The sequence below is a fragment of the Misgurnus anguillicaudatus genome, chromosome 21 (assembly GCF_027580225.2).
Source record: "Misgurnus anguillicaudatus chromosome 21, ASM2758022v2, whole genome shotgun sequence".
Taxonomy (NCBI): Eukaryota; Metazoa; Chordata; class Actinopteri; order Cypriniformes; family Cobitidae; genus Misgurnus; species Misgurnus anguillicaudatus.
This window is the reverse complement of record NC_073357.2, coordinates 60947378-61016430: the sequence shown is the minus strand read 5'-3', so window position 1 is coordinate 61016430 and position 69053 is coordinate 60947378. Positions and strand designations below refer to the sequence as shown.

Genomic DNA, 69053 nt, shown 5'->3' with positions numbered 1-69053 from the left:
TGTATATGTCCTCCTAGCAACACAATAATGTTATACAATGCACAGCTTACTTAAATGTATTACCTTTTATTGTTTAATAATCTTATAGTTGTAGTAATGTAGTAGTACTATGTTCTCCACATACAAAATCTCTTCATTGCTGGCAAACAACACAATGCATTTTGTGATTTGGTTGCTGTAGATTCACTGCTGTTTGTCTCCTCTGTGTTCTTCAGTTTCACGTGGCTTCAGTCGATTTAATGTATGCCGTGAATTGAATCATTCTAACTGTTTCTCGAACAAATTCAGACCATTTTGACAAATAATTTAGCAAATTTGCTGTGTTTACATTCTAGTGATGCTAGATTTCATAACAGTTCAAAATATAAATAAATCTTTATAAATGAAAAATACACAAATGTTTTTTTTACACACAAAACATGAACACATGTTATATTGCGCACCGTAAACACAATCATAGCTTCAAAAACACAGGAAAAACGGGACCTTTATGTGTCCGTGTTTCAAAATTCGGTAACACTTTACAATAAGGGTGCACCAACAATCATGAACTCATGCCCAACCAATGCACAGACAACACTGAACCAATGCACCACCAATGATTACCTAAGCTATTCATTAGCTATTCATTAATGATTGCCTCACCAGCAACCAATGAAGAGTCTGTCCGATCAACACACCAGTTCATATATGAATTGTTAACAATCAAATATGTAATTGTGGATCAATTCCATCATCACTTCCTCCATGAATAGTATCAATTAATTTGTTAATTATCACAATGATCCAAAGCCTTAATACAGGTATACCAACATGCATCAATACACCACCAATCACAGCACTAGTAGTGTGTCAATCAATACATTTACCAAACAACGAGTTAATAATGATGTGCCTCAACAAGCAAAGTCACAACACAATGACACATCCGCAAACCATCAGCCAATGATCAATTAATAACTAATGACCATCACTAGAGTCCATAAAAAACATTGCCAAAAACACACCTCCACAACACACCACATCCAAACACAACATCAAAACACAAAACAACAATATAAAATGAAACAACACAAAAAGAAGACTGATCAAAACTAGACAACACGCTCAGACACCCCACAGACATCCGCGCCAATCCGGCACCCGTGCCAACACACAACACACATGTACATTCCCAAGTCCAACCATTTCAGTCCGCCAGTCGCAAAAATTGGATGGTAACAAACTCTGATAAAGAAAAAAATAACATGCAAAAAACATGCACAGACAAATCCAAACCAAACCCTGCGGCTCGTGACGACACATCGATGCCCCAAGACACCAAACAATCGGCCCGTGTGAAAAACCGAACAGCACCCATATAATTCTTTACCTCTAATACAACACTAACCCCAGAGCAACACGTGCGTTCACATCACCGTTTTGTTTATTTTTCACATCACCGTCTTATTCATCCAATGTTCAATGGCGGGCCGCGAAACAACCCCACACGTGCACACCGCCCCCCACTGCATCGGGTGAACGGCATGAGGGCGCTTATAAACTATACGGGGCTCCCGATACAGTACGGGGCGGCATGCACCCACGAAGCTGCCCCGCAACCCGCCACCAAACACCAGACGAACCAGACGATGAACTGAATGCACGTGTTGCTCTTGATAGTGTAAAAATGGATAGAGGTAAAAAATTATATAAACACTGTTCTGCCCCCCACACAAACCGATCGTTCCGTGTCCCAGGACCTCGATGTGTCGTCCCGAGCCGCAGGGTCCAACCTGGATTTGTCTGTGCATGTTCCTTTTGTCTATCAGAGTTTGTTACCATTCACCTGTACGACTGACAGACCGAAACGGCCGGACCCAAAAATCCACATTTGTGCTATGTATTAGCACGGGTGCCAGACCAACACGGACAACTGCGAGGCATCTGAACGTGTTGTCCAATTTTGATCAGTCTTCTTTTTGTATTATTTCATTTTATATTATTTTTTTGTGTTTTAATGTTGTGTTTGAATGTGGTGTGTTGTGGAAATGTGTTTTTGGCAATGTTTTTGGAAACAGTGTTTAATAAATAGCTTTTATTAATCTAGTGATGGTCATCAATTATTCACAAATCATTAGCCAATGGTTTGCAAATACATCACCATGCCGTGACTTTACTTGTTGAGGCACATCATCATCAACTCATCATTTAGCAATAGCACCAACTACAACACTACCAATGCTGCAACTAACAATGCATCCATGCATATTAGTCCACCTGTATTATCTGGAAGTTGAAATATAAGGCTTTGACTCATTGTGGCAATCAACAAACCAATCAACACTATTAGTTCACAAAAGAAGTGATGATGGAACCAATCCACAACTACACACCTAATCAACAACAATTAATATATGATCCAATATATTAATCAGACAGACTCCTCACCAGTTGCCAATGAGGCAATCATTAATGAATAGCTAATGAACAGCCCAGATAATCATTAGTAATACATTAATTCAGTATTATCTGTGCATCAGCCAAGCATGAACTCATGATTACCAGTGCACCCTTATTGTAAAGTGCCACCCAAAATTCTTTAGAATGACACACTGTAGTATCACATTACTCACAGAAAAAGATACTTCTGATAAGTGTGTAAACACTAAATTAATTAATCGATTTTCTAGATGATGATGTGTAGTCTTTATATATTAGCCACCACAGTAGAATTGAACTGCTGTCTTTTCTTTGCCATAACAAACATGTTTTAAATACACAAAGTTATAGCAGTTAGAAAAAACTAAGAAGCTAAGAGTCCATTCCAACTAAAAGAAACACTGATCACCATAATGATGACTTTAATGGAACGGCAAACATTTAAACCTAAGTTTCATATCTTAGAGAGAATAAGTTACAGACTGCAGTTTTTAATTCTGCTTCAGTGTTACTTTTCAACATTCTGTAAGATTGGGACAATATATACACCCAGCAGTGTTTGTTTAACTCTGAGGATTTTGCTGTCCAGTTATGTGTCTGGAACTGCCGATGAAGAATCTATAGCGAAAAAGTGAAGGTGAGACCAATTTGCATACATTTGCCTTAACAGTATATATTGCTTATATTTTCTAATTTGTGTTAAGCGTGCTCATTTTGTTCAATGTTGGCAACAAGTCCTTTAGTATCAATAGTTGTAGGTGGCCGTGAGGGATCAGAGTTGTTATAGAGTCTGTTGTCAAATGTACACTGTCCAATCACAGGCCTGGGATTTCTCTTACAGAACAGAAACCCGGCAAGACCCACAAGAGCGATGATGACCAACACGATGCCTACAGCGATGCCAGCTGATCCATGAGACGTCTCATCTATCTGATGATCTGCAATATAACATTAAACACATATTACTGATAACACTGGAAAATAAGAATTGATTTACACAAGTAGTCTAGTATTTATCTACAGCTGTGGATATAGAACATTAAAATACAGAAATGAACACTAAAACGCTTTTTAAAGATTATATTTATCATACCTGAGACTGATGGCTTCTCTGTTGGTGGTATAACTGTTAATAAAGACACATGTAGATATTCACATACAGTAAGGTGATGTGATATTAATGCAGATTATTTGTAAGTTTATTTTTCAGACCTTTAGCAGTCTTGCAGATATAAGCTCTGCGATTATTACAGCTGTTGGTGCTCCACATCCCAGTGTTTGACTGAACTTCAACACAATTTTCAACACTATCCCGCATCCGCGGTTTCCAGTTTGTGTAATCCACAACCGTATTATCAATCCACATCCAATCACCTGTCACACACAAACATCACTTCAATATCTCTGTGATTTTAAATGTGTTGTATTGGTTTAGATGAAGGCTCGTTCTGACCCATATGACTGCGGTGAAGTCCAATCCAGACTGACTTGACTTCATCCTGCAGGATCTCCAGGTTTTGTCGGATAAACTGTGATTCTATTGGATCCTCAATACTCAATAGAGATGCACCTGAAATGACCGACAACTGTATCTAGCATTAAATTGAAACTTTGTTTCATTGAAGTGAAGAGTTTCAGGTTTAAACAACATGAGAATGAAATGATATAAAAGATTCAGGAAGTAGACATTGTTATACATAAAGAAAAGATTTTCGACACAAAAAGACATGAGTCATTTAATTCAATTAATGTCAATTAAAAGTAGTGTTCATAAGACGAAACAGCATCTCACCCATTCTTATACATTCTACTGTGGCATGAGCCCAGCTGTCTCTCATGGAAGTCATGAACGTATAGCAGTGTCCTCTAAATGGGATCCAACTTTTACGTTTCTTTGATTCAGGACAGTTACCCGCCAGCTGAGGAGGATCTGTGGGGGCAACAGCTGTGGACCGGTGTAAAGGATTACTAGATGTTTGTCTTTTTATTGGAATGATCAATTAGCAAAAATTTCATGCAGTAAATGGAATTAGCGGTTTTCACAAAAAAAACGCCTCTGGGCGTTACTGTTGAGTTCAGATTTTACTCTTGCTGCAGCTGTTTTCACATCAATAGACAGCAATGTGTGATAGTGACCAAAGTGTGCAAAAAAATGACATGATGCACAACTGCCTGTGATCACGCTTTGATGTGACCCTAGTGGCAGAGATCATGTGCATCGGTGAAACACGACAGGCTATCAAATATCCAGTGTTTGTAAATGTTCATCTGTTAGTAACTTATGAAGTTCACAGTTTTCAATAGCTCATGCTGGACAGATATTGGTGCTGATGTCACTTAAACCCATTATGTATTAAACTTCATACTAAATGGATAGTTCGGCCAAAAATGATATTAAAACCATGATTTACCCACCACCAAGCCATCCGAGATGCATACAGCCATAATTTTTTAGACGAACACATTTTTAGTTATTTTAGAAAATGTCCTAGATCATTCAGTTGTTAAAATGTAAAGTAATGGGGTCCACCTCCTTCAAGCCCAAAAATGTGCATCCATAGTAGTGGTGGTGGTGATGGTGTTGGTATTAGTAGTAGTAGTGGTGGTAGTAGTAGCAGTAGTAGTAGTGGTGGAGTGGTGGTAGTAGTAGTAGTAGTAGAAGTAGTGGTGGAGTGGTAGTAGCAGTAGTAGTAGTGGTGGAGTGGTAGTAGTAGTAGTGGTGGTGGTGGAGTGGTAGTAGTAGTATTTAAAATTCATGTATCTTTGATTTTTGTTTTCTCATTTCTATGTAAAGCACTTTGAATGACCTCTGTGTATGAAATGTGCTATACAAATAAACTTGCCTTGCCTTGACTAGTAGTAGTAGTAGTAGTAGTAGTAGTAGTAGTAGTAGTAGTGGTGGTGGAGTGGTGGTAGTAGTAGTAGTGGTGGTGGTGCAGTGGTATTAGTAGTAGTAGTGGTGGTGGTGGTGAAGTGGTAGTAGTAGCAGCAGTAGTAGTAGTAGTAGTAGTAGTAGTAGTAGTAGTAGTGGTGGTGGAGTGGTAGTAGTAGCAGCAGCAGCAGTAGTAGTAGTAGTAGTAGTGGTGGTGGTGGTGGTGGTGGTGGTGGTGGAGTGGTAGTAGTAGTAGTAGTGGTGGTGGAGTGGTAGTAGTAGCAGTGGTAGGTAGTGGTGGAGTGGTAGTAGTAGCATTAGCAGTAGTAGTAGTAGTGGTGGTGGTGGTGGTGGTGGTGGTGGTGGTGGTGGTGGTGGTGGAGTGGTGGTAGTAGTAGTAGTAGTGGTGGTGGAGTGATAGTAGTAGTAGTGGTGGTGGAGTGGTAGTAGCAGAAGGAGTAGTAGTAGTAGTAGTAGTAGTAGTAGTAGTAGTAGTAGTAGTAGTAGTGGAGTGGTAGTAGTAGCAGCAATAGTAGTAGTAGTAGTAGTAGTAGTAGTTGTAGTAGTGGTGGTGGTGGAGTGGTAGTAGTAGTAGTAGTGGTGGTGGTGGAGTGGTAGTAGTAGCAGTGGTAGTAGTGGTGGAGTGTTAGTAGTAGCATTAGCAGTAGCAGTAGTAGTAGTAGTAGTAGTAGTAGTAGTAGTAGTAGTAGTAGTGGTGGAGTGGTAGTAGCAGTAGTAGTAGTGGTGGAGTGGTAGTAGTAGTAGTGGTGGTGGTGGAGTGGTAGGAGTAGTAGCAGCAGTAGAAGTAGTGGTGGAGTGGTAGTACTAGCAGTAGCAGTAGTAGTAGTAGTAGTGGTGGTGGAGTGGTAGTAGTAGTAGTAGTAGCAGTAGTAGTAGTAGTAGTAGTAGTAGTAGTAGTCAGCTTAATCCAGAACTAGGCCTTAGTTTAATTAGGAAATATAACTAGTTTTAACAAACATGCCTTACTAAAAACATTACCTGTTTGCATTGTGAGGCAAAACAAAGGGCACTGGTGTATTTTAAGATATGTCAGTTCAAGTTGTTTTCAGTTTGGAAAGCTCTTAAAAATGTTTTAGTCTAGGACTAGTCTAATCCCTGTCCGGGCAACTGCCCCATATATGTTTTGTTTCTGCCAACCATTCGCAAACTGTAATAATTACTTTGAAAGAATTATATTTTCTTAAATTGTATGCTCACCAATGTCAGGTAATAAAATAACAAACAGGTCACTGTTTAGATATCTATTTTCTGCCGTCACTTCGAATTATTCAAGTTACATTTGTACACTTATTTGTTTAATATATACCGTATATATATGGTAATTTCTTAAGGTAAATATCATAGTATTTAAATGCAACTTGAAAATACAATGCAAAGTAACAGTATACAGATTTGACCTCTAATGTTTAACTAAAATAACAACCAGCTGCGTGTACATTATTCTGCTTATTACATGGCTATTTACCTCATAAGTAAGGTAAGGAGCATTAAATATTGATTTTAAATTTTTTTTGTTCATTTTTAATGAATACAAATTTTCCTTGAGGAAAACACATTTACTTCCGGTTTTAAGATTTAGAGATGACTTTCAAATGTCACAAATACATATTTGGTTAATCATTTGTAAGTATAATGTCATATACATTATTAAAATACATATTTATTTTTTGTGTAATATTTAACACTGTACCTGTCAAAAAGACGGGTCACTGGGTGTTTTTAGTTTTAAGGGGTTGTCATCTAAATTGAAAAATCCTTAGAATGTTGCGACCGGCCAATAAGAATCCAGCTGTGTTATAATGACATATAAACTTATTGATTTGCTGTTAATTTAATTGTCTTTGTTTGTCTTTTAAATACTGGCATATGCCTCAACCTCAGAAATAATTCAAAATAACACTCTGGCACATCTCTTTTGCTCCTGTTTCTTTAACCAGAAATTCCCACCCCCATCTCTACTACTACAGTACACAATCCTCAGGAGAGATCCACCAATCAGAGATGTTAATGATCAGATAAATAATCATAATAATAATGAAATACCCTTTGATCTTTTACAGAGGGAATAATATGCGTTGTTGCACGCTGCAGTTTTCCAGTCTCCATCCGTGTCAATATAAACACAAGCTAAATTGTTTTTGGGTTCTCCTGTAGCCCATTTACTGTAGCTTAGAAGCCAGTTATCCACCCAGCGATAACGTCCACCTGTCTGAAGAAATCACATTACCACACTCATATGTTAGTAAAATCATTTCTGCAGTGTGTATACAGTATATGATATTACATGAATGTGTTTATTGTGAAGAGAGATGAATTTATTACCAGGTTACTGTTGAGTCCGATCCACAAAGGTTCTTTAAGTTTGTCGACTTGTAGGCTGGTGTACGCCTGACTGATGGAGTCCAGTACACTCGCAAGATCAGCATCATCAGCTTTACACTGTCTTCTCGCTTCATCCCAGCTCATCTTCTCCAGCTGGACCTTATATGAATCATTGCCCAGACTGAAGTATTTCTGTGGTAGTGCTGTGGTCACGGGAGCAGACAGCTGAGAGTCTAAAACACAAACAAAATACTTACAGATTATCTACAGTAAGAGATTAACAAGTCACACATAAACTCATGGGTTTTCTTCAATCAGTGTGATTTGATTGAGTTTCAGTTATAACATTTATGCAATGATGTATTTTCTTCATCTAACCTGTGTTCCTCTTGCAGATGAAACCTCTATCATCTCCACAGTCTTCAACTTTCCACATACCAGTGGACTTCTCTGGGTGTTTAACCATCACAACACAGTCATAGCTCTACATGGAAAAGAGTTCAGATTTATGCATACAGTAGGGCTGTCACAATGATTAAATAATCGTCTCATCGCGATTGTTTGACCTCATCACAATTATTTCAGATCACCACAATGATTGCATTTCTCTCTAAAAAACACAAGAGGGAGCTGCAGTGCATGTATAAACAAGACAGCATCTGATGGAGGTCCTTGACTGACAGTGTAACGCGATTCATTGCAAAGCCATTCAATACCGTGTAAAAACAATACCTATATATGTATAATGGCATTGACAATGGCTTGCATTTATTGGCCGGGAGCATTTAGCTACAAACTAACAATTGGATGCCAGTCTCATTAACATGCAGATCAGCATTAAGGAGGTGATTTGCATTGACTATTTATGGTTAAAAAAGGGTGTGTATAGGGTGGGATATGAGGCAGATTCACGTACGCCCACTTTCAGGTGATCTGTGATTTATACAAGGAACATTGTTTGCTGGTATGCATACACATGGTTTTATAAATCAGAATTTTTTTGTGGCGTACGCTATTTTTGGCTTTTGTGTGTCCATAGACTTTTAGTAAGGATCCTACGCATGGTTTCATAAATGTGGCCCCAGATGTGCTGTCCAAGAGTCATTTCAAGGTTAAAAAAAATGAGGTGTCTAAATTATACAGTTCAACATTAGAGTTGGGTTTGGCAAAATGAATTTTTGAACCATTGATTTGAGAGTCGTTGGGAAATAAGGAAAAAACAAATGCATATTATAAAAAGCTAAAGTGTTTTTTGACCTTGCATGCATGTATATGTGTTGTTAGGGACTCCCGAAAACAAATATGGAACTTTTCAAATTGCAAAATATGTGCTCTTTAAAACCTCTATGCAGTACTTGATGTGCATGTACTGTAAACCTTGGATCCCATTTTTGTTGCGCTATTTGATGAAATGAACAGATTTGCATAAAAACTTACCTGATCCTCAAACATGAACGAACGGTGTAAATATCTGTCCCAAGGGTCTTCATGAAACTGCGGAGATCAGCAATAGTAGTGTCTTACATTCATATTTAAAAGACAAGGCAAAACAGCTGAACTGAGACACACTACTGTAGCAGTCAGAGGAAAATATAATGAGATGCTTATATCTTCTGTTTCTCTGTGAGAAGATATTTACAGCCTTTAGTGTAAGATTGCACAAAACAAACATTGAGCTACGGCAGCTATGAAGATCTCCATCCACACATTCTGCTGCATTCTCAGATGAGAAGCTTTGATGATTCAAATATATTTTAAATACATGCTTAATACATTTTGTAGAAAGTAAAGCTTAATTAAATATTTTTACTGGCCAAAATATAAAAGTAAGTATATTTAACTTTAATCTGTTTACAGGTTGGTAACATACATAGTTTTTCTTCCAATGCAACGTGCACATAAATTCTTTAAAATATATTTCAAAATATACAAAAAATAGCCAGATATATTTCAGTAATCAGTACATATATTTGTAGCCATTTTTTATATATTTTGAAATATTTAAAATTATATTTAAATATGTATTATTTGCCTTACGTGATGTGATAAATTATTATTATTACTATCACTTCCACTAACCTCATAAAAACTTGCTTCCCTTTTATAAAATCGTCCTGACTCTGATGCGGGTTGACCTTTGAGCCAGTTAGTGTATCTGACTGCTTTGCCATCAGTCCACATAAAGTGCATCTCCCAGTTGACGTCATTTAAACCAATCCACACGTCATCAGCAGAACTTAGCATCAAAGTTGTAAGAAACGCTAAAAGAAAAAAATTAGGGGTACATTTTTTGCATCTTACTCACAAACCTTATTCACGGGTTTAGTGCCACATGTCACATTTATTTAAAAGGGGACATATCATGAAAATCCAACTTTTTCCATTATTAAGTGCCAAAATTGGGTCCCCAGCGCTTCTATCAACCTAGTAAAACAGATCAACCCAGTAACCTAGTTTTGGTGGGCCATTCTCTGCAAGCATGTGAAAAATAGGTAATTGAGGTTTGGCTCCCCTGTGATGTCAAAAGGGGATCTTACTATAATAATACCGCCCCATAATTTGCACTATCCAACCACAGCACTGCAATTTAGTGCAGAGAAAGATAATAATTGAAAATAATAAAGAAAAAAATAATTGACAGCACAATTGAGTTTCTATTTCAACAAACCACCATTATGGCGAACAGTGTTTGCATTATCAACTCATTTGCATTTTAAAGGACACACAAAATATGGCACATTTTTGCTCACACTTTGAAAGTGGCAATTTTAACATGTTATAATAAATTATCTATATCGTACTTTAAGCTAAAACTATACTAAACTTTACTGTTTCTTCTCACACATTAGTCTGTTACAGACATTAATCCACTGACCACAAACAACAGAAGGTTATTAAATGAGACTATAGATGGTTTCATTGGATACATGTGCATTGCTGTGGTTACACGTCTGGCCCAGAGTTAACTTTCGGTCTGTGCTTGATTATTGGTCTGGCTAGTGACTAAACTGACCCCTGAAACAAACACCTTGTAGAAAATAAAAAAGGGTTTTGTTTTTCTAGAAACAGACACAATGATTTCAGCAGGTTTAATTTCTTATCTAAACAATTCAGGTCATGTGTAAAGGATGAATAGATTAACAGCATTAGTGTCATACTCACATTGCTCTGTGTGACTCCGAATGGACACCAGATTGCCTCCATGTGAAACGCAGTGATCTCGTGATTTATGCCACGACATCTTATTATCGAAAAACTTGTAACACTATTTGGAAACACAAACGCTCGGAATTAAAGTGTGTAGCTTTTACTAACAAAAGACCTGGCAGAGGAAATAAAACATTTGATGTGTTTGGCAAATTAAGAGATCATGTTTAACTAAGAAACAAACACATCCCTGTAACAAATAAACACTTAAGCTGCGTGCACATTGTCTTTGTCGCTGTCTGTTACGGAGTTAATTCATTAAATTTATTAATAAAACAATAATGAACTATTCTTGAGAAATATAAGCAAGTCAGGGGGCTCTATCATACACCCAAGCAATGCAGCGCTATGCACGATGCAAGTGTCTTTTGCTAGTTTCAACCCGGCGCAATGATCATATTCATGTTAGGCGCCACATTGTTTAAATAGCAAATGCATTTGCGCCAAATTTCACACCCATGGGCGTTCTGGTCTGAAAACGAGGTGTGTTCAGGCGCATCGTTTTCCAACTAAAATAGACTACGCCATTGACCAACAAAAAATTGGTCTAAAGTCTAAAGTCAATGGCGCAATATTGTTTTTGTTATTTAATGAGCTTGTTATTAATATGCGTCTATAAACGGGACGACAACGTGGGTTTGCTTATCACACACATGGATGCGGAGCAGGACAGTTGTGTTTTTGGACAGTAATGGTTCTTACTTTTCCTCTGAACAGAGTCCATTCAGGAGCGCAGCCACCCACTGGTACAGTGGTTGGAGACATGGTGGTGTTGACAAAATCATCACTTCTTTTACATATCGAGGGTAACGATAAACCACAATTAATATCATTCCAGAATCCTACAGAAACACACACAGTACATGTTATCCATCAGATCATGTGCACCTCTTAAACAAAGACAATAGCATATTTACTGTATATTGCTATAGCAAGCTTTAGAATGATTAAAAAAAACTATAGATACAGTTAAATTGTACTCATTTTAATACAGTCAGTAGCTAACATGAAATAGTAATAAACAAGATTAATCTGGGTTGATATTAATTTTTACATGTCCAATTCAATTTGAAATATGTCAACCAATTAATGAAAGTGAAAAGTAAGCTACCTAGTTGCCTTAAAATTTTGAGTTAAATGAACTTTAAAATATTAGTTAATAAAATTTTTTAGTAGTTAATACAACATTTTTTAAAGGAGACATATCATGAGAATCTGACTTTGTCCATGTTTAAGTGCTGTAATTGGGTCCCCAGTGCTTCTGTTAATCTTGAAAATGTGAATAAGAACAACCCAGTAACTTAGTTTTTGGAAACCATTCTCTGCAAAGCATGTGAAAAAATAGCTAATTGAAATTTTGCTCACATTGTGATTTCAGAAGGGGATAATACGACCCCTTAACCATCCCTATCCAACCACAGGACTGCCATTGAGTGCAGAGATCAGTTCATTTGCATTTTACAGGACACACACAAAAAACTGCACATTTATAAAGTGGCAATTTTAACATGTTATAATAAATTATCTATATGATATTTTGAGCTAAAACTTCACATACGTCCTCCGGGGACACTAAAGATTTGCTTAACATCTTGACAAATGTCTTGTGAAATGTCCCCTTTAAGTTGAATGAAATCAAAATTTTCAGGCAACCAGGTAACTTTTTAAGTTGAAGCAACAAAAAATTTTTTTCAGTGTATAATAAAACCTGTAAATATTTTCAATAGAAGGTATGCATTAATGGATTTTGATATTTATTTGTATTATAAAATGTGTCTAGTTTCATGACATTATACAGAACCAGCTCTTATGAGCCCAGTCTCCTGAGATGCGTATAAATAGCACGAAGTGTAAAACTCGTGCAATACATACGCCAAATTCCACTTTGTCGTGCATATGATACGCCAGTCCTTCCCATTCCATTAAACGGTGCATCTTTTTTTGTCGTTTTATTTATTGGTTTCTCAATTTTTTTTGCTATTTTTTACCATTTTCGCTTGGGTTTAGGGTTAGAACAACTTTTTGTTATATAAAAATGACATCCAAACCCAAACCCCAACTGTAACCCCAACTCCAAGCGACCATGGCTTAAATATGGACAAAAACATGGAGAAACCTGTATATTAAATAACCTCATTAAGCAAATCTAAAATCTAACCCTAAACCCAAGCGAAAATGGTTTAAAAAACAGAAAAAAAATTTAGAAACCAATAAATAAAACGACAAAAAAAGATGCCCCGTTTAAGTGAATGGGAAGGACTGGCGTATTATATGCACGCCAAAGTGGAATTTGGCTTATGTATTGCACGAGTTTTAAACTTCGTGCTATTTATACGCAACCTCAGGAGACTGGGTAGGAAGTTCTTACCCATGTTCTTGTAAATCGTCACACAGTTCTCATCATTGTTGGCAAAATTTGGTTCATTTTGATCCCATGCAGTGTATACAACAGGTGAACCGTCCACCCAACTACAAAGAGAAAAATAAAACAACAAAATATATCTTTATTTACTGCAAACTCAATGGAAACAATTATACAAATCAACAATCAAAAATAACTATTAAAAAATCTGATAGTTTTTTAACTGTAGATGACCTTCAAGGTAAACAGGTTTTTAAATAAGAAAATATGAATTTTACTAGGCTTTCTGTGTAATATTCAACAAGATAATACATTCCACTGTTAAAAAAAGGTTAAATTGATGTTTTTGCGACCGTTTTTCAAAATATCAACTTATACAACTTACAACAAATTAATACATCCCTGTATTTTTTCAATGCATGCACTTCATCTTTGCACAGCGTGTTGTGAATGTGTTAGCATTTAGCCTAGCCCCATTCATTCCTTAGGATCCAAACAGGGATGACACACAGCCCTCTCACATGCCTATCATATTGCTTAGTTGATCTGTCCCGTGTGCAGCTCAGACATTCTAGTACCCCTGCGGCGCGCATCTGAAGGTTGTTAAGAAGGCAGATGAAAGTGAGTGGTCGTGCAATTGACGTCTCTTATTTTGAACCGCGCTCCGGCGTGATTAGCGATCACACTGCACCTTCCGGGCCTGAGCCCAAGTGAACCATGCTCCAGCCCACCTCTGCAACTCAGCCAGGACCCGATTAACCAAACCGCTCCGGCCACGGTACAGTGTGATCACACTAGTCAAACAAATCAGGCTTTGGGGGTCAAGCGCGCCCGAGCGCGGTTTGGTTTGGATAGTGTGGGCACGCCCTTATTGAGACAACGGGAAGTGTTTAAAACAGCGTTTGTGCCTGTGGATGTGTGTGTGTGTGACCATCCGTTCTAGTAGCAGCTTTTCCAGTGAGAGATATGTCCTGTGAGCCAAATGGCTTAAGTGTTTAAAAAAGCCTCCCTGACTTATTCTAAAATGACCAGTAGGTGGCAGCAAAATTATACAAATGGTGAAGCAGTTACTGTTTTGTTATTAGTAGAATATCTCATGGCTGGGAAGAGCTCTTAGATCAGATTTGAGAACTAGAAAGAACTGTTGTATAAGTGTTTATGTTAGTTAATGAAATATGCAGTAAAGAACTGTAAAATATTCAAAACTTTGCTGGGAAATATACAATACAGAAATGTTAAATTCACAAACCTTTGTCACAATGCATGATTTTAATTTTAGCTTTTTAGAGAGATTTAAACTGTAGAGTTGTAATTCCTGTAATTTTACAGAGGTTTTCTGGCAACCATCTTTCATACTCACCTAAAGGATTTGTCCAACTCTACAGTCATTCCAATGTAATACTGACTTTCTGATCCTCTAGATATCTGTAAATAAAAGCATCTTAAATGTGTATGTGGAACACTCTTAATCATAACATCTTTAGCTACTGTTTCAATCTCAGCAGCTGCTTCAAACACGTGAAGATGCATCAGGGATGAAAATATAAGTGAGCAGTTATTGTCTTATTTTTGACTTAACTTCCTCCAATCATGGTTTATGTGTCAGGAATCACATACAGTGACTGAGAGATTTACTCCAACCTAGCAGATCATTTAAAGGGCAAAATCCACTTTTCCAAGGTGTTTGGACATAATGTGTGTTGGCAGTGTGTAAACACAACCACCCGCTCTTTGTTTTTTAACCCCTTATTAAACCAAAGCAGTCTCATTATACATGCCGTTTTGATTCTCTCATCAATGTGAGGTCACATTGATAAATCCCCACCCACTTACAGTCCTGCATTACTATAGTTTCCACCCTCCCCGAGTTGTACTCTGTACACTAGATACTATTGTCTCAGACTGTATTAATCAGATCTAATTGAACTGAAAGTGCTCACTGTCTGTTTATAAGATAGTGAGGAGCTGTAGCTCATTTGAATTTAAATGTACAGACATTAAATCAGCGTGTTTTTTGCTGCCACCCAAAAGGGGCATTTTGGACATACTATAATGTGGGGTATTTTGAGCTGAAACTTTACAGACACATTCTGGACACACCTGAGACTTAAATTACATCTTGTAAAAAGCCCATAATAGGTGCCCTTTAACCTACTACCAGAGTGTAAGTCAAACTGGAAAGCATTGTCAGTATTTTACCTGCTTCCATAAAAACTTCCTCTCAGTCTGAGCAGTAATGACAACAAGATCAGCATGATTCTTCTTACAGAAGGCACGAGCTTCTTCCATAGGGTGCAGATCATTATTAATGAAATACTGACTGCCATTGTACTGAATCCAGCCATCAGACGTCTTGTTATATTCTACAGGAAAATGGATACAAATCTTGATTTATTTGATTTATAGCTGTAAAACATTTCTGAAACGTCATCTGTTTAACATGTGGATTCAGTAATAAGACATTATGAGGTACAGTAATTCATTACATGATTCATGAATAAAAATTTCTAAAGACTTCTGAAGATTGAAATGCAAGTATAATGGCGCTTTTCCAGTACCCCACTCTTTGGCCTATTGATGGGTCAGGTCTAGGGATGGCACGGATCATGAAAAAATCTGAACCGTTCGGTTCGCTTGTCTCGGTTCGGAGCGTGTGTGCGTCGCACGGTTCGGCGGTTCATTGCATGTGCAATGTTGCCTCGTGCCCTGTATGCGACCTCAGATAGCGTGTTTCCCTTTCGCGTGACAGAAGAGGTGACTTCGACTCGGCGCAGTAACACCCTCCCTCTCCCATTATGAGAGTGAGAAGGGGAGCGGACTTTTCAGGTGAGTCAAGTACTCCCAAAAGTGCTATTACGCCATAAAATATAGTTCCTCTTTTAAATCCGCTTAGAAAAGCGCTACGTTTTATTTTGTACCACCAAACTTGCTCGTATAACTACTCATCTTAAATAGGAAAAACGTTGATGTGTTTGGTCACTTCTAACTTTATCTCTAAATGGTACCATTGAATGAATGGGGCTAAGCTAAATGCTATCGAAGCGTCGCAGCACTCCAGTGCTTACGTGCACGCACACAGATGATAGAGGGATGTATCAACAATTCTTAGTTAAGGTAATAACATATATTTATATTGAAAATGAGTAGACTATTCCTTTAAGTGTGAATTGATTTTAAACTTGACATTTTGACTCGCTGTCAGCAGTCTGCCTATTTCCAGAAACTGCTCACATAACACGACAGCAGTGTATAAAAACATTACAGGCACTGTCACAATGATTCTTCATTATCACCGCACCAAATAATTACATTTGTCCATAAGAACCAGTTTGTCTTTTAATGTAAGTAAATATAACAGTTGACAGTATATGAAAGTTCATAATTTGTGCTCTGCATTTGGCTATGTGTGAATGATAATCACCATCATTAGCGAATAATCTGAAAATAAAAACTGCATTTAAACATCTAACTTTAGTAAGGTCCTTACTCTGATTATTGGAAATAATGCATAATTGGTGTACACGTACACGTAGTCAATGTTTGACAGTAACTAGTGTCAGTACTTTCTTTCTTAACATGTTTGATCATTGAAATGCAAGCTTATATGAACTACATAAACATTATTTTATGTTCTTGAGAGACAAGACACAAATGATACACGATTACATCTTTACCTTGAATAACTGTTGTCGGAGGGGATTTTGGAGTTATGCCTGTTAAAAGAACAAAATCAAAACGCAAAATAAGTATCTTAGAAATGTCAATAAAACAATAGATTTGTTCAAAAAGCTCAATAAAGCTCTAAATGCTCAATACTGTACATACTGTATGTGACCCTGCCTATGAAAACATAGTGTTTTATAGCCTTCCTACTGAATGTTTGGGAATCGTGGCAGCTTTGAATGGCCCAAGAGGTCATATGACTGACACGTAAAGCAACCAATCACGTTTCCGTTTGTGCTGTGTCATGTTTAGGGGCTTGGAGACGTCACCGTGTCGCCTACTTTAAACATCCAGCGTTTATTTGACTTTGATGATGCATAGGGTCGCTGATGTAAACATAAAAAGCTTTCTTCTTTGATCAGACAGCTTTGTGTTGTATCCAGGCTGCCCGTTAAAGATCGCAAACACACACATCTCCTGGATTTCCTGTATAATTGGACCAATCAGAAGATGACTTTGAAATCTGATGAAGCTATAAAACTATGATGCTCCTCATCTCATCATTATGAGACTTTAAACTGGATAGGGTCACATACATGAGCATATATCTGCATGTGTACCTATAGGAATCTGACAGATCCAGTCATTATAAGCGTCACAATCACGATCATTCCACTGGCGTCCATAATAAAAGCCACATTCTCCACAGTGTTCCAGATTATTATGGTTGTTTGGTTCACCGAAGGACCAGTTCTCATAATCAGACTAAAACAGAAACATGATACAAAATGTAAATTAATTAGAAGGAAAAGCCTTGATGAATCAACACAAATAGACAATGCAATGAGAAATCACTCACAGGAGTTTGATCTGACCACACAAAACCAGAATTACTGTCCAATGAAGTGAAGCCGATCCACGCCGGGTCTGAGCTTGAATACCTTATGCTTAAAGATGACAGTGATTATTGTTTTGACAAAAAAATGAGAAGTAAAAGTGTTCAAAGTTAAATATTTAATGCCGATGAGCCATTAAATCATTCAAAAATAATGCACACCCAAGGTGGTAATGCGGCGGAGTGCCCAGGTCCAGATAATCCATAGACGGAATAATATGGTGCCCTGGGGCACCAGCCAATGGGGGCACAAAGGGCTCTAAACCCAGTGTGAGCATTTTTTACAACTCCTTCATGTGCGACCTGTAAATTTGAAATTTCTTCTTGTTGTTATTTCATATATAAAGATGAGTAGAACGTGAGCCACAAGTGTGCATAAGTGGGTGGGGGACATGGGCAGCTGCCCAAGGCGGCATTTTACAGGTGGCAGCAGCACCAGGCACCCATGATAAAAATGTAACACTGTAAAAAAAGTCCGTAAAAATTTCAATGTAATTGCAGCTGGGTTGCCGGTAATTTACCGTAGATTTACATTTATGTTATTTACTGGCAAGAGTTTGCTCAAAGTTAAATAAATTTTAAATATTAACAAGTCTTTATCTTTACAGAATAAAACTACACAATAACAACTTCATGCAAAGCATTCTGGGAACCAGAAATCATCATCAACCTTTTTCTGTTTTTTGCTTCAGATTTTGTTTCCTAGAATGTTTTGCTTGATGCTGTTTTTTAGTTTTACTCTGTAAAGACAAAGACTTGTAAATGTTCATTTAACTTTGAACAAAATGTTGCCAGTAAATAACATAAATTTAAATCTACGGTAAATTACCGGCAACTCAGCTGCAATTTCTACGGATTTTTTTTACAGTGAATGCATGACCCGTCAAACGTCATTATATCACAATGTGCTCTACATGCAGCCCTGCATGAAATAACAAATTATCACTTAGAACCGCGAGAAAGTGCGGGGACATTAGACAGTGCAAAAATGACACAGATAGAGAGAGTGGGAGAACTTTTTTCATGTTTAGTATTGTAACAGTCGCAAAGCTGTCACATTTTTTGTTGCAACTCTACTACACACAAAGAGGGGGCAACCATGAGTTATGCTCTTAGGTTTAAATGTGGGTAGAGTATAGAGCAAGTCAGGAGGTGTTTCTCAATGTCAATGAAGGATCCTCGGAAGCCAGAATTTTGAGGACTGTTCCTATGTCGAGGATCCTCGGAATTTCAACCAAGGACTGAGTCCTTCGTTCGAAAAATATCCCATATAGTGATGGGCAGTCTGGCTCTTTTCAATGATTCAGCTCTTCTGGCTCTTATCCCTTAGAAGAGCCGGCTCTTACAGCTCCGGTTAAACAAATGAACACGGAACCACAGCAAATGAACCTAATAAATAATGGAAAAATGTGTCTTTTTCTGTTTTCACTCATGACTTAATGTTCTTCTTCTTTTTGGTAACTTAAATGCCTTAACTTTCTCCCAACGCGCTTACATTTAAATCCGGCTCCCCCTCCTCTCTCTATCGATTTGTGTACCTGACCTGTACCACTATACTGGCTTTTTGGAGCGTCTATCCCCCTTTCTTCTTTCACATAATGGTATAATCCTATTCTGTCTTTTCATTTGATTGGACGCATCATGTGCCACATACAAATAGGTCCCACCCCTGCCTGTGGCTGAAGATTCGGCTCTCTCGCTGACGGGAGCCGGCTCTTCTTGTTCGCTACAAAGAATCGGCTCTTAGAGATGGCTCGTTCGCGAACGACCCATCACTAATCCCATATACAGGAAAAGATACATATGTGAAACCTTTGCGCTCTTAAATCACTATGCGCACAGTGCCGGAGCCCACCTTTCCACTGACGTAATGACGCAATGACGTGCACTTGCTAGCCTGTTCCATTTACGTGTTCTTTGAATGCTAAAGAGTAGCCTCTGAAGAAAGTGACTTGGAAGGACTAGTCCTCCCATGGAACTATCCTTAACATTGAGAAACACCTAGATTACTCTGAACGAATATACCAAGTTTTGTTGATTTATAGGGAGGATAGGTTAATTGAGACCATAGTCAGAGTGTCAATGGTCTATTAGAGGGATAGGTGGCGGTAATACACTAAAAGTCTGTGATCCGCCGTAAAATAGGAAGAAGAAGCAAGTCAGATTTGTAATGAAGGACTAAACATGGCTTATGGCTCCAAACAAACACTTGGTCCTTATTGAGAAACCTTGAGTTTTGTACTCAATCTAAAGTAAGCACAGTTTCCTTTTAGAATTCATTGAATATTTGTTGTTTAATTTATTTATAGTTATTTTCTTATGTATTTTGTTTAATTTGTAGCAGGATTTCACTTTCTGGGGGATGTACTGTATTGTTAATATCCACGTTTTCCCTCTATCATTAGCAAAGAGCACAATAATGGGACGCAAAGTCTCTTATGCTGTCCTTTGGTCCTTGCTTTCTCTCTACCAAACATGTTGATGCAACATCCTCATAATCTTCACTCAGAAAAGATTTCAAGAAAACATATTTAAACCGTCTCCAACTATATACCTTTTTTTCGCTCAGCTTGTCATAGTCTCGTTGGTGCCCCCTCATGGCATGTAGTAGAATTACAACAAAACATATGACAGTTTTGTGCCTGTTACAATTTGATGAGGGGTAACAGTGGCTCAGTGGTTCATGTAGGTTGTCTACAAATCAGAAGATTGGTGGTTCAATCCCCGGTTCCACCTGACCAAACATTGAATAAGAATGTATGAGTGAGTTAGTGAATGTGAGGCAAATTGTAAAGTGCTTTGGATGGCCATAGGTCTATGAAAGCGCTATATAAATGCAGTCCATTTACCATATATATTATTTTGTTGGGAGAGATGCAGGTACAAAATTAACAGTTAATGATGCAATATGCCTTGTCAGCTGATGAACTTTTTCCACCAACAAAACTTTATCATGATCCATCAGTAACCAATACTATCCAATACTATTCACAACATACCTCAGAATACATCTGACTTCCATTTCTCTTCTTTCTCTCCGCTGCCTGACACAGTTACTAGCTTCTCTCCACCCACCACACTACATGCCTCCTCGACCCAATCTCGTCACATTTAATATAGGCAATTTTAAACACACTCACACATATCATCAACATGTACCTATCACTGGCTCATTTTTATTCACTTTCAAGGAGGCCCTGGACACTCTATTGTTTAAAAAAGCCATGCTGAACCCCTCTCTCACTGACAGTTACAGACCTGTCTCACTTGTTCCGTTCATTGCAAAAACACTTGAGAAAGCTATTTTAATCAACCTTTCTATCTCAAAGGGACCTACTTGATGACAAGAAGTCAGGCTTCAAATGCAACCACTCCACCAAAACAGCACTGTTAGCGGTGATGGAAGCATTACAGCTGGCTAAGGCAGAATCCAAATCCTCAGATCAGATTTTACTAGACCTATCGTCAGCCTTTGACCCAGTCAATCATCTGATCTTACTTGCAACCCTATTATCACTAGGTATTACAGGGACTCCTCTCCAAATATTCAAATCTTATCTCTCAGAGAGATCTTTCAAGGTGTTGTAGAAGGGCACGCAGTCCACAGCTCACTGTGTCCAGTTGGTCACTGGGGTCCCTCAGGGATCAGTGCTTGGTCCACTCCTTTTCTTTATCTACACATCCTCTTTGGACCTATCATACAGGCACATGGTTTGTCCTACCACTGCTATGCTTAAGACAACCAGATCTTCTCATTTCACCCTAATGGTCCCACCATAGCAGTAGGATATGGTTAGGTTAGGAAAAGAAGACATCTCAGCTTGGATGAAGAAACACCACCTCCAGCTCAACCTCGCTAAGACAGAGCTGCTTGTTTCTCCACCACAACTCACACTACAGCATGACCTATCCATTCAACTTGGCAACACAACCATTTCTCCCTCCAAAACTGCAAGAAACCTCAGTGTAGTCTTTGATGACAAACTGTCCTTCTCTTATAAAATTGCAGAGACAGCACAATCATGCCATTTTGCATTATACAATATCACAAAAGATACAGCCATACCTTACGAAGCATGCTGCACAACTTCTGATCCAGAACCTTGTATTCTCCAGGCTGGACTACTGCAATGCTCTTCTTGGTGGTCTTCCTGTATGGTCTATTAAACCCCTACAATTAGTTCAGAACAAAGCAGTTCGGCTCATCTTCCAGGAGCCCAAAATGCTCATGTAACGCCAATGTTCATCTCTGTCCAGCTGGCTACCATTTGAAACACATATCAGGTACAACTACTTGCTTACAGAACTTTCACTGGGACCACACCGGCATACTTTCATATATTCCTACAACCAATCCAGAACCTTACGGTCAGCAAATGAGCAGCGCCTTGTGTTACATTCACAAAGGGGCACTAAATCACGTTCCTGCTCACAAACATTGCTCTGGTGGTTATTTTAAGACATTTGATAGGTCAGGTTTGTGTTTAAAAAATAATGCATACCCATGGAACATTTCTCAACCAATCACAATAAAGCATTCAACAGCCTGTGGTATAATTAATTATAAAATGGGTTAGAATTTAACTGAAATGATAATTTCTTATCCTGTCATTTCAATACAAGAACTCACTACATGTGAGTACTTACGGTAACACATCCATTTCATCTTCTGAATGAAAGCTCGCTAAATCACCACCAATAGCTCGACAGAAGTCACGCGCTTCAAACCAATTCTTCTTCTCATCCAACTGCTTTCTGTAGACCTAAGAAATACATACAGTATGAAAACTGTGAGCAGAATTTAACCTTTTCCCTCTCATCAACATAAAGACAATAATAATGACTCTGGTTCGAGCTGTTACAGATGCTCAGTGTTTCAGAAGAATCAAGTGTCTTCACATTTACCCGAACACAATTTCCTGGATCTTTTTTAATCCAATTATCCGGGCAGCTGAGAGGTCGTGTGGTCGGAGGCTCTCGGGTTGTAGTGACTCCTTCTGCCATTTTCTTACAGATGTATTTCTGTTTAGTGTTACAGGCCAATACATCCCATAATCCTGCTGAAGTTCCTGTTAACATTGCTACACAACCTCTGTGCTTATCTGAGTGTGAAAATACAAAGACGTGAGAAGTTAAACTCTTGTAGATTTGACTTTCTTTGATGTCACAAAGACCAAACACAATGAAACTCATCAACATACCTGGCATGCCTACATTAAAGTGTGTAAACTTGACTTTAGCACCATTGATCCACTGGAATTGCTCAGTCTGATGAGTATTAGACAAACCAATCCAGAAATATTTCTCAGGTCGAAGACCAACCAGACTGATGAGAAACGCACTCTCATATCTAATAGCAAAGATATGACATTGTATTATTCATTTCACTGTAATTTAGTAAAGTATTACTAAATATCATCTACTCACCTGCTGCCAACATCAACCAGGTTAGCTGTGGTCTGCTTACACGTCAGTTTGGCATCATCAAAAGTTTTTGTTTCCATGGCAACATTATAACAGTAATAGCCAAACCTAAACCAACCCTGTGAAAAGACATTCCCAATATTACCAAATGTCCCTTAAATACAATTTACATCTGTATATTTACACAACACTTAATAAACAACATCAATAACTTCTAATGATCACATAACATACAGAAAACATAGTGAAACAAAAATTCTTAGGTCGTTTTCAATTCTAAGAACGCAAAGAACGGATTTACAAAAACAACTTAATGTTACTTGGCTTTGATTTGTAATTTGTCAGTGTGTTGATTGTGTGACTTTATTGTGGTTATTAGTTGACTTTCTTCATTATTTAATGCTGGTTATTGAAGTAAAATAAAGAGTATGAATTGATGCAGACTCACAGCTGGACATCCAGGACTGATGACCTCTGGAGATCCTTCAGCTTTAATGGAAGCTTTCTTCTTACAGATGTAACCATGAGCTGACTCACACAGATGATCTGACCACTTTCCCTCCTATTACACAAATGTTTAGCATCACTAATGAAGAATTATGACCATTAAACAATCAGAAAGAAAATATAGTGAGAACGAGATGCAAAAAGAAAATAAAAACTACCCACCTGTCCTCTGATAAGAACACAATCCTCCTTTCGATTTGTGATGTGTGAAGGTTCTCCAACAAACCATTTAGTGAAGGTGACGTGTGATCTATCTGACCACTCAAACAGATTCTGAATCCTTTGATCATTAAGACCAATCCAGAGCTCATCAGTCGACACTACACAACAACAACAACACTCAATTTTATACCACCAACTGATTTTAAATTATTAGAGGTGCAACACTAACAATGATTTTGATAATCAAATAAACAGTCAATGATTGCTTTATTCATATGTTGCCAAAAAATCTCCATTAAACAGGCACCATATTACGTGCTTTATCGCCAATATCACCCCCATATTGGACCTGGCAAAAGCGATATACAAAAAGAAAAAAACAAAGTAAACAGAAGAGCGAAGGCATTTCTAAAAAGCACACTTATAATAATAATAGTTCCTGTTAGATCAAGCACTGCTTTGGAAATATTAACATTATTGTGCTTTCTATCCAGAAATGCCTCAGCTCTACCGTTTGTGTTTAGGACAGTCCTGTCCTGTCCAAATGATGCCGAAAGTGGCTTGTGAGACACGTCATCATGTTAAATTTAATTTCTATTCTCAGCTGTTTGCATTTATATATTTTCTCTTTCTTTTGTCAGACAACAATGTGTAGTTTTTTTGTGTGTTACTAAAACTATTTAGTTATACAGACGTACTGTATCCAGTCTGTGATATGATGAAACTGTGTTCTTCTATATTGTGAATACTGGCCAGATCTGATCCTTCTTTGTGACACGCGGCCAAAGCCTCACTCCATGTCTTCTTGGTGCGCTGCAGATCATAACAGTGACCGGCGTACGGCACCCATGACACTGGACAGAAGTTCGGTTGATCTTTACCTGATAAAGAGAGAATGAGAGAGAGATAAACATTTAACCTTGACAAAGTATGGGCTCTCTGTGTGTTCCCCCAAACTAATGAAAGATGTATTTAAGAGGTATGAAGGTATAATATGGCGTACCACAGGGATCAGTTCTAGGCCCTATCCTCTTCTCGTTATACATGCTACCTCTAGGAATCATTATTAGAAAACATAAAATCAGCTTTCATTGTTATGCTGACAATGCCTTGCTTTACATTTCCTGGTGGTCCGGGATCCATACCCAGGGTGTTCGTGAAATAAATAGCTATAAATTATAAAATTGTGCTCTATTATTATCAAGGCCTTTTATATATGGGGACCATCTAAAGACAATATACTCTTTAAAAAGTGCTAAATTAAAAGGTTCTAAGTAAAATTTACTTGACTTGTACCAGTTGAAGGTGTGATATCTGTTGAATTTCCCTTGCGGCAAATGTAACCTAACTTCTTGCTGCAGGCCAAACTTTCCCACTTGGATGCTTTACCGGCGTTTAATGCAGCACAGTTAAGGCCCGGCTCCAGAGAGGGATTACCTACAGAAATATAAAGATGACATTCAATTAATAAAAGCATATACATTTAAACCATTCAGATGTTTTTCAACTGAATCATGGGTAAAATTCACTGTATTTCCTTAAAGCAAAATCTCAGTGTTTATATGGGTCCACGCTACAGAGTGTTAAAAAGTAACACTGAAGCAGTCTGCAATCTGTGACTTTATACTCATTATCCCCTTTTCTTTTTGAAATCTAAAATTGCATTTTACATCTTACTTGTAGAGTTATTTGTGAACTTAGGTTTAGATGTTGGCTTTGTTTTATTTAAAATCACCATTATGGTGATCAGTGTTAATTGGACTCTTGATTTTTATCTTATTCATTTTTTTCTGACTGCTATAACTTTGTGTGTTTAAAGCATATTTGTTATGGCGAATAAGAGACCATGTTGCAATCCTATAATGGTGGTTGATGCATAATGTCAAAGATCATCATTTACATTTTCTGCAAAGCCACTTACAAATGTGGTAACAATAGAAGCAAGTAGAGCAACACTAAAACAGCAATACATAAATGATCATCATCTAGAAAGTGTTTGCTCATTCATCAGAAGTATCTTTCTCTCTCAGTGATGTGATACTAGCATGAGATTCAGCACTCTCATAACATTCTAAAGATTTTGAAACAGTGTATACTTAAAAATTAACAAAAGTATAATTTAAACTCACAAACATCAAGACATAGAGTATGAATAACAACAATTGTGACAAAGAAAATATTAAAAATGTTCATTATTTTTCATGTCGCAGTGCATTCTGGGAGTTCTGGGTGAGATTTGTAATTCGTTGATACCCAGCATGCATTGCAGCATGAAGCTTTTCATTTTATTGTCACCATTGTTGAGATCCAAATTCAAAATTCTTCAGAATGCCAAACTGACATGAGAGTGCCAGATCTCATACTTTAGTATCACGTTATTGAGAGACAATATACTTCTGGGGTATTTTGTCGCAACAAATATGTTTTAAACACACCAAGTTATAGCAGGCAGAAAAAAAATTAACAATCTAAAAATAAAGAGTCAAACTAACACAAACACTGATCGCCATAATGGTGACTTGAACTAAAACAAAGCCTAAGAATCCTAAGTTAACAAATAACTCTACAATTAAGATGTAAAATGCAATTTTAGGTTTCAAACAGAAATGGTGATAGAGATGATAAAGTCACAGATTGCTTTTAACACTCTGTAGTGTGGACCTATATAAACACTGAGCATTGTTAATTTAACACTGGGGCTGTGTCATGAATGTTAGTTACCAGGAGCCCAGTTGAGATATCTGAATGGGTTTCCATTACTCCATTGCCATCCACTCTCAAAGTCAAGACTGTTGAGTCCGATCCATAAAGCTGAACCCAAGAGATCTGTCAAGCCTGATATATAAAGTTCATGAAATTCTGCTTTGTTTATTGGATGAAATCATTTTAGTTTAGGATAATAGTGGGATCTGTGTACCTGATATATAAGACTGTTCATGTAGTTCTGATATACTGAGAAGATCTGCATCTTGTTGTTGGCAGCTGGCTCGAGCTTGATGCCAGGTCAGTGCTGATTGTGTGTTTCTCTGATATAATACACCAGTTACTGGATCACTGTCCCATCCTGAGGCACTTTTTGAGTCAAACACAAACAGTAGAAATCAAACAAAGATTTTATTGTCTAACAGTACAGTGACTGTCACCTGAGTATAATATTTCTAATTATACCACAGGTCAGATAAATGCTCTATTCTCATTGGTTGTGCTTTTTTCAGTCTTCACACCTATTTAGAAACTCTAGTTCAAAATTGTACACAGATTTTACCCTTGCAATGTACTCTTTAGCATATTTCTAAAAATGTATCTTCTTTATTCTCGTTTTGTAATATTAAAGAAGAATCTATTTTACATTTGTTTTATCATTGCCCATTTTCTAAGTCTTTTTGGTCAGATGTTACTATTTCTGTTTTTCTCTGCTTTATGTTTCCTTTATACGGACTTTAATCTCGAAAACGCTGTATTACTGCTTTGTCCTCTGGGTAAATGTCATCTTCATAAAACCAGAACCACCACAACCTTACGTAATGCGTCATCTCACGTAATGTGTCATCATGTGGAAAGGTCACGCATGACGTATGTGAAACTACCACCCCAGTGTTTACAAGTGTGGAGAAAGAGGAGCGTTTAAATGTTGTTGATGTGGAATGATACAAATGAATGTCTTTGTGTCAGTTTATTTTTTGTAAATTTTTTCGCAATTGTCCGTTTCACATATGTAACGCGTGACCATTTCGACGTCATGACGCATTACGTGAGATAATGCATAACGCAAGGTCATGCTGGCGCGTGAAACCGCCGGTCCATTTTCTTGCTGAAAATGACAATCGTTTTGCTTGATAAGACCCTTATGTCTCTTTTGGAATTGTTTAAAGCCCCTTGAATCTGTGTTGAAATGGCAATTTTAAACTGCATTAAAAACTGTCATGTCATGGAAGATGCACTCTTTGAGTAATATTTTGCATAAATGACAAACAGCATCTAAATGGTTGCAGTGTGTAAGTCCAAATAATGGTTCTGCCTGCTAGTATCTTTAAGTATTATGTATAAAATTGTTTTAATGTGTTTAGAAAGGAAGACTGTGATGGCTGTCGTAACCAGTATTCCAGGATTCAAAGTGTGTGTGCGTGCGTGCCATAGGATGTGTTTGTGTCAGCAGGTCAGTGTCCAACAGGTCTTCTTGCATTTTATTACCATTATACAGGCAAAGCAACAGGAAGAGCAAAATAAAGGGAAAAAAGAGCTGCTGTTGCTGATCTAGATCTTTATTTTCCTTCCCCTCTCTCTCTCTCTCTCTATCTCTCTCTCTCTCTCTCTCTCATAATGTAAGGCTTTTATATAACAGAAAGAGTAGCTTTTTTTCAACAGAAATTAGACAAGTTGTTTAGTAACAGGAATTAATTTATATTACAGTCTTGTGTTGTGCAGTCTTACTTTTGGTTGGACAGAAGCCCCATTTCTTGTCCGTATCATAATCTGCCTCAGTTGAACACCACAGTTTGCCGTCTGATCTTCCCTCCACGGTGCACTTAGCGTACCACTTGTCACTAAACTTAAAGGGAAACTGACATGGCTTTCCAAATGAATTACCACCCACTGTATAAATCTCTACAAGACACAAAGACACAAAAGAAATAGAAACTGTAACATGAAGCAGAGAATGCTCTACAATAAACAATATGTCAAAGGGTTACCACTTGATGTTTAATTTTAAAGCAACTAAAGCAAATCATGGGATTGAGATTTAATTAAATTGTTGAAGAGACTACAATTACTACTGGTAACCAAAGGTGGGAGTAAGTCACACATGTGCAAGTCACAAGTAAGTCTCAAGTCTTAACCTTCAAGTCTCAAGCAAGTCCAAGTCCATTTTTGTGAGAGTCAAGTCACAGCTTTACGTCAAACCATTCAAGTCAAGTCGTACCAAGTCACTAGCAAGTCATACGGGGAAAGAGTTAATTAAATAATTTCTTGTTTCATTTGGCTTCCTTAAAAATTGGCATGACACCACTGACCATAACAAACTTATGAAAATTAAAGTTACATCATTAAAATTTGTGTGACTGTCAGCAGTACGTATCTATCCATCATGCTAAGTAATCCATTGCTTCTGTTATGCATGGTGTTCCTCAGGGATCCGTGCTTGGGCCTTTACTTTTCATCATTTACATGCTCCTATTAGGTCGCATTATCTGTTGACATTTTACATTTCATTTCTATGCAGATGACACTCAGCTATAAATTAGCTTTAAACGCACCACTGTTCTTCCCACAGACACCATATCAGCTTGCATTAATGACATAAATACATGGATGACCAAGATCTTTCTTAAACTAAACACTGATAAAACACATCGATTTTTAATTGGCCCTCTTAAATGCACAATCCATTTTATTACAGCCAATATTGATATTGCTGGCACGCAAGTTCAACCCTCTGTTACTGTCAAAAATTTAGGGATTCTGTTTGACTCATCCTTGTATACCCTTTTGGTATTTCATCACTCACTAAATCTGATTTCTTTCACCTTCATATTATTGCACACTTACGATCATTTTTGAATATCAATGGTGCAGAGACCCTAGTCCAGGGGTGGGCATTCCTGGTCCTGTTGTGCCACGTCCTGCAAAGTTAGCTCCAACCCTAATCAAACACACCTGAAAAATCAAAGGCTGCAGGATGACTTGTAAATGGCATTCAGGCATGTTTAATTAGGATTGGAGCTAAACTTTTTGGACAGTGGCCCTCCAGGACCAGGAATGCCCACCCCTGCTCTAGTCCATGCTTTCATAACCTCCTACTTAGACTACTGTAATTGTCTTTTTCTAGGCTTACCCACCAAATCTTTAAATAAACTTCAGTACATACCGAACCCGGCTGCTATGGTTGTAACACATTTTTAGACTACACTGGCTTACTGTTCATTTCTGTGTTCAATACAAAATAATTCTTATTACATTTAAAGCTACATGGCTCTGCCCCTCAGTATATCACAGATCTCATCCACACCTATAAAGTCACCTGAATCTGGCCTATTACAAATCACAAGGTTCAAATTAACATCTTTTGGTGGTTACTATGGAAGTCAATGGTTACAGTAAGCTGTGTGCTTAACAAAATGTATCAAAATGTCTTGTTTTTTGTTCATCAGAAAAATGAAATTCATACAGGTTTAGAACATGAAGATGAGAAAATGATGACAGAATTGTCATTTTTGTGTGAACTATCCCATTAATGATTATTAGATAGCTTTGTCCATCTGCTTGCCTTGCTATGTCACGTGGTTAGGTTGCGCCGTTCTAGTGCATTTAAAAAAAAAATGTTATTTTGAGTTATTTATCTTAAGTCTGAGTCAAGTGTCAAGTCATAAATGTCAAGTCAAGTCGAGTCTTTTATTAATATTTGAAGAGTTTCGTTGCAAAACGAGATAACCACCGTTTTGTTAATTGTTCAGAAATCGCGTTTTTTTTTGGTTCTGCATTCCAATTCATTTCAATGCAACTGCAGTTGGTTTATTTTGATTTAAACTTCATAACTTAAAAAATAAAGCCAAGTAGCACAATAAAACAAAATAATAACATGATAAAATAATAATAAACATGTTTTGACAGAAATGTTAAAAAATGGATTTATCTTGTTTTGCAACGAAACTCTTCATTTGTCAAGCAAGTCTCAAGTTCTAACATTTGCTTAAAACTATCTCAGCTCTGGTCACTTTAAGGTGAATCCTGGGAAGTTTTTTTAATTATTGGTGTAGCGAAGACGCGCCTCCAGTAACTCAGTTCGAGGTCTAGCTTGGTGTCCTTTGCTGGTCCTGTTCCCCTCTCTCCACCTTACAATACTGTCTTTCTTACAGGTAAAAATGCTCCACCATAAACTTAAAACTAAAAAAGACATGAATATGTAAATTAAATTGAATTTGTTTAAAAAATTGAAATCAGGAGAAACCTAAATTCAGTGATGTGTGTCCAAATGTTTGACTGGAGATGAGTAGTTAACAATTTGATTGTCAGTTACTGTTGTCATCTTTTTTAACTCAAGTTTTGCTTGTTTGAAAATACCTAAAATTGAAGTTTATCGCAAAATTTGAATGCATCTATCAAAATTGCAGATGTTTGCTTGTACCTTGATATCCATGAGAACACAGATTGTCTGTAGTCCCATAAATCTGCCAGCGACTCCAAGATCCATTTCCCTTAGAAAGCAACATGTTCTGGTCCCCTCGCTTGCCGTAGTTCAGATGTAACGGTTGTCCCTTTAAGCCAAACAAGGTCTCATTCTTACATTCCCAGGTCTGTAGAGGACTGAGCTCTTTACAGGGCAGAAGGATCACTTTCTCAGAGTCTTTAATATTTTGGGCCCCCAAACAGAGTTTAAGAGAGACGCTGATAATTCTTGAAGAAGAAACCCATCGGAAATGCTGAGCGTCAGAAGATACATCACATGCTGCCGTCTGTACAACATTGGCTTTAATGACATTCACACATCTTTTGTGATCCTCATTGTAGATGAGAAAAGAGCTGCCGTCTAAAGAAAAATAGATATCAGACACTGTCAATGATATTTAATTTACACCGACTACCAAGGTTTTTTGTGCCACTGACATGCAGAGCTCATGAAGCATCTATATTATTTATGTCTACATTATTTGGTTGAGAATGATGCTTAACACCAAAATTAGATAGATAGAACATAGACAGACAGATATTTGTCATTATAAAGTGCAAAAATGAAGATATTAAATATTAAAATGTCCAGTAAACATCAATAATAACTCCCGGTAATAAAAACATAAAAATTAACCCAGTGTACCTGTTTGACTGGACGGCTGTACTGCAACATACAAACAAATCAAAACAAACAGTTGAAGACCAAACATCTTCATATCTGAACTTTCACTTTTGATCCACACATAAAGAAATCCAGCGTGTGTTTGAGGAGTGAGACACTTATATACACTCTTGTTAAAGTTTATATCCTGTCATGTGGTCGGGGTGGAGTGCGTTTAGAAATAAGGGAGGGGGGGGTCCAAACACTGTCTTTTCAAGTCAATCTAACTGTAGTAATAAAATTCACAATGTAGAAAGATTTTTTAGGAATTTGTGACGTCTATCAGGACCTCGGAGCTCTCAAACACAAATATTGTATCTTTTCAGTGAGGTGATTTTTGAGAACATCAGCCTTCATGCTTAAAACGCATAAGATCTGATATGTACTGTAGGCATATATTCTATAAATTAGTTAAATTACTTTTATAGTTTTATATTTTTGTCGAAATATAAATAATATAAAAAATTAGTTTAATTTTGCTCTTATTGAAAAGTACTTTAGTAACCTTGTGTGTTGTAAAAGGGCTTTATAAATAAATGTGAATTGATTTAATGATCTGTCAGGAGCTTGAGTCCTGGTCCCTCCCAAAGTTTCTTTTACATCTACTTTAACATCTTAATCCGAAATGAAACGTGATGAGACAAAAAGAAAGATAACAGAAAATCATTTACTTAACTCGGTGTTCGTGAAGCTCGTAGAGCATTTTGTTATCAGAGCAAAGGTCTTGGGTTTAATCCCCAGACAACAAATAAAATGTACACCTTGCATTGCACTGTAAGTCACCTTTGGATAAAAGCATCTGCCAAATGTATACAAGTGTTTACTTGTGTGCTTCAGATGGGAAGAAACTGCTGATCTAGTGGGATCAGAGACACAATGGCAGTTCTGGAGAAGATGAAGCTCAGCAAGAAGGAAATGAGAGGTGCAAGCTTCACAGCGCTGACATGCTGTCCTATGGAAATCCTGTTTCCTCTCCAGATTTGAGGCTGGTGCATGAAATGGCATAAAATGGCATACAGAAGGAAATGAAAGACAAGGTGATGAACAAATACAAAATATGTGGCACGTCAGGATTTGTTTTCAACAAGATATTATTTATTTCACTTTGTTGCAGAGAGAAAGACATTTTTAAAAACATATAAAACAAAACCAAAAAAACAAGAAAAAAACACAATGGTAATTTCTCCAAGCATTGTTAATGTAAATGTAGGCCAGGCAGACCAGCAGATTGGAAATCTGAAGGAGATTTTGAAAAGTTACAGCCCTAGCACCAAAACTGCATATGGTGATGTTTATACATTTAGGTATATGTCCTCCTAGCATCATATTAATGTCATACTATACAATGCACAGCCTACTTTTAATTATATGAACTTTTATTGTTTGATAATCTTATAGTTGTATGTTCACAAGCTATATGTGTCAATAAAATCTCTTTGTTGCAGGCTAACAACACAATGCATTTTCCGATTTGGTTGCTGTAGATTCAATGTATGTTTCTCGTGGCTTCAGTCAATTTAATACACTGATACACTGATGATGTCAACCAAAACAATACTGATAAACTTATTAATGTTAACAAAATTATAACACACTCATTGTACTGTACTAATTTATTATATCACTCATTGGGAAACTCACACACAACAACAAAGTAAAATGCAATGTTATTTGACCCTGAAGAGTGAAAAACTGAGATCCATCTTGAGCAGATACAGACTCTGTGGACACAGACTCAGCTTAATATACCGTGTGTCTCAATCAGCTCCCTTGTTCAGTAGTCAGGGCACTGATTAGGGAGTCAGCCATTTTAAGGGCTGTCTCAATCGCAAAATCCGTTCAGTGCACTGGAACGTTCGTTCCCTAAAAATTCCCACAATTCAACGCAAAAACCAGTGAGCATCGATGATCCCTATGTTCCCTAACCGGAAATCACGTGACCTTTTCTGAAGCTCGCCAACCGAACATCACGTGATCCAACTCAAAAAACTTTATGAAATGTTACAGAACTTTTATAAAGACAAACGTTTGTTTTAGTTGTAAATATAAACACACATTGCTACACAGTAAGGGACCACAATCTACTCAATATTTAAAAGAATAATATTTATTTAAAATTGTAAATATATTTATTACATTTAAAATGTAATTATATGACTCCAATTTTATGCACAGATATGTAAGAGAATAATGACGGCATTTTTCACAATGTACTGTTTAAAATTAAGTCAGAGAGATGTTGGTTTTGCCGGTTGTTGATGAGTAACAGCTGTGAGTGATTACAACGCGCTTAAGCAGCAGTGACAGAAAAATAAGTGAACAGTGTCCCAATGTGAAGTGAGCTAGGGTCCTTAACAGTGCCCGAACCTGTGTACACAATATACTGATTCACGACCTCGGGAGCTAGGGAACGAATTGAGACACACGGATAGAGACGGATAGACACAGAAAAACATGGCTGCCACAGGAGGAGAGGTTGTGTCCAAAACCAAATCCGAGCTGTAGTTTCTAACAGAATGTACAAAGGACAGGGATATAAAAACAATCTTCTACCAAAATAAACTTTATTAACAAGACATTTAAAGGCCTATAAAACAATGAGAAACTGTATATTAATGTCGTTCAATGTTTCAAAAACTGGGCTAGATAACTCTTCTTCAGAAAAATCAGGACAGATCTCAATGTCCGGAAAAGAGTCATCTTTATCTGGCACACCTCCATTGTCAAAGACCCCTATATAAGGGCCAACTCATCAGAATTTAAATTTTCTTTGAGCCTCTCCAAAAAAGCTCTGAGTGATTTAAATCCCAGATGTTATGCGAATGCATCAGTCTTGTCAAACTTACATCCACAAATGTTCAACAATTGTCCCAATGTTATCACTCTTGAATTTATCAGGCTATTAGTCAGCCCAGGAGATACTAACTCTCCAATGTCCAACCTTGCTTCTCCCACTAAGGGTTCATTCAAGAGCCAAAAAAGCGATAGTGTAGATGTCCTTCTTGATGGACTTAAAGACATCCAGGCTTTTAAAACGCTGAAATAGAACAATGGGAGTTCTTTAAAAGTTCTGTCTGCACACTTAGTCCAAAAAAGGTTTTAGCAAGTCCCCATTTTCTCACTTGCTCAAATATCAAACTCGCCCCTGCTTTCCAAATGTTTTCTTCACCAAAGAGAAACTTTTGTACAAACTGTAACCTGTAAGCAGATTTTCTACTCTCCAAGTGAACAAGGCCTTGGCCTCCCTCATCTCTTGGTAAGAATAAAACACATTGAGGAACCCAATGTAAATTGTTCCATAAAAAATTAACAAGCATTACTTGCAACTTTGATAACAGACCTGCAGGGGGTTCTTTCGATGCCAACCGGTGCCACAGAGTAGATGTGCGCCCCCTATATGTAATTCTGGGAAGTAACCATTTCCACCTTCTCAATCTTCCTTCCATCATTTCTTCAATTCCATCTCAGTTCTTTTTAACATACTGTTCATCTCCCAGAAAAACTCCTAAATACTTAATTCCACCTGAAGTCCATCTTAGAAAGAGAGAGAGAGAGAGAGAGAGAGAGAGTGAGAGAGAGAGAGAGAGAGAGTGTTTTTGCAAACACAGCCAGTTTGTCCTTGGTACCACCCGTCGGCCCAACCTTGGAATATCACTCCGGATGGGGATTTCTGCTTTGGGATTTCTGCATTAGGAATGTTGACCTATGACTGTTGCCCTACAGTTATAGAACAAAGGCAGGTATGTTGCAGTATAGTACTAGAATACATTCTCATGTATTCATTAGTGGTTATAGTTATATAATATCTTTTTATTATTATAGTTTTGCTTTTCACTTCTTGTTTCAAACTATTATGTTCTGAAATCCTAGAAGTGCAGAGCGTACAAACTGCAACTTTATTGTCACCCAATTCAGAATAATCACCCAGTATATTGAGTTTTGGTGTTTTCTGTTCTTTTTGATTGTCAGGATATAATCTGCTCTGATCATCGCCTGTTTTTAAACAATCATCTGATGTCTGATGGTGGGAAAATGATTTATATGCTGAAAACGATTATAGGCTGATCAGTGCATCCCTATAAATTTTATTTTTTATTTATATTTATATTTAATTTTATTTAAGGATGTGCAATGCAATAATAATACAGGCGTTAACCTGCTTTAGATCGTATTTAACCAACCACTATCACTTTGTTTGTGTAAATAAGGAAAAGTAATGTCACATTCAGGTTAAATATGGCATACCGCAGGGATCAGTTCTAAGTCCTATCCTTTTCTCGTTATATATGTTATATAATACATTTTTACACTGCTATGCATACAGTACCCAGCTTTACATCTCCTTGCATCCTAGTGAAACCCACCAGTTTATAATTTAACAGACTGTATTAGCGATATTAGTGACTGGATGGCAAATAACTTCCTTATCCTAAACTCCTAGCGAAACCCACCAGTTTCTAAGTTAACAGATTGTATTAGCGATATTAGTGACTGGATGGCAAATAACTTCCTTATCCTAAACTCCAATAAGACAGAGCTACTTATTATTAAACAGATTTGTCCAAACAAAAAATGTCAGCTAACAAGTTGCCCATAGATGGCTGCACTGTGGTGACATCTTTCAAAGTCAAACCTAGGTGTGATGTTCGACAGCAATCTATCTTTAGTCATATCTCCAACGTCTGCCTCACAGCATTCTTCCATCTTAGTATATCTCAAAAATATGCCATATGCTGTCTGTATCAAATGCAGAGAAGCTTATCCACACTTTCATGACCTCAAGAATAGACTATTGTAATTCGTTACTCGGGGGATGTCACACAAACCAGGGTTACAGCAACTCGTGAAAAGAAAATAAGTTAAATTATTTGTAAATTCAAGTGAATTAAACAAATTTAAGTGCAACAAGTATTTTGTTTTTACAGTGGATGCAGATTTTTGCTCTTTACCTGTTGACAGACTCTTTTTGTCATGATCCTGCCAGTCTGTCATAGTTATTCCTAGTTGTTCATGGTCATGTGGCAGGATCAAGTCAAGTCAAGACAAGAAATATAGTTTTTATTTCTGTATAGTTTTGTCATGTGCTGTTGTCTTGCCTAAGTCTTGTAGGTTATTGTTTTGTCTTTTGCCCCCTCGTGGGCTCTTTTTGTTATTAAACCTTTTTGAGTTCACCTTTACCTTTGCACTTGGGTTTTGTCCTTTGTGATGTATGACACTTTCAGTTGGTTCTGTACATTAAAAGTGAAGCTGTTAAACCTTGTGTCCTCCAGTCAACAGAACCAACAATACTCCAAGACCAGCATGCACCATAACAAAACACACAAACACACAGAGATCTGCTGTCGACTAAGCACAACCCTATACAGGAAAGCACAAGAGTTGCTGTAGAATCAATAAATCAATAAAATGTGCATAACATAAATCTTCAACAAAACATCAACTAGACACAAGACTTCATGCAAGACACTCAAACACATTTACTCAAACACAGTTTAATTCACGTTAACATGATCACAATTCCCACCAAGTTTTCCCAGAAAACTTTCCCAGTTTTACTTTATGTAACATCATCCTTTTTTATTTCTAAATAAAATGACTAAACATATGTACATAATTAATTTTAAAATCAATTCAAAATTCATGTTTATATTAAAATAATGCCAAATAAGTGCTAATAAAACGCCACCACACCAAAAACATTCTTAGCGGCTTAACATTTTTTACAAGACAAATTATTTTGTCTATAACCAGCTAACCTGCCCATAATCTTCATTTTCTTAATTCAGAAAATTATATAGAAACAGTAAAACTATATTATTGTTAAAGAGATGAATCATGATGTAAATGACGCTATATACAAAACAGGGCTTATAAAACAGATACAAACCAGTTTATAAGATCATATCATAATTCTCCTTCCAGATATACGACACACGAAACTTACTGAACCACTGACATTCTGCAATACTTGATCTTTCAATAAAAGACAAATCTGCGCAAGGAAGATGTTTCAAAATATCTTTTGTGTACATTACATTGAGAGTGATGGTGATTTGTCTTAAGCGTGCTCATTTTGTTCAATGTTGGCAACAAGTCCTTTAGTATCAATAGTTGTAGGTGGCCGTGAGAGATCAGACTTGTTATAGAGTCTGTTATCAAATGTATGCTGTCCAATCACAGGCCTGGGAACTCTCTTAAAGAGCAGAAACCCAGTAAGACCAGCGACAGCAATGATGACCAACACAACCACTACAGCGATGCCAGTCGATCCATGAGACGTCTCATCTACCTGTACATCTGCAATACAACATTAAACACATATTACTGATTTACACAATTACTCTTGTGTGTCTGTGTTTGTTGGTATTTATCTACAGCTGCCAACAGATCAGAAAATGAACACTGAAAAACTTTTCAAAAATTATATTCAACATCATACCTGGGATTGACGGCTTCTCTGTTGGTGGTATAACTGTTAAAAAGACACATGTAGATATTAACAGACAGTAAGGTGATGTGATATTAATGCAGATTATTTGTAAGTATATTTGTCAGACCTTTAGCAGTCTTGCAGATATAACCTCTCCTATTATTACAGCTGCTGGTGCTCCACATCCCAGTGTTTGACTGAACTTCAACACAATTTTCAACATCATCCGGCATCCGCGGTTTCCAGTTTGTGTAATCCACAACCGTATTATCAATCCACATCCAATCACCTGTCACACACAAACATCCGTTCAATATCTCTGTGATTTTAAATGTGTTATATTGATTTAGATGAAGGCTCGTTCTGACCCATATGACTGCGGTGAAGTCCAATCCAGACTGACTTTACTTCATCATGCAGGATCTCCAGGTTTTGCTGGATAAACTGTGATTCAATTTGATCCTCAATACTCACTAAAGATGCACCTGAAATGACAGATAACTCACTGTATCTGCTTTTAAAAGCAATCTTTCAGCTATATTGACAACTGAAATAGATTATTAATAACTACATATATGATAATATAAGAAATAATTCCGCAAAGTTTTGCCTCAGCCCCCACCCCAAAAAAAGAATAAACAAAATAAACAATACTAAAGATGAATTTGACCTATAGTAAATGTTTATAAAAATATTGCAATTCATATTGCAATAACATTGTCATTGTAAGTTCTTTCAGGAGCATCTCCCTGCAGAACACAACATCCAGGGGGCGGGGTTGGATCCAGATGCAGGGGTGGAGCTGGATCTCCTCCAGCTGCATTTTGTCATGACTGGTAACAGGAATCAGGACGCAATCGCGGAGTTCACGAGACATGGCAAAATGTATTAATAAAACATGAGGAGTAAAACAACGGCAGGTAAGTAACACAGGAACACAATACATGGAACACAGGAACAACATGGAAGTAACGACAATGATCCGGCAGTGAGTGTAGCAGAGAGAGATATAAATACACATACTAAATGACAACAGGTGAAACAAGACAAGCAATCAATGAATAAGTGTCCAGGTGATAATAATCAGAACAGACACAAAACATGACACAGACTAACCATGACAGTAACCCCCCCTCAAAGAGTGGCTTCCAGACACAACCACCCAAACATAAACAAAATTCCAGGAGGGTGAGTCTGGGGGAAGGGACAGAGGGCTTGGAGGAGGCCGCCAGGGCAAGGAGCCGGAATGAAACCGGCAAGGCAGGAAGCCTGGACGAAGCCAGCAGGGCAGGAAGTCGGGATGAAGCCGGACAAATTGGAGCGGCCATCTCGAGAACTGAGGCAGACAACTCGACCCTCCTGGGAACCATCGGAGATCCGATCCCCCCGGAAGTCGACTCCCATCATCTGGGGTAAACGGGCTCACACACGGTGATGACCACCCCGAGGAAATATACTGGAGTGGCATCCCTTCCGAGCCCCGAATTGAGCACAGTGGTGGACCTCCCAGGAATCAGACCAGATGACTCAACCAGCAGAGGAACCAACTGAACTGATTTGATACTCACAGGAACGGGCCCGTGTGTCACGGCAACCACCCCGGGGAATGAATCGGGCGTGGCGACCGTTAGCTTGAGCCCATCCTGGAGTTCCGAGCGTTCTCTCACAGTCAGCTCCAAGGGGCATCGGGGGTTGGCAGCTTCCAGGACCAGATGTCCACTACTCCCCCTCAAAAATTCAGGGGAAGCTCTCCTCGACAAACCTGCTGCGTCCTTGAATGGCTGGATCATTCTCTCATGACTGGTAACAGGAATTAGGACACAATCGCGGAGTTCACGAGACATAACAAAACACGAGGAGTAAAACAACGGGCAGGTAAGTAACACAGGAACACTTAGTAGATGGAATACAGGAACAACATGGAAATAACGATAATGATCCGGCAGTGAGTGTAGCAGAGACAGAGGTATAAATACACATACTAAATGACAACAGGTGAAACAAGACAAGCAATCAATGAATAAGTGTCCAGGTGATAGTAATCAGAACAAACGCAAAACATGACACAGACTAACCGTGACACACTTTTATGGTTCAGCGGTTTTACCATAAGACGATCCATACGCGCGTTGTTGCTCTACCATTTCCGCAATGAGTTGTAATAACACAGGTGCAAAAAAAATTTTTTTGACATCAAGGGCATACACAGTCAGCGTTATTTCTCTGAATAAGTTTTGCAAAAGTAAAGTAAAGAAAATTTATATTCTATGGCTTTTTATAAAATGTATTAAAGGTGTTGTGGGTTGGGTTTATTTTGCTGAATTAAATGTTAGTTTAACCACAGTTTAAATGTTATCTTACCTGTTTCAAAATACATGCAATTAACAGTGTTAATGCATTTTACTGTACAAACAAAAGCAATATTGTTTAACATAACATAGTTACAAAACCAGCAAAGACCAGTGTAGTTTACATCTTGCAAAATGGTCCATAGATCAGCAGTAAAACTGCAACATAACCTCGATATGGACGATAGTCCAAAATCTCTACCGGTTGACAAATTTCTACTGGTTTTTCATACCTACCAGTTTATCACCCACACCTAATTTTCACTAAACACACTGACATAGGAAAGAAAGATGTTAAGTAAAATAAGAGTTAGTAGTTGTGTATTCATTACCCTTCAAATTGTGCAAATAAATACTTATTTTCAATTCGCTATGTCAATTTGCGCAATTTAAAGGGTAATAAAAACGCAACTAGAGATATTATGTAATTGTTAACTGAAAGTAATGTACCAGACAGTGTCTCACCCATTCTTATACATTCTACTGTGGCATGAGCCCAGCTGTCTCTCGTGGAGGCCATGAAGGTATAGCAGTTTCCTCTAAACGGGATCCAACCTCTATTTTTTGACTCTGGGCAGTTACCCGCCAGCTGAGGCGGATCTGTGGGGGCAAAAGCTGTGGGCAGGTGTGAAGGATTAGTACATCTTTGTCTGAATTAAATTTTTTAGATTCCAAAAATACAGCATGTTGCTTGTAAAAGCCAGCTGAATGTATGGTACACATTCAAGGTATTCTTGGGTCCAAAGAAATGTACCCAAGCCGAAATGACACGAAAGAAAAGAAAGACCCGACACAAGAAAATTAGTCCTGAGTCCGACCCAATCCAAGTGGCCATTTTTTTTACCCGACTGGACCCGAATGTAAACGGCACTGACTTGTGTGCAGTCTACAGGCCTGCACGCACCAGTCAGACCCGGTGGTCTCACAACCAATTTGGCCAGCTGCCACAACACAGAGGTAACCGCTAAAATGTGCATTCAAAATTGATTGACAGGTCTGGCTCAACAAAAAATCACCTATCGACAGCCACACAATGTCGCAAGTACTCTTGACAAACAGAGAAGGTGTTGGAAAAGGACTCGATGCACACCTGCAAGATAGTTCGGGTCTTCTCGGGTATGTTCGGCAAAAATACATTAATTAAAAAAATTACCTGATCCCACTATTATTGAACCCGACTTGTGTCCAAAACACACTTGAAACTTTTAGATTTGGGGTTTTGAGATCCTTGGACCCATGAAGACCTCTATTACACTTACACAGGTTTAACATCTGAACTGCAGATGAATAACCACACTACTCACAATTCTAAAGAGACATCCATCATTCAGAGATGTAAATGATTCATAATAATGAAGTACCTGTTGATCGTTTACAGAGGGAATAATATGTGTTGTTACACGCTGCAGTTTTCCAGTCTCCATCTGTGTCAATATAAACACAAGCTAAATTGTTTTTGGGTTCTCCTGTAGCCCATTTACTGTAGCTTAGAAGCCAGTTATCCACCCAGCGATAGCGTCCATCTGTCTGAAAAAAAAACACATTACCACACTCATATGTTAGTAAAATCATTTCTGCAGTGTGTATACAGTATATTTTATTACATGAATGTGTTTATTGTGAAGAGAGATGAATTTATTACCAGTTTACTGTTGAGTCCGATCCACAAAGGTTCTTTGAGTTTGTCGACTCGGAGGCTGGTGTACGCCTGACTGATGGAGTCCAGTACACTCGCAAGATCAGCATCATCAGCTTTACACTGTCTTCTCGCTTCATCCCAGCTCATCTTCTCCAGCTGGACCTTATATGAATCATTGCCCAGACTGAAGTATTTCTGTGGTACTGCTGTGGTCACTGGAGCAGACAGCTGAGAGTCTTAAACACAAGCAAAATTCTTACAGATTATCTACAGTAAGAGATTAACCCCCTGGGGTCCAAAAACGCGGCGCCGCGTTTTGACGTGTTTTTCCCTTATCATGGCAGAACCAACTTAAAATACTCCATCATTAATAATCATACACTTACGTGTTTGACTTCATTTGAAACGGTAAAGGATCTTCTTTAATATGTGTTCATTCACAATAACAACAGATCTTTGTGTTTTTGTCAAATAAAGAAAATAAACAGGGTGTGCATCCAGACATTTCTGTCTCCGCCAGATGTCTCTCAAAACACATTACAAAAATCAATTGAAACTCCGCGAATACTCGTCACACAAGCATGATACACATATCCAAAGAAAGCCTGAAATGTCTACTTTTAAACAAGCTCTTAACAAATATTGCCTGTTTATGTAATCTGATTGAAGTAAAGAGAGTACCGTTTTTCCTGGCTGACTTCATTATCTTGTATTTGGTCACGCCCACACGCTGTTGACATGGTAATGAAGACACGAGCTGTTTGGATTATAAACTTTATTCACACACGTGAGGAATATCTTCATTTATGTCTGGACATTGAGGAAGAGAAGCATTTATCTTTAACGTTACCTTAGAAGAACAATCGAGAACGCACTGGAGCTGGATTAGAAGTATTTAACGTTAACAGTTAATTTATACCATTTATATTTGCTATCATGTAACTTAATATGCTCATGGCTTGTGCAGTTCAGCCTACATACAGTAAGCAACCTCATCAGACTGCACGCTTCGGATTGAAAAACTTTCGCATTGTTTACAAACGGACGCGATCTCATGTAATGGCGGATTTCACTGTTGCATTCTGTAACAGTGTTAAACACAGTTATTCACTTATATCCTTCTTATATATACATATCCACTTATAACTTACAGTAAGCCTGAACTGCTGTATCTTTTAAGTGTGTGCTGTAATATGATTCCATGTTTACATGCTTATTTACAAACAAATCCGCGTGACCTCCCGTAATGGCGGATATGTTTTACATGTTTTACAGCGTTAGACACAGTTATTTACTTTCGTATCCTTCATGGCAACTTGCTGCACTGCGGGATTTGCTGTAAAATGATTCCATATTGTTTACATGCAAGGCAATTCCATACATTGCGCTTTACACGCGACACCGTTTTTATGAGCGCCGCGTTACACGGAGACGCGAGCTCGCGCACATGGACGCACCATATGCGATGTGTTTTTAAAGTTCATACGCGCTTACAGAAACGCGTTTAAAACAGAAGCTAGACGATAAGGGGATGGGCATCTGAAAACAGTCATCTGAAAACAGCTTTTTATATAACTAATCGCTGCAGATGTTTATCTGAGATTAAGTTTATGTACAAGATAGTTTATATGAATGTAGTATCAGTGACATTTACCCATCAGTTATATATGTAAGAGTATTTCTGTGGACTATGCTAACAGCTGTTTATAACTCTCTTAGAGGTCTGCATCTCTCTCATCAGTACAAAACTATGAAGTGGAAAAACACTTTTTGGACATAAAGTTATATGGTAACATGAGCCACATGAAGTTTTCAGCTCTGTTGTGTATCAGTTTCTTAGTTTATACAAAGTTTTTGAATAGGGTATGTTTCCAAATAAACTGAAAATGTCCTACTGACCATCATTTCTATTTTGATTATATTGTTAACTTAATAAACCTCAAACAAACATGTATACATTTGTCCTCACATTCTTTACTGTAGTTCACTCTCAGATTCCTGCCTAAAGGCTCATTATGCAGCTCATTATGCGAGCCTTTGTTTGCTAGCTGTCAATCAATCCTTCTCGCATACAGCCCCTCTAAACAAAAAGTGTCTTACAATTTCTAAATCAATACATTGTTTTATGTGAATAAGTAGGCAGGGTGATTTTCACATCATTTTAAAGAAAAAACTCTAGACTACTAGATTATGTTTAGGAAAGTCTTGTTAAAACATGTTTAATATGGGTTTTGTGGACTTATATCAGTGACTTAAAAATTTTGCTTTTTTAAAAACCACGCATAAACCGTTTTCTCTCAAAAATACAAACATTTACATACATGTAGCTCATATAATATTTTAGCCCAGTTTGTGCTGAACGCAGTGGTATGAGACACTGGTCATTATTATGTTTTAAAGGGGGGGTTTAATGGTATTTCAAGCATTCTGACTTATTAACACAGTTATAGAGTTGTTTCCTCATGCTAAACGTAGGCATAGTGTCAAAAATGCAGTTGGGCGTGTTTCAGTGTATTTCTGTGCCGAATGCACTTCGCCATGGTTCGTTCTAGTTTCGGCTAATTTTTTTCGATTTTGGTTCTAACTGACGTTTCAGGGGTTTTCGATACGTATCACTTCTTTATATGGGCTTCCGCCGGAAAACTTCCCCCGGAAAACCCTGCCCAGCCGTCAGTCAGCGGGAGACGCTAGAGCTTGCTAACAGCTTATCACGCCACTCAGCCTTGTTTAATTTCAAAAGTCAACAATGGCGCAACAAGAAGGGTGTTTTTGGATGTAAGGGAAGACATCCAGCCTTATGGAAACAATGGATATAGTTTATTATCCGGATTAGCAGCGGAGTTTTGCGTGTGTGTTTGATGCGGTGGATTTTCAGAACCGGGTCATGACGAGTTACACGTGGTAAGTAAGACTTCTGTCTTATGTTGGAAATAGGCGCGTGTAAATTATATAAATGACACGAACATGTAGTGAATCATAAGTTAAAACAGTGTTGTATAGTGTTGTATGACTCGTACTCGCTCCTCCCGTGTTATAACTCCTCCTTCTTCATTTTTTCGTACGTTATCGGAAAGATTCGGTAAAGCTAATCTTTCTTTTATAAATCTGATTAAACTAAAGACTCTTCAGAGATATAAAGGATGTCATACTACTCCATAGGTACTCCAGATTAATATCAGAAATGCAGAAACAGCGTGTGTTACGTGAGCTTTAAAGCAACTAAAAAAAGACCAAATGTAAGAGCATGTCAGAACCTCTGAGAGTGTCCCAAAATGGTCGGACCCCAGAGGGTTAACAAGTGACCCATAAACTCATGGGTTTTCTTCAGTCAATGTGATTGTATTGAGTTTTAGTAAGAACATTTACACCGTGAGGTCTTTTATTCATCTAACCTGTGTTCCTCTTGCAGATGAAACCTCTCTCATCTCCACAGACTTCAACTTTCCACATACCAGTCAACTTCTTGGGATGTCTAATCATCACAACACAGTCATAGGTCTACATGGGAAAGAGTTCAGATAAACACTTGAAATAAACTTATAGGATTCATTTATATAATTTCTTCCCAAAACCTTTCCCTGAATTTAAAAATACTCCATAAACGTCAGATTTGATAGTAAAATGTGTGTATGTTAATGAATACCAATCATTTGTAAAAAGGAGTGCTTGTACACTCATTCACAATTAACATATCCCCCACCTATGCACTTCAGATACGCAAATTTCATATCTAGGAATGCTGTAATCCTCTGGACTCAAAAGTGTCCACCAAAGTGTTATAAGCAAGCTGAAATAATACCTGGTGCTCTCCTGAAAACAACCAGCATAGTGGAGCTTGAGAGCATTTTGGAAGCACTGAACATTATTCCAGAGACGCATTTGTTGCTGTGATTTGTAATATCCACAACAGTTACTTTATATCTGATTTTGAAGAATATTACTGAGTATAAAAATGCTGTACCCATTTATATTAAAGTAGCCATGAAACGTAAGTAGCGATTGTCTTATTTTTTCCTGTGGTGACGTTTATCTGAGTGAAACAGCTTTGAATTCGTCCGTTGGGTCATGTTGCTATTTGCTAACCACTGCAATCTTTTCCTGGGCCCCGCCACCTTCCATACCATATAACCGGAAGTAAAGCGAAATTTGTTTTGATTTGCGTTTTTGATTAAAGATTATGAGAGCACTTTTTTTTTCATTATTCACAGTTTTTAGTTTCATATTTCAGTTTTATTGTGACTTTAACTGAAAAATTTAAATTGGACAAGTATAATGGATGGTCAATTTAGTGTTTGTCCCGCCCCTCCTGTACTGTGATTGGACGGCTGTGTCATTTTTTTTCTCAAAGATAAAGAGTTCAAAATTAAAAATAAAAAACATGACAAAAGACCTTGTGAAACACCATTATGATACAATACAGAAAGAATACAGAATGTTTAAAAGTTTTGACTTTTTATCTTAGAATTTATCTTATGACTTTAAAAGTTATAATTTCATTTTTTTTCTTATAATTATGATTTACCACAGCATGATTTTTTCCCTATGTGGCGGAAATGGGCTTCCATAGGTTGTAATGTGTCACAATAAAGAGAAAAGCTTACAGAAAACTCATTTTGTGTGGCCGTGTCATAGCTTAATTATGGGGAGCCAATTCTGCCATATTCATAAACAAATAAATACATAAACAAATATACAAGGAAATGTAAAAAAACAAAAATACAGAAATAAATAAAGAAATATATATACATGGAACTGTAAAAAAACAAAAATAAATGAGTATTTATACCTGTATTTCTTTATTTATGTATAATTGTATTTTTTCACACTATTATTTATTTATTTATTCATTTATTTATACATTTATTTATTTTCACATTTATTTATGTATAAATGTATCCATGTCTACGCGTATTTATTTATACATTTATATATTTCTGTATATATTTATTTCCACATTTATTTATTTATACATTTACCTATTTCCTCTTCTCCTCGTCTGCACGCCAATGAGGGGGGCGTGTTTTACATCAGACTTAGCAATCGATCTCCGAGTGCCAGCGCTGAAGCCCCGAGGCCACAGCGACACCCGGCGGTGCGAAAAGCGAACAAAGCTGCACATGGAGTGAACGACCCGGAGATGTGCAACACCCAAAACCTTATTTCAAGTTTTAAATCATTTTGTGTCACCATAACTGTGTATATATAGGGTCACTATACATAGCATACGTACTGTACTCAGGACATGGCCGTAAATCGCCATCCGGTCGTGATTTCTAAAATGTCTTGGCACACATAAATATGCACGTTTTCAACATATCTGATGACAGACCCTTGTAAGTGGACACTTTAATATGGAAACGTGTGAAATTATGCACTATTAATAACATTTAATGTAAATGCCCTGGAGCATACTGTCCACTTACAAGGGTCTGTCATCAGATATGTTGATAACGTGCATTTTGATATTTATGTGTGCCAAGACATTTTAGAAATCACGACCGGATGGCGATTTACGGCCATGTACTGAGTACAGTATGTATGCTATGTATAGTGACCCTATATATACACAGTTATGGTGACACAAAATGATTTAAAACTTGAAATAAGGTTTTGGATATTACACATCTCCAAGTCATTCACTCCATGTGCAACTTTGTTCGCTTTTCACACCACCAGGTGTCACTGTGGCCTCAAAGCTTCAGCACTGGCACTCAGAGATCGATTGCTAAGTCTGAGGTAAAACACGCCCCCCTCATTAGCATACAGACGAAGAAAAGAAGAAATAAATAAATGTATAAATAAATAAATGTGGAAATAAATATATATAGAAATATATAAATGTATAAATAAATACGTGTAGACATAAATACATTTATACATAAATAAAGATGAAAATAAATAAAAGTAAAAATAAATAAATGTATAAATAAATGAATAAATAAAAAAATAATAGTGTGAAAAAATACAATTATACATAAATAAAGAAATACAGGTATAAATACTCATTTATTTTTGTTTTTTTACATTTCCATGTATATATATTTCTTTATTTATTTCTGTATTTTTGTTTTTTTACATTTCCTTGTATATTTATTTATGTATTTATTTATTTATGAATTTGGCAGAATTGGCTATTAATAGGTTTTAAGACCACAGCACATTCTGACGATGCCAGCAAACAAGACAAAAAGGCTTTAGGGTGCATTGAGTTGATAAAATGAGAAACTTGATCATTTTAATAACCATAATTAAATGAGCACTTTTTGCATTCAGAGAAGCTAAATAAAAAAACTTTGATGTGCTACATTATTCTTTGCACTTGTTAGTAACATCATGCACACTTGCCTCTCTTTCAAAGTAGTTTCTTGACTCTGGCCACGACATTGGATGACCTTTGACCCAGTTTGTATATTTGACGCCTTTACCATCAGTCCACAAAAAGCGCATCTCCGCGTTGACGTCATTTAAACCGATCCACACGTCATCAGTAGATCTGAGCATCAGAGTTGTAAGAAATGCTGAAAATACAAACAAAGGAAATGTCTAATGCTTACAGTTACACATTTCAGTGCAGAAACATTAACTAGTTTTACTAGAAAATACATGTTAGTACTTGAGTGCACCCAAGACACAATGAAATCAACAGATTTTGTTTCTTATCTTTAAAAAGCCCTTACGAAAATTAACCATGTTTTTTGGGGTAAAAGTGTAGTAACCATGTTTTTTGGTGTATTGATTACTATCAGCAAGACCATGGTTTTTCTACAGTAACTATGGTGTAACTATGGTTTTTGAAAACCATGGTTGTCAAAAACATGGTTATTTTGTGGTAACCGTGGTTTTACTACAGTAACCATGTTTTTTTGTTTGTTTTAACTGTAGTAAAACCATGGTTAATTTTCGCAAGGGAGGTTTAAAGAACGTTGCAAGTGAAGAACAGAAAACAGCACTAGTGTCATACTCACATTGCTCTGTGTGACTACGAATGGACACCAGATTGCCTCCATGTGAAATGCAGTGATCTCGTGATTTTTGCCATGACATCATGTTATCGAAAAACTTGTAACACTATTTGAAAACACAAATGCTTAGAATTAAAGTAAGTTGTTTTTCTAACAAAAGAAATGTCAGAGAAAATGATGTGTTTGGCATTCTTTTATTTATTATTATTATTATTTTATTGTTACTGGAAGCAGAAAATATTAAATAACTGAATGTGCGGGGAAATGTATACTGTTTTTTTTTTAAGGCGCTCTATGCTGCCTGTTCCAGCCAAAAAATGACAAGAAGGATTTGGGAGTGGGGGTTGGGCGCGTTCATGACTCTTTCTGAAAGCATGATAGCGAAGGGGAGGGGGAGGAGTTAGCTATGCTCCATTTTGTTTGCCAATACTTCGAACGTCAACAAGAAGTGACGTCACACAGATTCGCTAAGAGTGCCTTTAAATGCACAATAAGTAAGATTTTCACCACTAGAGGTCACTATTACACATTATACAACAGTTCTTTCTGGTTCTCGAATCTGATTGGCTGATAGCCGTGATATATTCCACTAGTATCATAACAGTAACCGCTTCACCATTTAGTTTACATATCATTACTCCACTGGTAATGAATGAGTGAGTAAGGAAGGCACTTGAGCTGTACGGTCGCTTTATCTGTGACTGGAAAAAGCTGCCAAGAGTGCATCACATCAGCCTGATTCCCTTCAAAGATCAGAGGTCTTGATGTGTAAACTTTTGAGGGAGTTGTCATTGTATCGCATAGTATGGCTGATTAAATTACTCTTGGCGAATAGAGCAAAGAAAACAATAATTTTCTTTTTTACCAAATAATAGATTCATGAGACCAAACACATTTAAATATTATACATATATATTCTCACTTTAGGGGCCCTATTTTAACAATCTAAGCGTATGGTCTAAAGCGCACTTTTGCTAATTTAACGACGGGAAAAATGGTTTGTTGAAAAGGGTTGTTCTTATTCTTGTAATGAGTAATGGGTGTGTTTTGGGCGTAACGTGCAATAAACCAATGAGAGTCTTATCTCTCATCCCCTTTAAAAGCCAGTTGCGCTGGCACTATGTTTAATCCCTATTTAGATGACGGACTTTGTAAACTGAAAAACTAAGCTTTCTTTTCTTTAACTTCTTTAATTGAAACAGTAATATTGAAAAACGGCTATGACATCTGTTAAGTTTGAAAACAAATGGCCGAAAGGGTTACCTGTCATTCTGAGCTTTAAGTGCATGGCGAAAGAAAATAGTTCCTCACAATAGAGGCTTTTTAATCACTCTGTTGTTATTTTCTAGTTTTTGTTTATCAAACTTTCGAAAAGCAGTATTGCTCTCGGAGTGGTGTAATATAGCTCTATATCAACACGGCTGGGATTGGCTCCTCTACTTGGCCTGTGGCCTCATGCTTCTGGCCTAATCACAGCCATGATGATATAGAGCTAAATCACACTCCTACTCCAGCAATTATTCTTTAAATAACAAAGGTGAAGATTAAACGGATAGTTAATTCAAAAATGTAAATTCTGTCATTATTTACTCCTCCTCATGTTGTTCTAATGCGGCTTTCACATGGGATGCGGTGTGCGCTGCGCTATGAAACCCATTCATTTCAATGGCTTGCGCCGCACAAAGACGGTTTGTTGTTGCATTGAGCAAAGCGCTAGCGCAGCTTGCACTCACGCCGCGGTCGAAGTTCAAAATAGTTTAACTGCGCTCTGTGACAGTTACCCGCGCGATTACCTGCGCAAGTTTACGCTCCTACAGAGACATGGGAGGGAAAGCTGTGTCATGAAAACACAATACAAGTTGGCATGTCAGGTGTGTTTTAAGTCAGGCAGCTTAAGTTAAGTGAAATGGAGACGGGCAACATCAGCGCCTGTATTCCTCATCCGCTATTTAACCCAAATATAAATACTATAGTAATTTATAGTAAAGGTGGGAAAAAAAATCGAATGACTAGACGTTTAAAACTCCAACTGAACATTTTGAAAACTCCGCCTACTTTGGTCTGGCCAGCAGAGCGCAAATTGCTTGGCTGCGCTGAACCCAGCGGCGAGCGCAGCGCACACTGCGTCCTATGTGAAACCTGCATAAACCTGTTGTACCCATTGACTTCCATATTGGAAAACAACTATTATGAAAGTATTGTGATAAATGATACCCACTGAATTCCATAATTCAATTCCATTGAAATCATTTACAAGGGAGACAAGGGACGAGCCATTATTTAAAATCCTTGCGAACTTTTGGAAAATGTAAATACACAACGCAATACACAAATGGTTATCGGTTATTTAATTCCAGAAACATTACATATTGTGGCTTTAATTTATAACATTGTTTTGTTGGTCCAGATTCTCTGTGGTTTTGCCGTTTTTTTCTTCTTACTTTTCCTCTGAACAGAGTCCATTCCGGAGCGCAGCCGCCCGCTGATACAGTGACTGGAGACATGGTGGTGTTGACAAAATCAGCTCTTCTTTTACAGATCGATGGTAACGCTACACCACAATTAATATCATTCCAGAATCCTACAGAAATATATACATGTTATCTATCACATCATGTTCATGTATACCATTGAAACAGAGATTAGGCACATAAAGCATGTTTCATGAAATTAGCAAAGCAAACCATTAATGAGGTTCAGTTTTAAAAAATAATAGCTAACATAAAATAAAAATGAACAGTTTAAAAGTTTATTTGTTGCTAATGAGAATTTCTTACCCATGCTCTTGTAAATGGTCACACAGTTCTCATCATTGTTGGCGAAATTTGGTTCGTTTTGTTCCCATGCAGTGTACACAACAGGTGAACCGTCCACCCAACTACAGATTTAAAAAAAACAGCACCAATGTAGTTTTATTGAACTCATTACCATCATACTCAATGAAAGGTCATTACGGTTTATTGCGCTTATTTGGTCCTAGTTTATCAACCTGTCTCCTGGTCCTTCATACTCACTTAAATGATTTGTCCAAATCTACAGTCATCCCAATATAGTACTGATTTTCTGATCCTTTAGATATCTGTAAAACAGCAGATAATTCATCTTAGATGTCTATTTGGGAAAAAAATTATTATCACATCTTCAGCTAATGTTTTAATCTCTGCAACTGCTTCAAACACATGAAGATGCATCAGGGATGAGCTGTTACTGTCTTATTTCCGAGTTATCTGGCTCCAGTGAAGACACTGAAAGCAAAACAGTTCTGCTGAATAGAAAAGGGTTAATGTGGCAGGAATCACATATACTGACAAACAAGAACGATGGGCGGCAGTAATCTGTAACATTCACATGACACTTATATAGGGCGCACTTTTATTATACCTAACCCAACCGAACCGTGCCTAAGCATGAGTGTCCTCCCTCCCTAATTCCCCAGAAGCATGCACTCCCACTGTACTTTGATCGATCCAAGCACGCTTTGGTTTTTAGGATGCAATTGTTTGAAGGCAACAGTACAAGTAAAGTACTCTTTTAACACTGGAGCACATTGTATTGTTAAATCTGTGGCATCATCCGAAATTGCATACTGTGACAGTAGGTACTGAATTAGATGTATTATGAATTGAAGTACCCACTCATTGACCGTTTAAACTATATAGTATGAATATGGATAGTATGAATCAATTCGGATGTACTAGATCTTTCAGGGTGTCGTGGAAGGTTGCACGATCCACAGCTCACCAGATTATCACTGGGATCCCTCAGGGACCAGTGCTTGGTCCAGTCCTTTTCTCCATCTACGTAAAATCCTTAGGACCTATCATACAGGCACATGGCTTGTCCTACAACTGCTTTGCCGATGACACCCAGATCTTCTTCTCATTTCACCCTAATGATCCCACCAGAGCAGCACTGCTTTTCTTGCAGGCCTTCCTGTAAGGTCTATTGAACCACTACAATTGGTTCAGAACGCAGCAGCACGGCTCATCTTCCAGGAGCCCAATGTAACGTCTCTTTTCATCTCTCTCCACTGACTACCAATTGAAGCGTGTATAAGTCGCTAATGCTCACTTATGCTCGCTTTTCTATTGCATAGTACCCCACGGTTTGGTTTGGGACAGTTACTTTTAAAAAAGCTTACTATTGGGGACTTTTCCACTGGGTGCAGTACGTAGTACCGATACTTTTTTTAATACCACCTTGGTCGGGGATCCAAGCAACCCAAGCTGATACCAAAAAATTTGCTTTAACTTTATGCTAGGTTGCGCTGTCATCTGTGCTTTGCTGTAAGTTCCCAAACTCCCTTTTAAGGATAAAAAACATCCACAGGTTGAGAATCAGGAACACCATAAAATTTTTTAACTTTGGGGTACTATGGAATGGAAAAGCACCATTACCAAACTTTCACTGGGACCGCACCGGCATACTTTTACACCTTCATAAATTCCTACACCCCACCCAGAACCTTACGTTCAGCAATTTTGCGGCGCTTTGTGTTTTCCTTCACTTCTCCCTGCTGGTGGAATGATCTTCCTGATGCACTCTGGTCAACCACATCTCTTGCAATATTCAAAAAACAATTAAAAACTGATCTCTTCCAAAAAATACTTGACATAGATATTGACCACATTTCTATCTCTTCTCTCTTTTCAGAAAAAAAATAATAAAATCTGTGTTTTTCGGAATAGTAAAAACTGGTATCTTGGTTTCCTAATCTTTGTAAATCGCTTTGAATAAAGGCATCTGCTAAATGTCTAAATGTAAATGTGTAATCTGCCATGTTGCTACATCACGTGACATACATTTTGGTTTTAATTTTAATCAGATATTAGCAGAGAGTCACCTTTAGACCATATTGACCTAACATGCTAAGGGTGTGACCAGCAATTTTGTAATGATATGTCATTTCAACTCACAGATAAATGCTGTAGTTTCATACTTTGTCCACTAGCTGGATTACAGGATAAGGAAATCTTTAAAACACTTTCATCAGTGTTTAAATGCTTCAAAGACATCAAAACCTTAGATAACAAGTATTACAAGCATACAGTAAATGGAAAATGTTGATGATACTCATGTAAGGTGTAAAACTGAAAGCATTGCCAGTATTTTATTTTACCTGCTTCCATAAAAACTTCCTCTCAGTCTGACCAGTAATGACAACAAGATCAGCATGATTCTTCTTACAGAAGGCACGAGCGTCTTCCATAGGGTGCAGATCAAGATTAATGAAATACTGACTGCCATTGTACTGAATCCAGCCATCAGACGTCTTGTTATATTCTATAGTGAAAGGTAAAAGGACAAAAATCTTCATATATATTTTGGGATTATGCAATTTATAGCTGGCAAATATTTCTGAAACATCTTCTGCTTAACATACAGTATGAGAGTTTTTAATTTATGTAAATCTCAAAATTGGGTATTTTTGAAGACACCTACCCATTTTGGAGTGGTGATAAAAAGTGAACAAATGAAGACATGAGTAAACTTTTTTGTTGTTGTTGAAAGCAGAGGGTCTGTTCTTTCATTTGATTAATTGTATGTTTATATATTTAAAAAAGAAACATTTCTGGAAGGCATCTTTTAAAAAAAACACGCTGATGGGGAAAGAGTTAATAAAGGCCTTCTGAGGGTAATTGATGCAATTTTGTAAGAAAAATATATTTAAAACACAAACTAAAATAACTAGCTTTCGTTAACGGCCGATGCGTGTTCATAAGAGACTGCGTTTCCAGCGTAAGACGTAGCCTCTTTTGACCACTCACTGGTCATTACCAGAAGCTAGTTATTTTAGTTTGTAAAGTTTTAAATATTTTTATTTTTGCATCGATTTTTGTGATAATTTTTTTTTCTAATACAACTCCGATTGTGTTTTTCTGAGAAAAGGTATCGTTTAAATCGAGGATAACTTCAGGGTGAGTTAATCATTTGGCTATTTCCATTTTGGCTGAACTACACCTTTAAAACATTAGTCTGCTACAGATCTCAAGTATAGAGCCACATGAGAAACAGATACATTTGTTGTATAACACACAAATTAATATTTACCTTGATTGACTGATGCCGGAGGGGATTTCGGAGTTACGCCTGTTACAAGAACAAAGTTTTTTTTTTCAAGGTTTTAAAATTATAAAACAATCATACACCCGCTTAAAAATCTCCTTGACAGCATTTGCTCAAACATATTCGGTTCAAAATAGTGAAGTTCAGAGCAATGTTGTCATCTAATGCAAAGAAATTCAAACATCCCCACATGTGTCTTAGAGTAAGTGCTGAATACTGTATATATGTGTATATATCTGCATGTGTACCTATGGGAATCTGACAGATCCAGTCATTATAAGCCTCACAATCACGATCATTCCACTTGCGTCCATAATAAAAGCCACATTCTGTACAGTGTTCCTCATTATTATAGTTGTTTGGTTCACCGGAGGACCAGTTCTCATAATCAGACTAAAACAGAAACAAGATACAAAATGTAAAATAATTAGAAGGAAAAGCCTTGATGAGTCAACACAAATAGACAATGCAATGAGAAATCACTCACAGGAGTTTGATCTGACCACACAAAACCAGAATTACTGTCCAATGAGGTGAAGCCGATCCACGCCGTGTTTGAGCTTGAATACCTTGTGCTTAAAAATGACAGTGATTATTGTTTTGAGAAGAAAGGTGAACTTTTACATAAAAATTTTAGTCTTATTATTTCAACTCAAGAACTTAAGCAGTTGTGAGGACTTACAATGGTACCACATTAATTTCATTTTCTGAATGAAAGCTCGCTAAATCACCACCAACAGCTCGACAGAAGTCACGCGCTTCAAACCAAGTCTTCTTCTCATCCTTTGGCTTTCTGTAGACCTAAGAAATACATTACAGTAAGGTATGAAAACTGTGATTGTCATGAACAAACCTAGCTGCACATCTCAACATAAAGATCATAATATTGCTTCTGGTTCAAGCTGTTACAGACGCTCAGTGTTTCAGGAGAATCGTATGTCTTCACATTTACCCGAATACAACTTCCTGGATCTTTTTTAGTCCAATTATCCGGGCAGCTGGGAGGTCGTGTGGTCGGAGGCTCTCGGGTTGTAGTGACTCCTTCTGCCATTTTCTTACAGATGTATTTCTGTTTAGTGTTGCAGGCCAACACATCCCATAATCCTGCTGAAGTTCCCGTTAACATTGCTACACAACCTCGGTGCTTATCTGAATGTGAAAATACAAAGACGTGAGAAGTTAAACTTTTTTTTTAAAGCACGAGTAAACACAACAGACGTTGACCACTGTGCTTCACATAGTATAAAAAACAAAAAATAGAAAATACACACATCATTCATACTGCAGAAAAGACATTAAAAAATGAAAGAAAATGCACGCTCCAAAAGATACAACTTTAGTTTACATTTAAACTCAAATAAGGAGAATAGAGATCTCAAGGACAAAGGAAGGCTATTCCAAAGCCTAGGACCAACAACAGTGAAAGCACGGTCCCCTCTTGATTTCAAGCGAGAGCAAGGCTGGAGCAGATTTTGATTACTGGTGGACCTTAGAGACCTCCCAGGTTGATAAACATTTACAAGTTTGGTAAAATATGAGGGTGCCAAACCGTTTAGACTTAAAAACGAATAACAATATTTTCATGTCTATTCTGTAAGACACTGGAAGTCAATTAAGAGACATTAAAATCGGGGTGATATGCTCATATTTACGAGTCCCGCAGAGCTACATATAAGGAATTACAGTAGTCAAGACGGGATAGGACGAAAGCATGTATACCTTTTTCAAGCTCCAACGGTGAAAGGAAATGTGTTACTCTAGATAGTAGCTTAAAATGGAAGAAACTTGATTTCACTACTTTGTTTATCTAGCTTTAAGGTGGAATCCAAAACCACTCCCAGATTCCTGACCATATATCACAATACAGGTCTGCCAAATAAAAATCATTTTCCCATCACCTAACGAGGGGGCCAAACACGAGTTTTACTTGCATTTAAATGTAGGAAATTTAAGGACATCCAGGATTTTATGTCATTTAAGCATGCAGAGAGGGTTTTAAGACCCTTTGTGTCATTACACTTAAAAGGCAGATAGATTTGAGTATCATCTGCATATAGATGGAAAGACACTCCGTATTTCCTAAAAATTGAAAACAAAGTAGGAGCCAGGATGGTGCCTTGAAGAACGCATAAGTAAGAGGTGCTACGGACAAAATAAAATCTCCAATACCAACTGAAAAGGTTATTTTTGTAAGATATGACTTAAGCATTTCCCTGAATGCCCACAGAGTCCCTGAATGCCCACCGTGTCGAATGCCGCACTCAAGTCCAAAAAGATTAAAATGATAGAAACCCCGGAGTCAAGAGATACCAAAATATCATTTAGAACTCTCAATAAAGCAGATTCAGTACTATGGTTAGCTCTAAAACCCGGTTGAAATTTCTCCATGATACTATTCTCATCAAGAAAACTCTGTAGTTGTATTGACACAGTCTTCTCAAGGATCTTGGAAATAAAAGGTAAGTTGGAGATGGGTCTAAAATTTGTCAATTCAGTAATATCCGCGTTTGGCTTTTTTAATGTGGGTTTCACCAAAGCATGTTTGCAGAGAGCAGGAACAAAACCTGAATTAAGGCATCTGTTTATAATAGTTAGAATCCAATGACTCTCAAAAATCTGTTTGAAGAACCATGAAGAAACAGTATCAAGAGATGAGGCAGTAGATTTGACTTTAATTGATGTCACACAGACCGAACACAATGAAACTCATCAACATACCTGGCATGCCTACATTAAAGTGTGTAAACTTGACTTTATCACCATTGATCCACTGGAATCGCTCATTCTGATGAGTATTAGACAAACCAATCCAGAAATATTTCTCAGGTCGAAGACCAACCAGACTGATGAGAAACGCATTCTCATATCTAATAGCAAAGATATGACATTGTATTATTCTTATCACTGTAATTTAGTAAAGTATTACTAAATATCATCTACTCACCTGCTGGCAACATCAACCAGGTTAGCTGCGGTCTGCTTACACGTCAGTTTGGCATCATCAAAAGTTTTGGTTTCTATGGCAACATTATAACAGTAATAGCCAAACCTAAACCAACCCTGTGAAAAGACATTCTCACTATCACCAAATGTCCCTTAAATATAATTTACATCTTTATATTTACACAACACTTAATACACAACTTTCATAACCACATAGACACAAAACAGAAACTGTTAAAATGTATTAACAAATAGATTGAAGATACATTACAATTAAGGAGCTAGGATACAAAAGCCACTAAACGCCACCTCTGTGAAAAATGAGATGATGATAACCACCAAATGCTCTCAGCATGTATTACAGTACATGGTCATCAATAGGGGTGTAATGATTAATCGTGTGATTCTGCTTGCTATGCTTCTTAAAAATTTACAGTGAGAGCGCTGTCATGCAGAAACTTAATACGAGCAGCAGAAGAAGACCCATTTACACATGCAGCTTTAGAAAATGCCTGTAAGCATATTTATATCACTGTTCATCAAACTTTTCATGTATTTTCATGATAATAAAGAATATTTATAATGATTATGTTTGACGAGTGTTGCTTTTTTAATGCATATTATAAACAACTCAAACTCAAACATCAAATACCTTAGCTTCAAATCCCGGTGTCAGGCCATTTAGAAATACCATTTTGTTGGCAGAATTTGCTAAATGCCACAAATTTTTAGCAAAGTCCCCGGAAAGTGCACAGAACATGAATTGGATGAATGACTTTGGATGAACGATGTGTTACACATTCAGACTTGAATCCCTTGTGAGTACCTGTGAGGAGCTGAATACAACCTGAAGGTGGCAGTCACATAGACCACAGCGCCACCTAATGTGTGGGTGCTGATAAAAAATGTACAAGCCTAATGCTTATTTACAAGAAAACGTGTCAGATGCACTTTACAAAATCAAATTAACGTTACATTTGGCTTGCATCCCTTCTTTTTCAGTATGTTTATTGTGTGACTTAATTGTATTGATTAGTTGATCTTTATTATGTTATGTTTGTTTATTGAAGTATAATAAAGAGTATGAGGTGATGCAGACTCACAGCTGGACATCCAGGACTGATGACCTCTGGAGATCCTTCAGGTTTAATGGAAGCTTTCTTCTTACAGATGTAACCATGAGCTGACTCACAGAGATGATCTGACCACTTTCCCTCCTATTACACACACACAAAACCACCATAACATAACTAGGTAGTAATTACTATAGTTAAAATAAACATAATGCGCACATGTCTACAGTAGTGTTGTTAAAATAAATGTGTAATGTTGGCTGCTACCGCTAGAGGTCAGTAGTAAACCTCTAGGGCTGGAGAATAGAGTGAGTTTGCGGTTGCAATGATTCCCTGCGTCTAAAATCACATACTGTGAGAGTATGTATTGAATCAGATTAAGTACCTACTCGACTGTAAAACAGTACGTTCTATATAGTATGAATATGGGTAGTGTGAATGAAATTTAGATGTACTTCAACCGTTTCCCTTATTCATTTATATTTGAATGTCTCAACGTATCTCCTCTTTCTTCTTTGTTGGGTGACTCTTATGCCGGGGGGCTCACAGGATAGTAAAGTGTCCATTAAATGCATACATAAAAATCTTGCGAAAACTAGTAGGTCATCCGGGTACTTTACTGCAGACTAATTCCGACATAGCCTACTACTCTTGCTTCACCTACTAATTTTCGCCTACTATTTAGTATTGAAGTAGGAGACTTTTGACAGAGCTGTTTTTATTAGTCCGCGCCTGCATCCGAAACCGTATACTTTCCTACTACATAGCAGGTGAGAAACAGTATGTGACAAAATAAGTACAGCAAAATCTAAATGAACACTCCTTTAACACTGAAGCAGAGTTAAAAGCTGCAATCTGTAACTTTATCCTCTCTCTCACCACCTCTGTTTGAAACCTAAAATTGCATCTTAGATCTTGTGGAGTTATTTTCTTAACAAAGTTTTAGATGTTGGCTGGTCGATGTAAAGTCGTCATTATGGTGATCAGTCTTTGTTTTAAACTTGACTCTTAGCTTGTTAGTTTTTTTCTAACTGCTATAACTTTGTGTGTTTAAAACATGCCTGTTATGGCAAGAAATGACAACAGTGCAATTCTAATGTGGTGGTTAGTACACAAAGTCTAACGTCATCATCTAGAAAATCGATTTATTAATTTTGTGTTTGCACACTTATCAGAAGTATCTTTTTTTGTCAATGATGTAACAGTTTGTTATTCTAAAGATTTTTTAAACACTGACACTTAAAAATGAATCACTTTAGAATGTAGACACACAAACATCAAGAATCAGAGTATGAATCACAACAATGGGGATAATAAAAAGCTTCATGCTGCAATGCATGCTGGGTATCAACAAATTACAAATCTTATCCAGGACTCCCAGAATCCACTGCAGCATGAATAAATAATGAACATTTTGACTATTTTCTTTGTCGCCATTGTTAAGATTCATACTCTGATTCTTGATCTTTTAAAATCCTTCAGAATGACAAACTGCTATGAGAGTTCTGGACCTTGAACCGTAGAGTGAGCAAAAACTAAATTAATACATCTGTTTTCTAGATGATGATGTCTAGACTTTATGTACAAACCACTACAGAGTTGCACTATTGTCTTTTCTCTGCCATAACAAACATGTCTTAAATACAAAGTTATACAATAAAAAAACCTAACAGACTAAGAGAGTCAATTCCAACTAAAACAAACACTGATCACCATAATGGTGACTTTAAATGGAACAAGCAACATCTAAACCTACGTTAAGAAAATAAGATGCAGTTTTAGGTTTAGAAAGAATGAGGTTAGAGGTTAGATGCTTTTAACTCTGCTTCAGTGTTACTTTTTAAGATGGGGACAATATATACACCCAGGAGTGTTCATTTAACTCTGAGGATTTTGCTGTGGTCAAAATACACCATAATCATGGAAGACTATGTGAAAGCTACCTGGATGACCTAGTTCTTTCAGCTGGATTCTGAAGTGTGCGTTCAATGGACACTTTACTACTCCATGAGGCCATTGGAGAGGATTTATGAATGGAGATGACAAGGGGGTAAATTTAGTATGTCAGAATTTCATTCATACTATTACACACATTCTTAGCTGTACTATATAGAAAAAACTCTTATGAGCTTGTTAAGTGTTTACTTGTTCAAAATAAATACATACTCAAGAGAGTATGCGACTTTGAATGCAGGCTCTATTTATAAGTACACATCTTTTTCCAATATTTCACATACAGAGTGGAAGAGACCTAAATGAAACACATTTGGTGCTATTCTAATAGGGCTGCTGCAAAAACTATTCAAATAGTGGATAATAATAAAAAAATAGTGTTCAACCAAAGAATGGCATTATTGACTGATGTTTAACTGGTTCTTTACATCCAATCAATGTGGGGATCATCACATCCTGATGTTGTTTATGCTGTTTCTTGCAAATATTATGGAAAAATAAGCCCCTTATTATATACAAAAAAACATTTGTTGTTATTTTAATGGCATACAGACACTAGTTTGCTCTTACTGAATTCAATTGTACATCTTATCGATTATGGGTAATAATCGATTAATGAGCGGCAGTTGTCGTTTAGGAAAATAAAGAGAATGAAGAGTAAAAAAATCAGTTAAAAACTACCCACCTTTCCTTTGATAAGAACACAATCCTCCATTCGATTCGTGATGTGTGAAGGTTCTCCTACAAACCATTTAGTGAAGGTGACGTGTGATCTATCTGACCACTCGAACAGATTCTGAATCCTTTGATCATTAAGACCAATCCAGAGCTCATCAGTCGACACTACACAACAACAACAACACTCAATTTTATACCACCAACTGATTTATTTATTTTTACTGAATAATTAGAGGTGCAACAATAACAACTATTTTGATAATAAATCAGTCAAATTTTGTCTTTATCGTATGTTTCTCAGTTAAACAATGTGCAAAATAAACGAACCATCAATATTTACTGCAGAAAATCTTGATTTCCACTTGAGCATTTGCAAGTCATTCTTAGACATACAGCTGCTATATTGTTGGAGTGGATTGTGGTATTGTACTCACACAACTGAGTGGCATTGGGTTTTCCTCAGCAGCAGTTCAAGCGTTGGATAACTGTGCACATATTGCTTGATTCATATTGTAGCGCATGTAGTATGTACTGTATACTTTACATGTGAAGTGACTGATGGAGGTTCTGCTTTTTTTACTGCTTTCAACGTCGCCAGATGACGTACCTTACACATATATTGACGTATATTTATGGTGTCCTCGTGACGCATTCACTTTCTGTGCTCAGCTGTCGTGCTTCATATGTTTTCTGTTGACATTCTCAGAAGACGAAACGTCAAAACGACATGTGAAGCGCAACGGTACCTCATTACATTTACATGTCAAAAAGAAATTAAACCCAAAAGCGAACTGTACTCAGACCACCTCCAGACATGGTCTGAGTACGATTTGCTTTTGTATCCTTTAATAGAGGGTCTTAGATCACTTGGTTTGATCACATGTACACAATGAACTGCTAAGAGAATGTTTGGAGTGCTCAAATGAACTAGGTGTGAAAACACCCTGTGCTGCCCAAAGACATTAAAGAAATAACTAGACCGCACATTGGCTGCTGGATTGTGGGTCACAGCCCCGCTATATTAGTAGTGGCCACTTCTCCATTAATCTCATAGCAACTGGAGGTAAAAACGCCTCCGTCGTGTGCAGTTTGGGGGGGTACAAACCGTCACACACCTCGCAAGAATGGACAGTTGTTTCTGGTTGTGATCGATTATTATAACATTATTTTGATATAGTTGGCAACTAAAGGCAGACTATTAATAGCTAGAGATATCGATATTTAGCTATGAATGTTGATACGTAATGAGAATTCACAATGTTTAGATGTTGTTGTTTTTTTATGAAATTGAAACATGTATTAGAGTTATATTAAATTGTCCGTCTTACTGTAGTTCTGGTTAGCTGGTTAACTTATTGTACAGTAGCTGAAAGAAGAGTCATACAAAATAATAATAATAATTCTAAGTGTTAACATTTAGTTTTCTTGTGTTTTTAGCAAAATCAGCAAATCAAAGAGTGACAGTCTGCATTCGAGATTCTAAGCAACTGTAGACTAAACACACAATTTATGTACTCCAAACAGATTAAAAATCATTAAAATTGATTGAGAAATGTAAAAGTTATTAGGAAAACGCTATATTTATAAAAGAAATAAGAAGCTAAAGGTTAGTTAAATTGTTATTACTTCTATAGCTTACTACTTCAATAGACACATTATTAATTCTATAGAATGCCTGTCCAGCAAGTGACAGAATAAAGATGTGTGTTTGTTGGTTTGTTCGGTGTTTGTTTGTGTGGGGGGGGCGTGCATGCGTGCGTGCGTGCGTGCGTGCGTGCGTGTGTGTGTGTGTGTGTGTGTGTGTGTGTGACAAACGTACTGTATCCAGTCTGAGATATGATGAAACTGTGTTCTTCTATGTTGTGTATACTGGCCAGATCTGATCCTTCTTTGTGACACTCGGCCAAAGCATCACTCCACGTCTTCTTAATGCGCTGGAGATTATAACAGTGACCGGCGTACGGCACCCACGGCACTGGACAGAAGCTAGGCTGATCTTTACCTGATAGAGAGAAAGAGAGATAAAAATATAACATTGAATGAATATGTGTTATCTCTCTCTCTCTCTCTCTGTGTGTGTGTGTGTGTGTGTGTGTGTGTGTGTGTGTGTGTGTGTGTGTGTGTGTGTGTGTGTGTGTGCTACCTGTTGAAGGTGTGATATCTGTTGAATTTTCCTTGCGGCAAATGTAACCTAACTTCTTACTGCAGGCCAAACTTTCCCACTTGGATGCTTTACCAGCGTTTAATGCAGCACAGTTAAGGCCCGGCTCCAGAGAGGGATTACCTACAGGAATATAAAGATGACATTCAATCAATAAAAACATTTACCTTTAAACCATTGAGCTGTGTAAAGTTTACCATGTTTCCTTTATACAGTATATACACATGAATTTTAGGTACCTGGAGCCCAGTTGAGATATCTGAATGGGTTTCCATTACTCCATTGCCATCCACTCTCAAAGTCAAGACTGTTGAGTCCGATCCATAAAGCTGAACCCAAGAGATCTGTCAAGCCTGATATATAAAGTTCATGAAATGCTACTTTGTTTAGTGGATGAAATCATTTTAGTTTAGGATAATAGTGGGATCTGTGTACCTGATATATAAGACTGTTCATGTAGTTCTGATATACTGAGAAGATCTGCATCTTGTTGTTGGCAGCTGGCTCGAGCTTGATGCCAGGTCAGTGCTGATTGTGTGTTTCTCTGATATAATACACCAGTTACTGGATCACTGTCCCACCCTGAGACGCCTATTGAGTCAATCAATAATTTAAATTATAATCAGCTTTAAAAGCTTTATGTGCTTTTGCATGCATTTTATCGTTATATTTGCTGTATTTTATTTTTGGTCTTACGTTTGGTTGGACAGAAGCCCCATTTCTTGTCCGTATTATAATCTGTCTCAGTTGAACACCACGGTTTGCCGTCTGATCTTCCGTCCGTGGTGCACTCAGCGTACCACTTGTCATTAAACTTAAAGGGAAACTGGCATGGCTTTCCAAATGAATTCCCATGCAGAGTAAAAATCTCTACAGGACACAAAATTAGAGGTAAGTGAGAGAAAATCTCCACTGATGGGTTGTGACTCTGTTTAAAAGGCAGATTGATTTGCATGTCATCTGCATATCAATAAAATAAAATACCATATTTTCTGAGAATATGTCCCAAACTGAGCATATATAGAGAAAATAGAATGGGCCCCAAAATGGAGCCCTGGGGGACCCCACACTTAAAAGATGCTCTTGAGGAGACAAAGACTCCAAAATAAACTGAGAAGTCAAGTAAGATCTGAGCCATCCCAGTGCATTACCCTTAATACCAACACATTGTTCAAGGCATGTAATCAGGATATTATGATCTACTGTGACAAAATCCCCTTATAACCACTACCACCACCAAAGAGGTGCACTATTGTCTTTTCTCTGCCATAACAAACATGTCTTAAACACAAAAAGTTATAGCAGTAAAAAACAAACAAGTTAAGAGTCAAGACCAACTCAAAGAAACACTGATCACCTTTGACTTTAAGTAAAACAGCCAACATATAAACCTAATGCTGGGTACACACCAGAAGATTTTTTACATCTTATAAGATTTTAAAAATGTGATGGACCACAAACTTGAGGATAAAAAATCCTAGATTTATCCGTTTTGCTCCTATAGTGTGTGGTGTGCCATTATGTGTTAAAGACAGCACACCACACACGAACAGATTTTTAATCAGAGTCTCGACTGTGAACACAGGAAATCCCACAAAATCTCGCAAGACTTCAAAACAAGCATGGCGGACGATATGCAGGAAGACATTTCAATGATAGTGCTTGGAATAATTTTTACAAGACACGTTGCATAAACATTCGTGCTGTTGCCACAAATCAACAAGCTGATCCTCCATCTCTACTGTCCACATCAACTTCACTTTGGCCGTTTCTCAATCCGAAGGCTGTAGCCTGCTGAGGTTGCATATGCAGGCTGCATACGTCATGAAACCTGGTTTATTCAAGTTAACTGAGCATTACATTCACAAGTCATAAGTTTATTAAAACAATATACGATGAACAACGAATAATAGCCAATTTTATATATTCTGAAATAAGACAGTCTTGATGACGTATATACAGCCTGGAAATGCGACCTACGGATTGAGAAGCGGCCTTTGTGCTGCACCATGACTGCTTCCATCTTCCCTCATCTCGCTTTCTGATTGGATATGGTTTCGTTTCACGTGATAATCTCAATAGCGTGCTCGCGTTTGTCCTCGGGATTCCCCACACACATCAGGATTTCTGATCACAGATTGCAGCTTTTAACACTGCTCCAGTGTTACTTTTTAACACTCTGTAAGATTAGGACAATATACACACCCAGCAGTGATAATTTTGCTGTGATATTCCTTATGTTGTATTATTATAAACATTTATTAGACAATGTATGATTTTACTAAAGATTCTGTGTGTATAATTAACAATATTAGTACTGTGTGAAGTTTACACTCTAGTTATCAGAAGTTTAATTTAAAAACAACTAAAACAAAATCTAAACAAACCTCATTTCAAGCCTTTAAGCATGACATTTTTAGATCAGTAGAAATATAAATTCAGTGGTGTGTGTCCAAATGTTTGACTGGTGGTGTATATTTAACATTTTGAACATAACAGCTGTCATCTACTTTAATCCAGATTTTAAACTTTGAAGTTATCTATAGCACCATACTATATACCTGTAATGTGACCTTTTTTGCTACTTTTTCGATAGCTTTCTAAAATTTGTATGCATTTGTTAAAACTGCAGATATTTGCTTGTACCTTGATATCCACGAGAACATAAATCGTCTTTAGTCCCATAAATCTGCCAGCGACTCCAAGTTCCATTTCCCTTATACAGCATCATATTTTGCTCCCCTCGATTGCCGTAGTTCAGATGTAACGGTTGTCCCTTTAAGCCAAACAAGGTCTCATTTTTACATTCCCAGGTCTGTAGAGGACTGAGCTCTTTACATGGCAGAAGGATCACTTTCTGCCAGTCTTTAACGTTTTGAACTCCCAAACAAAGTTTAAGAGAGACGCTGATAATTCTTGAAGAAGAAACCCATCGGAAACGCTGAGCGTCAGAAGATACATCACACGGTGCCGTCTGTACAACACTGGCACTGATGACATTCACACATCTGTTGTGATCCTCATTGTAGATGAGTAAAGAGCTGTCGTCTAAAGAAAAATTGATATCAGACAATGTCAAAGATTTTCAAAAATACACCACCTACTAGAACAGATGCCATAAAAGAAACATTTTTGATAACACTTTACAATAACACTACATGAATAATCAAAACTAACTAATCATATATGTCATGAGTCATAAGGATCCATGCATGCATAACAGCAACCTTAACTACAGGTTAATACATGTTTGTTTGTTAGTTAATCTATTAACACTTTGGGTAACCCAAATAAAAAATGCAAGAACAAAAATAACTTTACCGTCAACGTCACCAATGCATTCATAATTAAAATGAGTCATTTTCTCTTAATTTATTTTTTGTGATTTCACGCTTCCATTAAAAAAAATTATAATGATGTCATTATTTTATCACACTCAAGTCGATACAGACATGCATACATTTCTTTGTTGTACTGAACACAAAGGAAGATATTTTGGGCAATTTTTGAAACCAAAGTGTTTAATGAGCACCATTGACTTTCATAGTGTTTTCTCTTCCTATACTATAAAACCACTGGTGCTACTGTTTTCTGCTTTTCTACAACTATCTTCCTTTGTGTTCAGCAAAACAAAGAAAATTATACAGGTTTGTAACAACTTGATAATGAGTCAATTATGACAGAATGCTAAATTGTTATATTTTATCATCTGAACTATAGCATAGGAATTACAAAACTGTACTTGTGTCATTTTATCAAGAAGCTATTTTGAAGTTTCACCTTAGGAGGAATTAAAAAAATATCTGGGCTCTTATTGGTTGCTTTTCCTTCAATATTTAGTCGAAGTCATCTATTTAAAAGCTATTTTAAAAAATCATATTTTAATAACAAAAAATAATATTTTTACAAGCATTTAACCATACGCCTTTAGATTAAAAGATTTTAAGATTTTTAACACATATGTATACATTTTTTTTTTACTTATGTATATATAATTTAAAATAAATCAAAATCGGAATATATATAAATTATTTGTTGCCTTACATTTTTGTTTAATCAACTCAGATTTGCATGTCAATATTATGTTGCTACAACTTATAAAATGAAGATGAAGTTGACTTCTTTGAACCATATATACTGCATACACATTTAAAATGTATGTAGTAGTATTATTGGGTGATTATTAAGTGTTATTCTGTTGTAAAGTTAAAAACAAAATGGAAAACGATACATGTTAGCTTCAAGAAATTACAACATATGAAACAAATGTTGAAAAAGATGTTAAATCAGTGTCATACCTGTTTGACTGGACGGCTGTATTGCAACATACAAAGAAATCAAAACAAACAGCTGAAGACGAAACATTTTCAAATCCACAAATGAAGAAATCCAGCGTGTGTTCGAGGAGTGACACGCGTATAAAAACTCTTGTTAAAGTTTCTATCCTGTCATGTGGTCAGAAGTTGGTTGAAAGAATATATTGAAGGTATAAATGTTGTCCGGTCACCTTAATGACAGCTCAATGCTATTTTATCACCCATGGGAACAGGATGAAACTGTCATTAATCTTGTGTTAACCGTCACATTCTGCTGAGACTGACTTCCTGCCTGCTTGAGGTCTATGAGAGTGATTTTGCAAAGTAAGACGTGTTTATCTGTTGTTGCCTCTGAATATTTCTAACCTAACCCCAACGGCACCCTAACCCCTTAACCAGACCTACATACGTTTAGACCTAATATTTCTCTTTTAAGTCAAATTGTAGTAATTGTAATTTAAATGAAACAAATCAAAATGTATTTGAGTCTTGTATGTCAAACCGAAAGACCTTAAACACAAGCACAGCATCATTTACCACAGGTCATATTTAAGAGGGGTTTTTTTTCTTATTGTTTATTCATAGATGCGTAGCCTACTATATACGATTGTTTTTTCCTAAATTTGTCAGGATGCACTAGTTGTAAACAAACACAGCAAGATGAATCACAGATGCCACTTCTGCACAGGGAGCTTGTGTGAAGTTTACGTAAAAGTGGCAGTGGCCTAGTACTGTAGTTCATGTAGGTTGTCTACAAACCGGAAGGTTGGTGGTTCAATCCCCGGCTCCACTGGACCAAG

At 37.2% G+C, this 69053-nt stretch overlaps 2 protein-coding genes across 2 annotated transcripts; both read right to left on the bottom strand.

The window, feature by feature from the left end:
- Positions 1-2826: 2826 nt before the first annotated feature.
- On the bottom strand, positions 2827-31782 carry LOC129453329 (macrophage mannose receptor 1). The gene is made up of 31 exons (XM_073859576.1): positions 31667-31782; positions 30980-31381; positions 28292-28461; positions 26774-26933; positions 26578-26691; positions 25153-25293; positions 24555-24737; positions 23857-24014; positions 23636-23749; positions 23191-23306; positions 22965-23113; positions 22669-22865; positions 22411-22526; positions 17728-17815; positions 17489-17633; positions 16880-16918; positions 15405-15568; positions 14566-14630; positions 13212-13312; positions 11546-11685; positions 10799-10901; positions 9716-9897; positions 9074-9130; positions 8015-8120; positions 7637-7869; positions 7358-7523; positions 4214-4366; positions 3875-3991; positions 3634-3795; positions 3515-3547; positions 2827-3359 (listed from the first exon to the last, which is right to left on the bottom strand). The coding sequence occupies exons 1-31, from the start codon at positions 31737-31739 to the stop codon at positions 3121-3123; spliced, it is 4386 nt and encodes a 1461-aa protein (XP_073715677.1). The 5' UTR covers positions 31740-31782; the 3' UTR covers positions 2827-3120.
- A 5378-nt stretch (positions 31783-37160) lies between these two features.
- Positions 37161-68491, bottom strand: LOC129453252 (macrophage mannose receptor 1). Its single transcript, XM_055217399.2, has 30 exons — positions 68236-68491; positions 66584-66985; positions 64634-64807; positions 64373-64528; positions 64177-64290; positions 63920-64060; positions 63596-63778; positions 61784-61941; positions 59176-59289; positions 58074-58189; positions 57848-57996; positions 56082-56278; positions 55812-55930; positions 55617-55704; positions 55378-55522; positions 55115-55153; positions 54183-54346; positions 52078-52142; positions 51841-51941; positions 51505-51644; positions 49067-49169; positions 48447-48619; positions 45494-45599; positions 42105-42337; positions 41824-41989; positions 40928-41077; positions 38483-38599; positions 38242-38403; positions 38124-38156; positions 37161-37981 (listed from the first exon to the last, which is right to left on the bottom strand). The coding sequence occupies exons 1-30, from the start codon at positions 68300-68302 to the stop codon at positions 37743-37745; spliced, it is 4314 nt and encodes a 1437-aa protein (XP_055073374.2). The 5' UTR covers positions 68303-68491; the 3' UTR covers positions 37161-37742.
- Between the last annotated feature and the right edge of the window lie 562 nt (positions 68492-69053).

Coding starts and splice junctions, on each gene's coding strand:
- LOC129453252 (XM_055217399.2), bottom strand. CDS start 68,302: ATGTTTCGTCTTCAGCTGTTTGTTTTGATTTCTTTGTATGTTGCAATA. Junction 52,143..54,182: donor GGAAGTTTTTATGGAAGCAG/GTAAAATAAAAT, acceptor GCTGTTTTACAG/ATATCTAAAGGATCAGAAAA. Junction 38,157..38,241: donor TATCTGCAAGACTGCTAAAG/GTCTGACAAATA, acceptor TCTTTTTAACAG/TTATACCACCAACAGAGAAG.
- LOC129453329 (XM_073859576.1), bottom strand. CDS start 31,739: ATGAAGATGTTTGGTCTTCAACTGTTTGTTTTGATTTGTTTGTATGTT. Junction 23,750..23,856: donor GTGTTCTTATCAGAGGACAG/GTGGGTAGTTTT, acceptor TTTGTGTAATAG/GAGGGAAAGTGGTCAGATCA. Junction 7,870..8,014: donor CATCTGCAAGAGGAACACAG/GTTAGATGAAGA, acceptor TTTGTGTTTTAG/ACTCTCAGCTGTCTGCTCCC.